The sequence below is a fragment of the Diceros bicornis genome, chromosome 21, assembly GCF_020826845.1.
Source record: "Diceros bicornis minor isolate mBicDic1 chromosome 21, mDicBic1.mat.cur, whole genome shotgun sequence".
NCBI lineage: Eukaryota > Metazoa > Chordata > Mammalia > Perissodactyla > Rhinocerotidae > Diceros > Diceros bicornis.
Window position 1 is genome coordinate 6,496,094 of NC_080760.1, and position 72,089 is coordinate 6,568,182.

Consider the following 72,089-nt stretch of genomic DNA (forward strand, 5'->3'; position numbering starts at 1 on the left):
CTTTAGGCAGTTAGTGGGGGAGGTCAAATGTCCCTACAGAAAACAACCAAGGTAAAGAGATAGATTTCAGGGTGGCCAAATCTTGATCTCCCACAGTCCCGACTTTGAAACTAAAAGTTTCACAGTCTTTTTGAAACTTAAAGAAGTTTCATAGTCCAGAAGCTGAGTTGGTATATTGTTTCATCTCACTGAACACATTTCTTAGTCCTGATAATAGATCAGTTCAATTAAGTTCATTTTGGAAGGTGGTGTTGCAGGTGGGCTCTCAAGGTTACGCCTATATTATGGAAGCAAGCAATCAAGTATTTAATAGAAGCATTTCTATGTAAACAAAAGAAAAACAAGGTTAATGGTTGGAGCAAGTTGTAAAGCAGTTTTTGAGTTCAGAGGACAGCCAGTGAAGAAGAATTTTAGATGTCAGCGTCAAAGCATCTTTTGCAGTTTAAAATGTCTCTGATGATGTCATCAAGTAATCTCTTAAGTTTGTATCAAGTCCATCAGCTTCAGTTTGTAAGGCTTCAGGAAAAAGGGCAGGTTCAGTTTTTAGTGATTTCAAATGAAAATGATGGAAAAAATCAAATACCTTAGTTTGGACATCTGTAGCCAGATATTTCAGGAGACTAGAAGAAATCAGGATCCAGTCCAGTCAACAGATATAAAACAAAAAGCTCAAAAGACAATTAACAAAACTAGGATCTAACATCCGCAAATGTATACTATAGTTTTTATTGAAACATAATTTTTTTCTCTAAAATCACCCTCATTTTTATCAAAGATAGCCAAATTAAAACTAACTAGCTTGCAAAATAAGTCTAGTTTCAATAGAGTTGGCCCAATTATTTACATAAGTACAGCAAGAATAGCAATTGATCACATAGGCTCTTTTAGATCTGCTTTGCTGGAACTTTTTGTAAGGAATCTCACATTGAACTTCAAAAGCCTCTCGAGGCCAGGAAAGCCAAGCCAAGGATTTTGTCATCAGACTTTGCCTGCAATACCTACAGATTTGGGTGAATTCCTCTCTTCCAAGGTTCCCCCCAAATATTTCAAGGTTCCTTGTACCTGCCAGACAAGTGACATTCTTTACTTATCCTGGTAAGTGCTGCTTGGAACATAAGGTACCAGGCCAATATTTCCACGTGGCTTTATTCCATAAAGTCCAATCTTCATTCCTCAAAAGCTATATGGTTATATCGCAAATATGATGTTCCAGTCACAACCTTGGTAATATAACAAGTGTTTCCAATTGTGTCCTGTTATAAGGAGAACAGATTCTTATTGAACTTATGCAAATAACCATATTGCCATGAAAACAACAATACTCACTTACTAAGAGTTTCCAAATCCTGGAGGGATCAGGTAGAGAGAAAAAGATAAATATTTCCATTTTACTTACAAAAATATCATTTACCAAATTGTTATAAGTCATAGCTAGCTCAGGAGAAACAAGAAAAAGTTTTCCTTAAATCTGAAAAAACAAAACATTAAAAATTCAGCAATACTTCAAATGAAAAATCCTAAAAATTATAAGCATCCTTATCAGTTTATTCAGTCCTGTGTAATCCATTCTTGATCTCAATCTTTTTGTTAGCAGCTTCATGAAGTTATCAGTCTCTCCATCAGATTTCTGTAATTTCTTACCAAGTTTACTTTTATGATCAGAAAGTTTATCAGAAGCCTGTACTTCAGTGTAAATGTCAGAGTCCTTTTCATGAATTTTTCTGAAGTTGAAACATATTTTGCAAAAACATTAGAGCAAAGAAATGAGTCTGTAAACAACAAGACCTCAAAATGGCAACTGACAAAGAAATTTGGTTAATTTTGTGACATACAACACTTTAAAATAATAATAACCAGAATTATGACTGATAATCGGGACAGATCAGAATTTCAGTAATGTTATACAATTTTCAAACACCTATACCAATAAGATTTACCCACATAATACCACCTAAGAAGGTTTTACTTCACTTGTCTGACAATGTTTTCTATGTAATTTAACATACTGAATAAGCCTAATAAGTTTAGTATCTTCCTCCTTATAGGAAGAGAGCAAATTTCATTGAGAAGTTTCAGGGCCCTTTGAAAATTCTCAAAGAAAAAAAGACTTATTTTAAGATATGAATTTTGGTGGAGCTTGTCAAAAATATAAACAATCAAAGCAAACAGAGCATTAACAGTCCAAAAAGCCTTAATAGCGAGACCTCAGTCTTTTGAACGTAGGAAATTATTTTAACAGGTTTTTTTTTTTTTTTTTTTTTAGGTAGACTTACTCAAAGGTAAAGAAAAATCTTTTATAACCTCTTTATCAAGTTTAAGGAAATTATCTTTTTACGAGAAATTTCAATTTTTCACCAGCTTACTTCTGCTATTAAAACTCATTTACTTAATTAAATTCATTTCAATCTTAGCCAATTTGACCATACAAAAACTCCTTTTCCAGAATTCCTCTTCCACAAACCTTCTATAACTTTCTTTTTACATCTAGAATTTGTCCCACGTCTTTCTTTTCCCTTCTAGTACTTGAGGACAAATTTATCTTTCTTAACCAAACAAAATATTTCCATTCTTTGCACCTTCTTTATACATCTTACTTTCCTTGTACACAGACATATTTTTCTTAATATTTAGTAGCTTCAATCACATATATTAATTAGAAATTTTAACCTTTAGAAACCTTAATTTGTAAGTAAAAACTAAACAATTATAAACTTTTTTTTACATTAGTATCTTGCGGCTTGGAAAATTTATAAACACTTCATAACTTCTAGAAACATGTTACTTTATAGTACAATCTTTTTATAAAACACATGTTTACCAATAGACCCAAAACACCTTTTAGTTTTCCTGTAATGAAAAGCCAAAAGTAGACAAAAGTACATTTAGCAATCAATGTCTAATATCTTATCTTATTTGGAAATGATGATACTCAGAGAATTTTTTATCATAAATTTTAGCAAAACTCTAAAAGTCACCACAAAGAGTTTGGAAGCTGTAACCACCATAACACATAATTATTGTTTAAAGTTCATCCAACATTTATCTTTTTCACAACTATTTACTTGTTCCCAATAATTATTTAGATTGCCTATAAGACTTCATAAGACTTCAGATAAAATTAGCCATCATTTAAATTACTATTTTTGTTAACCAGTTCCGTAATAGAAATAACATCAGTTTTTTCCTACAAAATTTCATGTAAATTTTATCAACTCTTATACCTTTAAACATAGTTATCATTAAGATTTTTATCAATAGGTCTTGGTCTTCTAATTTTGGACAAGGGAAGCATTCCCAGTCAGACATTTTAAAACATACTCAGGCAAAGTGGATGTAACCTCTATATAAAATTAGCTCAAACATTCCAACCTTTATAATCTTATCAACACTTACACTTTTACATGTTCTCAATTCAATTGTAACCTGAGTCAAGGTCTTAAGGCTAGTCAAATTTTTCCCTTCCTTTTTTTCTGGCCTTTTCTTAGGTACCAAATAACTAATTATGTGAGAGCTCTCAAAACATTTTTTCCCCCCAATTTAGAAGTTTTTCCAATTCAAAGGATCCGTCGTCTGGCCATTGACGAGTAGGATCTTCATTTGTATATTTATTCCAATAGTGACTTGAACCAATAAGCCTTTTTAAGGAAAGACCCGGAGGTAACTTTCCACGCTTAGAATAAATCTACCATGGACGCAAAGAGGCGTCCCTTGTGAGGGCGCAGATGATGTAGCCCCCGTGATCCACAGAATTCACTCCCAAAGATATTCAGAGAAAGTAAAGACCTTCGTTGCACAGGCGGTAAGGATGATGTCTCCGGTCTCCCACAATAGTGTGGGACGCCTCCAGTCACAGACCCGCTAATCTGTGACAGCGGGCAGGCGATACTGGAATGGGATTTTTCCAGCACTAACAAGCAACGAAGGTAAAGACGACAAAAGCCCTTATGGACTGGGCCCTTTATGACAAACTCCCCTGAGAGCTTGGCACAGCCGGACAAAGAAACAGTTCGGAACCCCAGTCTACTCGACTGGCCACCAAGGTGCACCCCGGTAAATGCACCTTCCGTATGGTGGAGACCAAGGAGAATATTCTCACTTGTCACAAAGCCAAGTTTTCTCAGGACACAGAACAAGACAGAGATTACTCTGGGAGGAAAAGGGATCAAGATCAAAACCAAGAGTACTCTACCAAATTTAAACCAAGAGTCACTAAAAGCCCAAGAAACTAGTTTCCCAAATATTTTCTCCTGCCAATCTAAATTTAGAAAGAGAAAAAATTCTCACCATTTCCTTCCGCCAGACTCCGCAGATAGAGATTCCGGGAGGCTGACGTGGTAAGAAGTCTTACCTTTTGCTGGCTTTCGTCAGGCGTTCCCGTATCTCATCATCTGCAGTAGTCCAGGGAGAAGGCAGGTCTTCCAGCCAGAGAAGGCAACTTGCCAGCCAGTGTGGTTCCTGGCGACTACGCCAAAACTGTCGGGGGGAAGAGGGAGAATCTCCCTCTGCCCTTTCCCTTAAGGTTCTTCTGGCTGACCAAATAATCAACAAGACAGGTTAGCAGGAGAAAATAATACCAAGTTTAATAACATGTATACATGGGAGAAAGCAGGGACACTGCGTTTCTCAACACAATAGCAGAAATTCTCATCTTAAATACCATTTTCAGCCAATGACAAAGGAGGATTTTGGGGGTGGGGGGAGTTAGTTACAGGAGATTACCACTAAAGCACAGTAAACAAGAGTAAGGTTTATTATGTAGCTCAAGGCCTCACCTTCCACATTGATAAGTCACTAGAAATGAGCTCATCCCCCTCTCTTCCCAATACAGAGAGGGAGATACCTTTACAAATGGAGACTTCCCTTGTAAATGATTGTCTGGCAACTCCTCGCAGCGCCATCCAAAGAATGTGGCCAGAGAGACAGAACTCCCGATAAGATGGGCTTGTTGGTGCCTTTTCTATTGTAACCTCTATCCTACATTATCTTTATAGCAGTCATGACAGATCTGTTCTAGGAAGGAACCACTATGTCAAATTCTTTAGGCAGTTAGTGGGGGAGGTCAAATATCCCTAGAGAAAACAACCAAGGTAAAGAGATAGATTTCAGGGTGGCCAAATCTTGATCTCCCACAGAGATTAAATCTGGGTTTTTGTCTATGGGTGGACCCTGAAAGGAGGATTTTGCTTAAATGACCAGAGAATAGACAACCATTTTTCTTGATAATAAGTAATACTTACCATGTAAATTTCTTCATAAATCTCTGAATAAAATAAAAATATATAACCCATATAGATATAAACTCTTACTGACAAACCCCACAGCCTTCTCTAGAGAGCCCAACAGAAAATGTCTCAGCTGACTGTGAATTGGTCTCTCTAAAAGCCAGCCAGCCCTTCACTGATAGCCCTGGATAAGGAAGGGCAGATAAAATTCTTTGAAGATGTTTAGCTGAATTCAGAAGCAAAAATCCTACCTCCAGTTGGCTCCTCTGTGAGAGTGGACGGCCAGCCTTATTTCACAGGCTGGGCAGCTGAGGTTTCAGATGAGCTTATTTGCCCTGTTCCCCGGGGATGCAAAAGGAGGAATGTGACATTCATTCAGGGCTGAGATTTTGCACGTAAAGACAGGGTAGTCGGGATAGAGGGAAAATCTCCCTCTGCCCTTTTCCTTAAGGTTCTTATGGCTGGCCAAATAATTAACAAGACAGGTTAGAAGGAGAAAATAATACCAAGTTTAATAACATGTATGCATGGGAGAAAGCAAGGACACTGCGTTTCTCAACACAATAGCAGAATTCTCATCTTAAATATCATGTTCAGCCAATGACAAAGGAAGATGTTGGGGGTGGGGGGAGTCAGTTACAGGAGATTACCACTAAAGCACAGTAAACAAGAGTGAGGTTATTATGCAGATTTAAGGCCTCAGCTTTTACATTGATAAGTTTCTAGAAATGAGGTCATTCCCCCTCTTCCCAATTCAGAGAGGCAGATACCTTTACAAATGGAGATTTCCCTTATAAATGTAAATGTCTGTCTGGCAACTCCTTGCAGGGCCATCCAAAGAATATGGTCAGAGACAGAACTTCTGATAAGATGGGCTTGTTGGTGCCTTTTCTATTGTAACATCTATTGTACATTATATTTACAGCCATCATGATAATAACTCCTTCCTGAAACAGATATTTTGTTTTAAATTCTTTAGGCAGTTAGTGGGGGAGGTCAAATGTCCTCAGAGAAAACAACCAAGCTAAAGAGATAGATTTCAGGGTGGCCAAATCTTGATCTTCCACAGGGTCATAGAAGGGAATAAAGATTTCAGCAAATTGGTTTTTTGTTCTCTACAGTGGAGGTAGTTTAAGAAGCAGATAGTCTCTCACTCCAACTTCTCTTCCCTGTTCTCTATCTGTAATATCGCTGTAAAAATTGTCTACAAAAATTTCTGTCTTTTTTCTTTGCAGTCTATTATCATCTTTACGAATTCTTTGACTTCACCACCTTCTTGGCACCACAGCGCTAGCCATTGAGATATTATTATAGATTCAGTTTTGCAATTTCATCCTCTTATCTCTATTTCCTCTGCCATTTCTTAGTTTTAGTTCTTATTGTATCTTATGCTTGAAAACATTTCAAGCTTACAGAATATATCAGTTCCTTATCTTCTCAAATTTTTATTATCTAAGTGCCCGCAAATATCACTTTTTTTAAAAAAGAAGTGAAATAGATAATAGAACAATATTCTGTAATAAATTGACCACTTATAAAATTAAGTTCAACCTGCAATCCCTCCCCACTTAACAGCGACCATCTTTTATAACTCACCATGCTTTAGTTTGGGCAGGGTCAGTTTATCAATGATTTCTGGATGTTTTAAACCACATGAGATAAATACAGTGTAAGGTAAAATTCTTATTCTTGCAGAAGTTGTAGAATATCCTGATGGTTATGGAAGTTGGTGGCGGAGAACCTGAATCATATGAAATGTAGTTGATTAATTAGCACCTGACAGAGTTTGTTAATTTGGTAAGGACAATAATAAGATATAAATGTTGAAAAGATAACTTAGCATATCAAAGTATTGTCAAAGGCCACTAGGGAAATTCATAATATTCTCAAATACTACAAAAAATGACCATTTTTTCATAAAAAAATATCATACATGATGGCACCATATACTTCTGTCAGAAAATTTACAATGAAGAAAATTAAGACTTGAGTCATTTTAATTTTCATGATTTGTTTCTGCTTACTATTAGGTTAAAAAACCCTTTTAGAAATAAAGTGATAAGGGATGTACTTGCTTAATTTTTAATTTTTTTAAAGAAAAAGTCTTTTTCACATTTAAAAAAAAATATTTATTTGTATTTATTTTATGCTGAATTTATTTGTGGGCCCAAAGTCTATTTTTAATTAACTACCACCAATTCTTTTCAAACTCTTTCAAAAAGTTGAACAGGAGAGAATACTTCTAAAGTCATCCTGTGGGGTTAGCACTACCCTGATATGAAAGCCAAAGACACTAAGAGAAAAGAAAACTACAAGTCAGTATCTTTGATGAATATTGATACAAAAATCCTCAATAAAATAATAACTAACCATATTCAGCAGCATATTAAAAGGATTATACATCATTTTTAAGTGGGATTTATTTCTGGAATACAAGGATGTTTCAATATATGAAAATGAATCAATATAATAAACCACATTAACAGAATGAAGAAAAAAAACACATGATCATCTCAATGGATGCAGAAAAAGACTTGACAAAACTAAACATGTTTTCATGTTAAAAACACTAGAGAACTCTCAGAGTAAAAGGAAGCTACTTCAACATAATAAAAGCCAGATATAGAAATACACAGAGAACATCGTATTCAAGGGTGAAAGACTGAAAGCTTTTCCTCTAAGACCAGGAAAAAGGCAAGAATGTCCACTGTCACCACTTCTATTCAACATGGTATTAGATGTTCTAACCAAAGCAATTAGGCAAGAAAAAGAAAGCAATAGCATCCAAATTGGAAAGGAAGAAGTAATATTACATTTGTTTACAAATAATATCTTCTATGTTGAAACCCCTAAAAATTCCACAAAAAAATTGTTAGAACTGATAAATTCTGCAGAGTAGTGGAACACAAAATCAACATGCAAAAATTAGTTGTTCTTCTATACATTAATAATAAGTAATCTGAAAAAGAAGTTTACAAACTTTACATTTTTATTTACAATATCATCAAAAAGAGTAAAATACTTAAGAATCAACTTACTCAAGGAGGTAAAAATTCCAATGATGTTTTTTGCAAAAATAGAAAAATCTATCCTAAAATTCATATGGACTCTCAAGGGACCCTAAATAGCCAAAACAATGTAGAAAAAGAAGAACAAAGTTAGAGAAGTCACACTTCCTGATTTCAAAACTTACTACAAAGTAATCAAAACAGTGTGGTACTGGCATAAATACACACAATATACTAATGAAATAGTATAGAGAGCCCAGAAATAAACCTTTGCATATATGGTCAAATGATTTTTGACAAAGGTGCAGAGACCGTTCATTGGAGAAAGGATAAGTTTTTCAACAAATAGTGTTGGGAAAACTAGATGACCACATACAAAAGAATGAGATTGGATCCTTACCTTACACCATATACAAAAATTAACTCAAAATGGATCAAAGATCTAATATTAGAGTTGAAGCTATAAAATCCTTAGAAGAAAACACAGGGTAAACGCTGCATGTCATTGGGTCCAAATGCCATTGCCAACAATGATTTCTTTAATATGACACCAAAGACATAAGCAACAACAAAAAACAACAAAGTGGACTTCATCAAAATGCAAAAATTTTCTGTATCACAAGATACTATTAACAGAGTAAAAATGCAACCCACAGAATGGTTGAAAATATTTGCAAATCACATATCTGATAAGGGATTAATATCTAGAATATATAAAGAACTCCCACAACTCAACAATAAAAAAACAACCCAATTTAAAAATGCACAAAGGACTTGAATAGACATTTCTCAAAGATATAAAATGGCCAGTAAACACGTGAAAAGATGATCAACATCACTAAGTGTCAGGAAAATGCAAAATAAAACCACATTGAGATACCTCTTCACACACATTAGAATAGTTTTACTATCACAAAATCAGAAAATAACAAGTGTTGACAAAGATGTTGAAAAATTGGAACCCTTGTGCTTGGATGGTGAGAATATAAAACTGTGGAAAACAGTATGACAGTTCCTTCAAAAATTAAAAGTAGAATTACCATATGATCTAGAAATTCTACCTATGGGTTCTGAAATAACAGAAAATATATTTATGGATCTCTGTCTCCAGTTCCTGGCACAGAGCTCCTAAAATCCTTGTAATAAACTAAATGATAAGAACACAAGGAGCATCTCTTGTTCTAATATTTGTCTTTGACCCCATCCCTGACACAGAGCTCCTAAAACCCTTGTAATTTTCTAAGTGATAAGAACACTAGGAGAATCAATTGTTCTATTGAGGCAACTCTGGGTGGGCTCCTGGATGGCTCCTGGATGGGGGCTGGTCACCAGAAAGACCAAGCCCTGATTAGAAGCTTGGAATTTTTAGTCCCACCCCTTATCCTCCAGAGAGGGGAGAGGGGCTAGAAACTGAGTTAATAATTGATCATGCCTACATGAGGGAGCCTCCCTAAAAATCCCAATAGAATGAGCTTCAGAGAGCTTCCAGGTTGGCAATGACAAGGAGTGTCTGGAGAGTGGTGCACCTGGAGATGGCATGAAAGCTCTGTGCCCCTTCTCACACACCTTTCCCTCTGAACCACTTCCATCAGGCTGTTCTTGAGTTATATCTTTTTATAATAAACTGGTGATCTAGTAAATGTTTCTCTGAGTTTTGTGAGCCACTCTAGCAAATTAATCAAACCCAAGGAGGAGGTTGTGGGAACCTCTGGTTTACAGTCACTCAGTCAGAAGTACAGGTAACAGCCTGGGCTTGTAACTGGCATCTGAAGTAGAGGTGAGGTTGGGTGGGTGTGCAGTCTTATAGGACTGAGCCCTTAAACTGTGGAATCTGATGTATCTCTGGGTTGACAGCATCAAATTGAGTTGAATTATCTTACAACCAGCTGGCATTCCCAGAATTGCTTGTTGGAGGTGTGGGGAACCCTCCCACATGTGAAAAAATGAATCTCAGAACACCATATATGGGTATAAACCCAAAAGAACTGAACGCATATATAAAGACATATACGTACACCCGTGTTCTTAACAGCGTTATTCAAAATAAGCAGAAGCTGGAAGCAGGCCAGGTGTCCATAAATGGATGAGTTAACAAAAATTGTTGTGTAAAACACAGTGGAATACCATTCACCCTTAAAAAGGATGGAATTCTGACACATGTTATGACATGGATGAACCTTGAGGACTTTATGCTAAATGAAGTAAAGCCAGACACAAAAGGAAAAATACTGCATGATTCCACTCATATAAGGTACTTAGAGTAGTCAAATTCATAGGAATAGAAAGGAGAATGGTGGTTCCTAGGGTCAAGAGGGAGGGACAACAGGGAGTTGTTGCTTAATGAGCACAGAGTTTCAGTGCAAGGTGGAAATAGATCTGTGGATGGTTAGAGGTTATGACTACACAGTTGTGTGAATGTACTGAATGTCACTGAACTGTACACTTAAAAATGGATAAAGTGGTCAATTTCATGTTATGCATATTTTATGACCATCTAACAACATTAATTATTTTCAACAAATGAACTAACACTAGCTACATGCAATAGCATGGATGAATATCACAACCATAATGCTGCATAAAAGAAATTATATTCAAAAGGCTATATATTTTATAATTCCATTTATATAAAATGCAAAAAAGAAACAAAACCGAGGTCTAGCTTCCAGTAATAGTGGAGTAGCTTGTTGAACTAACACTCTCACAGACAACAATGATAAAATCTGCATGAAATATTATATATATTTATATAGAATCATGTATCTATATGTAATACACATATAATAATTGTGTATATGTATGTATGCATAAATCTCTTCCAAAGGCAAGCAGAACTGAAGGGGAGTCTTCCCTTGAATCATGGGAATTTTACCAGGAGATATTTGCAAGCTTGAGTCTTTTGCCTCAAAGCATTCCAAAATCTGTACATGGCCCAGACGGGAAAAACTATAGTATTACTTGTAATGTTAGAGGATGTATTTTGGGGCTGGTAGAGTAGCCGGAAAGTTAGGGGAGAAATTCTGGAAGGGAGGGAACCACAAAGAGGAAAATCTTAAAATATGTATGAAAGTCTGACCCCCCCACACACAGCAAATTGGCAGATCTTTGAATAACACACCGGTAGGGTAGGCCCCAGAGGGCGTAGTGTAAAAACAGCAGTTGGAAGATGAAAGAACTGAATGAGGATTTCAGCTATGCCCATTGTAAAGGAGATAGGATTGGAGTTTCAGTCCAGCCAAGTTAACTCTCTGCTAGAAAAATAACAACACTCTTCAAAGGGATACAATAGAATCCAAAGTCTCTATAACTATCATCCATGGTTTCCAGTACATAATTTAAAAAATCATGAGATTTGAAGAAATAGGAAAATATAATCCATATACGACCAAAAGTGGGCAGTAGAAACTATTCCCAAGGTGTTGCAATTAGCAGACAAGGATGAGAAAGCAGCTTTTATAAAGATGATCATGGTGGTAAAGAAAAATATTCTCATAATGAATGAACAGATGTAGAAACTCAGCAGAGAAATGGAAATTACAAAAAAGAACCAAATAGGAAGATGAAATACAGAAAATATTTTTGAGTTTACTGGTAGATTAGAAACAGTAGAAGAAACATGAATATAGAGCAATAGAAATTTTCCAGTCTGAAGAAAAGAACATAAAAGTTTTGAGAAAAATGAAGACAGCCTTAAGACCTGTGAGATGAGTGAGTCCCCATCAGAGAGGGGCGAGACAAAAAATTAAATGAAGCAGAAAGGCAAATCAATGAGTAATAGCATAAAACTTCCAAAATTTGGTGAAAAATCTAAAATTTTAGATCCAAGAAAGTCAGGAAACACAAAAAATAAAATACAAAATAAAACCATACCTAGGCACGTGATAGTCAAGCTGCTAAAATCCAAAGATAAAAAGAAAATCTTGAATGCAGTCAGGGAAATACATATGTACAGGGGAAGACATTACATACAGGGAGAAATAATGTGAATGATGGATGATATATTATCAAAAACAAAAGAGACAAATCAACAACAAAATGCCATCTCTCAAGTGCAGAAAGAAAACCCAAAAGTCAACACAGGATTTTATATTTAGTAGAACTCACTTTCAAAAAGGAAGCAGAAGCCACAATAAGATACCACACACCTATTAGGTGGCTAAAATAAAAAATAAATTTGCAACTACAGAGTGCTGGTGAGGACTAGGAGCAACTAGAACTGGGAATGCTACATGATAGTTGCATTCGGAAAACAGTTAACAGGTTCTTATAAAGTTAAACATACACTTATTATATGACTCAGATATCCCACTCCTAGAGATTTACTGAAGCAAATTGAAAACTAATGTTTAAACAAAACCTTTTGCATGAATCTTCATAGCCATTTTATTCATAATTATGAAAAGCCGGCAACAAACTAAATGTCCTTCATCAGGTGAATGGGGAAAGAAACTGTGGTGCATCAGTACATTAGAATACTACTTGGCAATAAAAAGGATAAATTCTTGATTCACACAACAACAAGGATTAATCTTGGATGCATATCTCTAAGTGAAGTAAGCCAGATTCAAAAGGCTATATAGTATATGATTCCATTTATATGACTTTCTAGAAAAGACAGCATTACAGGGATGGAAAATGATCAGTGGTTGCCGAGGAATGGAGTGGGGGAAGGGGTTGACTACAAAGAGACAGTATGAGAGAATTTTGGGAGTGAAAGAAACAGCTCTGTGTGGTACCGTGGACGTGGATACATGACCGTAAAGTTGTCAAAACCCATACAACTGTACACCGCATAGAGTGAATTTTACTCTGCAAATTTTAAAAATCAATCAGGATGCTGGGGAACTCAGATGGAATGCAGTGACAAATGAACCTCACTGTATTACAAGCATGTGACATAACTACACAGAAGGGGTGGGGATGAAAGGTCCTGACCTAAGTAACTTTAGAAGACAATGTTTTGATGGGATACTGTAAAACTAAAGTACTGTACAAAAACACTGTACTCTAGGTGGTAAATTTGTTTTTCATAAGGGTATAGCTTAGCGATTCTGAAACTAGTTGACACATTAGTAAATATATTGTAGATAACTGGAGTTAAGTTTCTCACTGTTGGTGAAAGAAGTTACAAATAAACAAAAGGAGAATGCTAGAATAAACTCTGTGGTGCTGGATTGGAGTTGGAAGTATCAGTATGAATCCATGTCTCTTTTAATATATCTATCCAGATAGATAGATAGATTGATAGATTGATATATCGATAGGTAGATGTGTACACCTGAGTTTATATTCATACATACATTTCCAAGCTCTGCTGAGAGGGTCTAGAAGCAGTGACACCCTCGTATCAATGGTCACACCTAGCTCCCAGATTTTGGTTTCTAAATATCATTCTTCAATAAAAAGAACCAGGTTTTCTTGGAGAAATGGCTAATTCAAATCTGGGGATGGGAAATACAATATGAGCCTGGAGCTTCTTATAGTGCCAGAAAGTAGGAAAGTGCTTTCAAAAAAAAAAACACAGAAAATGATGAGATGTGTCAAAAGGAATCAATCTGGGCCGGCCCTGTGGCTTAGTGGTTAAGTGAGCGCGCTCCGCTGCTGGCGGCACGGGTTTGGTCCCGGGCGCGCACCACTTCTCTGGCCATGCTGAGGCCGCATCCCACATACAGCAACTAGAAAGATGTGCAGCTATGACATACAACTATCTACTGGGGCTTTGTGGGGAAAAAATAAATAAATAAAATCTTTAAAAAAAAACCAAAAGGAATCAATCTTAAAGACTTCCCAATGGCTCAAACTGGAAAACTGGGAGCAACAAAATAAATAATGGTAGCATTGGATTATTACCCAGAGAATAAAATAAATATCCATGAGTCTATACTGATATAAAGAAGATTAAATAAGAAAGGAAGAAAGAAAAAAAGGGGGGGGAAGAAAGAGAGAAAGAGAAAAAGAGGAAGAAGGCAGGGAGAGGGAGGGGGGCAATATTCCTCACATAATTCCAAATAATAAACGCGGCTGGATAGCATGAAATAGAAAATCGCCACTAGACCACCACAGTAATAATTACTGTGGGCAAGACTGACTGATGAATGCAAAAACTGTGAGTGAAACTTAGAGAAGAAAGAGTACATTTGCAGATCCTCGAAGTTTTTCCCTCCCAATACTTAACATTTTTCTCTTAATTTCTTTAAAATACCTATGACTATTTAAAGAAAAATCATAACACTGTATTGTGGGATTTATAACATGGGTAGATGTAAAATTTATGACAACATAGCACAAAGGACAGACAGAGGTAAATGGAACTGTTCTGTAGCAAGGCTTCCATATTTTACATTGATTAAACTGGTGCACTATTAAGTCTAGGTAGGCTGTGATATGTTAAAGATGCATATTGTAATCTGGATCAACCACTAAAAACTGCAAAGGTGTGTCACTTAAATGCTAATAAAGGAATTAAACAGCATACAAAAAGGGTTTGTACAAGAATGTTCACAGGAGATGACCTGCACATCCCCAGGAGGAAGACGAGCCCACTTCGGGGCATCCACAGAGCAGAACGCCCTCAGCCATGCTGAGGAGTAAACGCTGACACACACGTGCTGGGTGAGTCTCATCTACCTCGTGCTGAGGGATGCAAGCTAGACAGAAAACAATACACGTGGGCTGATTTCTGCCAAGATGAACCTATGGTGAAAAAAACAGATCAGTGTTTGCCTCGGGGGAAGGAAAAAATTGCCTGGGAAGGAACAGGAAGGAGTTTTCTGGGGGTGAAGGAAATACATTATTCTTAAAGGGGTGAAGGTTATATGGGCATGTTTATTTGCTAAAACTGTACGATTGAGATTTGTGCCTTTCAGTGTGTGTACATCTTACCTCCCCACACACACAAAAAGGACTAAAAGAATAATAAAGTGAGGTGAGAATGGGATGGAGTCTGGATAAAACAAAAATGGCAGATGATTAGTAGTTGTCGAAGTTGGGTGACGGGCCTACTATGCTATTTTGTTTATTTTGTATATTGTTTAAATTGTCCTGTAATAAAACACTTGTATAAGAAGACAAACTCGATATACAGTGTTTGCTGGTAAGATATTGGTTACCTTTGGTGAGGAAGGAGGGAGAAAGGGATTGTCGGGGCCTGAATGAAGCTGGTGCTAGTTCTTGGTCACACAAGTCTGTTCACTTTGTAATAATTCTTTGAGGTTTATATAGATGACCTCTGCATATATTTCTGTATGCATGTTATACATCAATAAACACTTTAAATCCTGCATATTTGCACAAAGATAAACTCAATATCTGAGAACAACAGCTGTGTTTTGTTTTAAAGTGGAACACATTCACTCATGACACCATTAGATGGATTTTAATACTCCCAAGTATCGATTAATGCCCTCACCCTTCCTTGGTGCCCTAGGTCTTTCCATTTTTGCCTCAATTTGGCAAGTGGCATGGCTTTGAGTTTTTATGATGCAATCTTTTTCCATCAACGTCCACCCCCATAATGATGCTCACCAAGGCCTTGACACCTAGCACAGTGCAGTGTTCACAGCAATCACTCAAGACCTGTGGGACTGGGTTGAATGAGAAAGAAAACGAGGAGCAATGATGTTCATAACTTATGTCTAGGTGCCATATCGTGACTTAGGAAATTGGTAGGATTTTTCGATAGATTTGTTATGCCTTCTAATTTTTCCTATTTAAAACAATGGGAAATAGGGTCTCAGAGTTCTTTCTCAGAGAAAGTCTGACATTTCAGGCACAGATTACTGACAAATATTAATGGTATATGACTTTCCCACCTCATCTTAACTTTAAGTTTTTAATTCCTTACTTGGAAATGACCTAACTTTGCTTCTTCCAAATCTTTTAGTAATACTGATGCTCCAGAAAGTCGGGCCACGAATATCCTGCTGTTGTGCATCCTCTCTGCAAAGAAGTGGAGCTGTGCATCCACCAGTCTGAGAAGCATGTGGTGCTGTAGTATTTGGAGTCAGAGTAGCTAAATGGAAAAATGACTTCAGAGAGTTATCACCATAACCCTCAACAGCAACAAATTATTTTGCTTAATTATTTTGTGATTCTGAGGGTATATTTAAAAAGGGATATTAAAACTGGTTGCCAAGGAGCCAGCCCTATAGTAGAGCAGAAATTGAATATTACCTTCCTACAAAAACTTCCCTGATATTGTGGGAAGGACCAACGGGAAGTTTCAGTGCTGTTGCCTGTGTTAATGAGGCCAAGAGGTCCACATTGGGATAAGGAAGTCCAGTGAACAAGCCTGTGTGCAGCGTTGGAGAAGGGGCGTGCGTGTGGTCCCCTGAAGTGGCTTAGGAGTCACTTACCAGTGCACCTAAGTTTCCCGTCTGTATATGCAGGAATTGGGGCTGTCCACTGTGATGTTTTCTCCTTTTTATGACATGGCTCACGGCAGTCCTTCTAAAATGCCTGACCAAGGTATGGGCTCTTCAGGCAGGCGGGGTCCAAAGGGAGGATCTCTGCAGCGACCTTGACCACAGGGTCCAGAGGGAGGATCATGGCAGCCTGGAGGGATGGAGGGGATAGTAGGACAAGTGGCCTTGAAAAGGCAAATTCCAGGATCCCAGTCACCCGATATTTCCATTTTATATATTGAATTTACATTTCAAATACTGGCCAGGGAGCTTCAAGGAGGGCTGCAAGCATCCTCAGCAATAGCCAGGCTGCTGAGCCCCACCCCTACCTGAGTACCGGCCTCAAGGGATGAAGCCCAACCACGCTGCACATACTACAGGCGGTGGGCAGGGCATGGAGGGTGGGCGTGGTAGAGAGAAGAGGCAGGATAGAGGGTGGGGTGGGCAAGGAGAGGAGTGGGGCCCAGGGGTGGAGGGACAAGGAGGGAGTTGGGGTCCCTAGCTGTGCATGCTGGGAGCTTTTGTTTCTCAACCGCTCCTGGCTGGGAGCTTGCAGGACTACAGGACTACAACTCCCCGGATGCTCTGGGCACGGGGCGGTGCCTAGCCCTGAGGGGAGGAGCAAGGAGGTGTGCTCTGCACTGTGGTCCTGCACCTGCTCCACGTGGACTGAGTCTCAGAGGGATGTGACAGGACGAGAGGGACCAAGGAGTTAGGAGGGTGTGGCGGCTGCATGGGCAGCCGCGGGCCTGCATCGTGCAACTGCTTTTGTCCAAAATTGAAGCCGGACTCACGTGTATTCCACACGGCCTCCCTCCGTTGCTTGATTCCTCCTCCCACCTGCATGTCTGTGGGTCTTTCCACAGCCTCCTACCTAGTCCAGGGCCAGGTGTTTCTCTGAAGTGCTTATGGGAACTGGTTTGACATCCCAGAAACTTTCCTCTGCCTGCTGCCCTCTGCCTTCTCCAGCCAAAGTGCCATCATTTCATCAGCTTTTGGGAGAAATTCGCCCTTGTGGCCCCTCTTGCAAGCACAACTTAAGAGCTTTGCAGGGTGGTAACAGTGGCTGTTGCTTGCCTTTATCGCAGAAGTGGAAGTTGAGGCATCCGTGAGGTTAATCATTGGTTTCCCCAGGATCCGCCAAGAGCAGAGGAGAACAACCCAATTCCCAGGCAAGTATCTAGTAGGCCGTTTTCACCAACGCATTCCAGTGCAGTGGCCTCCAAAACAGCAACCTTAAGATGAAAATAGCTTAAGCATTTTGCCATTTAGATTGATAGCCTAATCTCAGCTCAGGGCTGAGTGGCCAGTCTCTCAGGGACATGGGTGATGACTCTGATCCCTCAGGAAGAGACTGGTGGTCCAGCTTTGGGAGAGGGATGTTCAAGGTAGACAGCACTTGGGCAGCATTTGAAACCCATCAGCTTTAACATCTTTGCTTTGGATTCTGGCAAGGTTCCAGGATAAACACGCCTAGGGATAGTCAGTTGTACCATATTCTTTAAAAATTGTTTAGAGTAGTGAAAGGAACAGAGCATAAAATATCCTGCTTATTTCCAAAAGATGAAATGCAACCAAGACCTTGTTTTTTTCTTTTGTTTTGTGAGGAAGATCAGCCCTGAGTTAACATCCATGCTAATCTTCCTCTTTTTGCTGAGGAAGACCGACTCTGAGCTAACATCTATTGCCAATCCTCCTCCTTTTTTTTCCCCAAAGCCCCAGTAGATAGTTGTATGTCATAGTTGCACATCCTTCTAGTTGCTGTATGTGGGACGTGGCCTCAGCATGGCCGGACAAGCGGTGCATCGGTGTGTGCCCGGATCCGAACCCGGGCCACCAATAGCAGAGCGTGCATACTTAACCGCTAAGCCACCGGGCAGGCACAAGACCTTCTTGTTAATTTTTTTCTGCTCATTCTCTTGCCTGTACTGTACGCTTGAATGCAGAAACAAAACCTTGAATTGCCAATTCTTTTTTCCTGAGATTGGTAAATTAACTTAAAAGTCTTATTGAAACCTGTGGAGGAATGGTTAGCAGCTTTCATGATTTATGTCATCTCTAAAAATATGGGCATTGATCTATATCAAAAAAAGTCCTTGTTTATATTACACATCCCAATAGGTTACATTTCTGATTCCTGAATGTGGGATATTATCAAAACAACTGAAAAACCTGGTCATGGAATCTGGACTCTGTCACTTTGTCAAGAATTTGCCTCTTTATGAATTAATGACGCATGAATTCTTTGACATTTTTGTAAAGAACAGAAGAGAATCTCTGTAGTGTCTCTGAATGTGGCAAGACGGGGAATTCTCATTAGACCACATCCTTGGGTTCTTCTCTCGTGTTCAATAGGCCTGGGTGATAGTCTGTGTGCTCAGGTGCAGCGCCACTCCCCCAGCCCCCAGTGTTCCATCCTATTCTGGCCTGTGCCTTCTTCAGGGGGTTCTGATTACACTCGTCCACAAGGGTTGGAAAGAGACATTGTAACATGAGTCTATTCATCATCTTATTTTATTTTTTTAGATTTTATTTATTTTTTTTCCCCCAAAGCCCCAGTAGATAGTTGTACGTCATAGCTGCACATCCTTCTAGCTGCTATATGTGGGGACGTGGCCTCAGCATGGCTGGAGAAGCGGTGCGTGCCCGGGATCCGAACCTGGGCTGCCAGCAGCAGAGTGTGCACATCCAACTGCTAAGCCACGGGGCTGGCCCTTTTTTTTTAAAAGATTTTATTTATTTATTTATTTTCCCCCCAAAGCCCCAGTGGATAGTTGTATGTCAAAGCTGCACATCCTTCTAGTTGCTGTATGTGGGAAGCGGCCTCAGCATGGCCGGAGAAGCAGTGTGTTGGTGCGCGCCCAGGATCCGAACCCGGACCACCAGCAGCGGAGCGCGAGCACTTAACCGCTAAGCCACGGGGCTGGCCCTCATCATCTTAAAACAAGGATTAATGGAGAGGAAAGTCTCAGGGTGTGTGTGCTCCGATGCACTGCTGTTGGGGTGTGGCTGCAGTGACCACTGTGCTCCCAGCAGTCCCCACGATGGCTGTCTCAGACGTTTGATCTCCTGGCGCAACCACAGCAGCTGTTGACAGAGTTGGGCTCTTGTCGTGGTTCAGTGTCTTCCTTCAGATTTTGTGGCTCTGACCCTCCTCTGCTCGCCCCCTTCCTATTCCTATCTGCTGCGTTGATTTCTTTTAGTTGTTTCCTAGGAGCCACTGTGTGTAACTGTATTTCACAGTGTCTTTAGGGACCCACCCTCACTACACGAGTCACTGTACAACAGCCGCTTATCCTGGTGTAGCCCATGTTCATCCTCTCCAGTGGAGCTGTGAAGAACCCTGCTTACTCGGAGCTCCTCTCATTCTCATGCTGCTGGGGCTGTTATGAAGCTGGGCATCTCGTCTTTGGTCTCATCAACATTACTCTTTTCATCGATTATTCTGAAGTTGGAGACGACTTTGTTAATAATGTGGACACTGACTGTCACAGGCACTTTTATGTATCTTCCCCAACAGCTCTGTGAAGTAGGCCTGTGATTCCCATTTTACAGGGGGGGGACACTGAGGCTCAGAGAGGTCGAGTAGCTTCCTTCATGCAGTGTCTTGGTACATTTTGAGTCTCCACCTGGAACTCCACCTCTCAGGTGTGTGCCCTTAGCTGGTGTTTGACTTTGTGCCTCTCTACCAGCCTCCCCAAAGGCACAGGCCCCATACTGAGTCCATTGTCTGCTTGATGGCAGTCACCCTGCACAAACAGGCCCTGGGAGGGGAGTGGACTAGTGGGCCGTGGTCCTCCAGCTTACCCTGGGAAGGTACTAGGTTTCTTGCCAGAGCTGGAGCAGTGGAAGATACTGACCGTCACTCACCTGGAAGGTTTGTTGTGTAGAAATACTCCACTGACTTTTTGCAGGTGTCGTGTCTTCTTTGTCTTCATTGCTCCCCTGGGCTTTCTCCTACAGTCCGTGCTGTGCAGTAACATACAGTACAGAGACTGGTGAACATAATGCTGTTGTCCTGGACCAAATGGTCACATCATTCATTTTTCTAATTATGAAAGAAATACATATTGTAAAAAAAGTCAAAGTACACAGATCTATATAAAGTGAAACCCACCCCTTTCATCCCCTTCCCTGAAAATTCACTCCCCTACTCAGAAGCCACTACTGTTAACAGGGTGGGGTTTATTCTTCTGGAAATTTCCTATGAATTTATAAATATACATAAAGATTTTTTAACATAAATTACATAACTACATCGTTTTGCAATTTGCTGTTTCCCAAATCATATATCAAAGACGTCTCCCCTTATCAGTGCACATCATTCTAACTTACCATTTTAGATGTTTTAGAGGTATTCCAAAGAACAGGAATACCATAATCTGTTTACTTCTTCTTTGATAGAAATGGGATTACATCCAGTTTCACTATTATACATAATGCTGCCGTAAGATCCTTGTATGGAATTAATTAAACTGCTATTCAACTGCTCAATTTGCTTTGTTTCCTTTTAGTCAGAGACTATGACATAAGATTTTCATGGTAATTATAGGGAAACTAATTTTATCATTGAATAAATACATTTATGGGGAAACTGGACTTCAAGGACATCCATCTCAATATTGTGGAGAAAAATCATGAAACTTAGAAGGTGTGCTCCATCACATTCTAACAAGTCATGTTAACAATTTAAAGTTGAATGTTTGAATAGCCTCTACTGTCTCTCTTCCAAAGACGGATGACTTTTTCTTGTCTTGAAAACTTCTGACTCCAGGGGCTCTCAGTTTGGCTAGAGAGGATAAGATATTGGTGTTGTATCTGTTTCTCTTCAGCTGTAGGCTGCATCTTCTAAAGATCATAGAATTGAACATGGTCCAATCGATATATATGATTTGAGTCAAAAATTGAAAGTAATGAACCTAAGAGTGGAATCTATAACTTGGGTTCTTAATAAAAAATTTCCTTTGATATCCTTAAGTTTCTGTGATTACTAGTAAAAACTCACCTATGGGTGAAGAGATGTAGTTCTTCTGGCAATGTCTGGCTTGAACATCCATAGTTAAGCCTGCCACACCTGTAGGTAGATTAGACTTGATCTCTTGAAGACCTCTACCCTTGGTGTTTGACCTGGGAAAAATAAGAATTAAAAAAAGCTGCTGTTATTAGCACTCAATGCTAGATGCCCATTAAAGAGTGAGTTTGATTTGGTAAACCAAAGGGAGTATAAGCAGAACAAAGTCTTTAAAATCTATAAAATTTCAAAAAATTCTAATTTTTTAAAATATAACTCTATTTTTGCCACAGTGCAAACTGTGTATATATGAATGAAATATCCCTCTGTCCATGTCTTAACTTGTTTCCATTGATTTGATGGATTTATCCTCTAATCCGGATTCCAAGTGTGAAAGAACATCTTGGTCCTTCAAAGAAAAGTAGCCATTGAAATTTGATTTTCTTTTAGCTCGACCTCCTACAGGTTTGAGGAATAAATTATCATGTAATGATACAATGATTCTGAAATCTAATTGTTAATTAGAGGGGTGTAAAGGATGATTGAATGGTGTTTCATCCCCATGGTCAGGGGTATTGTACACATGGATGTGTAAACACGATTCAGGAAGCTGCTTCAGCCCCGTGACATCCCTGAGAACCACAGTGCAGGAGGATCTAGGCACACAGCCATCTGCCTCAATCTCCTGGGTTACATGTAGATCCAGGGGTCTTGAGAGTGTTTTCAGAGCAACTAACTTTTATCTATTTCCCCCCTTCCTTCTCTCCAGCTTATCTCAAACAGTCTTGACTATCATATTTTAAAGTAAGACCAATTATAGTTATTTACATGAGTTTCTTGTTCATTATTGCAGAGTAATATTCAGGCATACCATTAAATATCATTTAATTGACCTAATTAAATTTGTCTTACCTTATAATTGATTACAGCACTAAGTTTAGTTCGGAGTTTGATATTCACCAAATGTGTTAATCTGCTTACAACTGCCATGTGTCTCACTCCTCTTAGATATGCATCTTTGGCCCATCACAAGATTTTAATGAATGAAATCATCATAAATTAAGATAATGTACTGTCTTTGGATGATAAGGAGGCATATGGGTCCATTTTGGAAATATGCCCATCTGTCTTTGCTCCCCATGGGAAGTTTCTGGTCACTAGGTCTCCAGGAGGCTTGCACAAGCCCTAGGTCTGTAATAGTTTGGTGCCTCTCCTTCTACTTGGGGTAGAAATAAAAGAGATCAGAGAGACTTATTAATGTTTTGGTTGCATGAAGTCTTCGATGAAGAATATCCATACATATTGTTCTGGATAGCTCTCTGTTCCTAAGAGTACTAGTTACATTAAGGGCTTGTCAGGAACCGTGAAAGGTATGATATTTTACCTTACCTGCAAGCTAATAACTCAGCCTACCATGGTCTTATAGATTCTGGCAAAAGAAAGTAGACCCATGGGTCAGAGACAAAGGACTTAACGACACAGCAATAGCAGTGGCCCGAGTATCAACATTTGCACCGGTTCACTAAATCCCACTTCCTACAGGGTGATACACAGTGGGCCAGGTGACATGCAGAGTGATGCAAGATCTCGGAGCCTAAGAAACTCAAATCTTTGATAATGGACAGGATGTCTGCTGACCTTTGCCCGAGGGAGGGGTGTTATTTCTATTATATTGGGCAGTAAGCAAGCCTGCCCTTTGCTCCAGAGGAGGTCACTATTTCTATCTTCCAAGGCTGACAGCTCTGTACACATCCTTGAAAAGATATGCTGGTTTCACTGGCTTTCAAAGATAAGCTTGAATGAGAATCGATCATCATTCAGTTCTTCTGTTTCCTTTATTGTGATTGTGCAAATATGCTCTTTTCTCTGTAAAGTTCACTAACTTTATCAATACATAAGGGGTGCTTTTGGTTTTATTTATTAAGTTGAGATTTTCGTATTAGAGCAAATGATGAACTATCATGGGTTGGGTCTGAAAGTATACTTTTCCAAGATAAATGTGAAAGAAGATCAGTGCTCACAGAACTCTGCCACAAGGAGCTGATAGCAACTCAAATCATTTTAATTTGACTACTGTTTTGTACAACTTTCTTCCATCTTACTTCATCCTCTCTGCTTCCTGTAACTCCCATATGGGAATGGGGCAGTCTCAGGGATTCACTGAACTCATTTACAATATTTAAAATCATTTTGTCTGTTGTGTTTTTTTAATTCAGGTAAAGTTGACATACAACATTATATTAGTTTCAGAGGTACAACTAAATGATTCAATGTTTGTATATATCTTGAAATGATCAGCACAATAAGTCCAGTTAACATCTGTCCCCATATATAGTTACAAAATTTTCTCATGTGATGAGAACATGGCGTATTTCAAGATGCAGAAGAATCAACGATGATGTCATACTTTTCCATATACAGCTTGATGAATTTGGAGATAAGTATACACCCTTGAGACTGTCACCACCATCAAGGCCACAAACATATCCATGAATTCCCAAAGTTTTCTCTCACCTCCTTTATTAATATTATTCTGTGGTAAGAACACTTAATATCTACTCTATTAGCAAATGTGATGTATGCAAGACAGTCTTGTTACCTGTAGGCACTATGCCGTAGCCTACATCTCCAGAACTTATTTTTCTTGATAACTGAAACTTTGTATCCTTTGACCCTCAGATCCCAAATTCTCCATCCTCCCAGCCACTGGCAACTACCATTCTAACCTCTGCTTGCATGAGTTTAACTATTTTAGATTCCACATATAAGTGAGTATTTGCCTTTCTCTGTCTGCCTTATTTCACTTAGCATAATGTCTACCAGGTCCATCCATGTTGTCAAAAATGGCAGGAATTGCTTCTTTTTTCAAGGTTGACTAATATTCCATTTCTTTATCCTTTCATCCGTCAGTGACATTTAGGTTACTTCAGTGTCTTGGCTATTGTAAATTAGCTGCAATGTACATTAGAGAGCAGGTATCTCGTTGAGACCCTGATTTCAATTCCTGTGGGTATATACTAGAAGTGGGATTGCTGGATCATATGTTAGTTTTCATTTTTGGAGGAAGCTCCATACTGTTTTCCATAACGGCTGTACTAGTTTACATTCCCACAAGGGTTTCTTTTCTCCACATCCTCACCAACATTTGCCACCTTTAGTTTTTTTGATAATCGCCATCTTAACAAGTGTGAAGTGATAGCTCATTGTGGTTTTGATTTGCATTCCCTGATTAGTGATGCCAAACACCTTTTCATACACCTATTGGCCACTTGTATGTCTTCTTTGGAAAAAGTCTATTCTGGTCCCTTGTCCATTTTCTAATTGAATTTTCTTTTTGTTATTGACCCAACACAAAAAAAGAGAACAAAATTTTCAGGCATTATGAGTGCTTCCCAGTTGATGCAGATGGTTTTGTAATAACAGTGGTACCAAAAGATCATGTTTCGTGCTTTTTCTTCAGCTTGTTATAAGACCAGCAGTAGCTGCGGCATGGCAGATAATCGGGATCATCTGGGTTTGGAGGTTTACAACATAACTAAGTGGTAAGGAATTTTTTATTATTCCAAGGAAATTATTGAGATCATAGTCCACGGAATCCAGGATTGATAGGGGTAGGAGGAAATTAAGGTGAGGATCAGTGATCTGGCATTACTTCTTATCTTGAGGGACAGGTATCCACTGTATGAGTGTTTGAATAAAAGTATTAGATATCAGGAATTTGTGGTGAGTGAATATGTTTTCTGAATTATTTACTTTGAACATCACCATTTGGATTATGTGAACATCTGGGATGTGGGAGTAAGTCGCTAACAAGGGCTGGTTGACAATGTCACTATTGATTTCACTTCTATGAACACGGAGTGGTCAATGGATTAAGCAAATGAGTAGTCAGAAAACACAGAAATGGTGGGATTTGGGATTTAGTAAAAGATTGGGGACCGACTGTCCTGAGAGGGAGTGCCAGGACTTGTACAGTTGAGAGTGACAAGGACAAGAAAGGAATAGAAACACACTCAAACAAGGAGGGGGTGTTAACAGGATGGAGGGAGAGAAATGATCTGGAGTAGCCTTGAGTTTTGACCTGGAGCTTTCTGTTCTTGATGCAAATCTGCCTGATGACATCCCAGGACACAGGTCAGATCCCCAGAGGATAGAGGGAGGGTGGAAGTACAAAACAGCCATGATAATTGTCCTAAAAAGGCAGGCTTCCTTTATCATTTGACCCAATTTCATGATTTATTTTTGTAGGGTAAGAGGAAAAGAAGGATGATAGTCATGTCTTCACAGAGGAAGCAGCGTGACTGTGGGAACCAGTCCAAACCAAAGCCTGGTTTAAGCACCTCCATCCCTTTTAGGATGTCCAGTGACATAGTCAAGGGGCCGGTTACTAGAGTCCCATCCCATCCTAGCAGTGACGGGTCTCTGGGAGGACACCTTGAACCAGCCTCCCCAGGTCTGCTGGCCCGAGAGACCGCAAGGACTCCAGGCCTGCAGCAGGGAAGGACTACTGGTAAGTCCTTTCAATCTTGCCAAGCGTTGCAAAAACTTGCACCTAGTCACACAGGTGAATCCCTGCCAGGTGTGCTCGCAGGTGGTCTGCACTCCAGGTCCCATGCCCACTCCTGCCCGTCTTCAGATTTGACAGAGATGATTCCAGGAGCTGATCTGGGCATTCCACAGCTTCACTGCCAACAATTTCTGGTGACTGTGGAAGGTATCAGGAAGGAGGAAAGGGCAGTGAGGAGCACAGGAGAGAGACTGGAGGTAGCACTGATGGCGGACAGACTTGCTAGCGAGGCAGAGAAAGTGAGGGGCCAAGAAGGACGTCCTGACAGCAGATGAAATGGAGCAGGCACCTCAGTGAGGTCTCATGGCTGCTTCCCTAATGTTTCCTTGCTTTGAGCTCTTGAAACTTTAAAGCATACCAATACGTTTCTTTTATTAAACTATGCTGTGTGACATAGAAAATATAGACAGCGGTTTCTTTCTGAGGTGAGAGGTTGACTTTCAGGCGAGGAGAGAAAGATCTTCTTTTTTCATGCTGTTCTCTCATTTTCTATTACTATGTACATCATTTATTTTTACTTTCAAGTCAGCAGCAGCAGTGACCAACGTCATGGGATGATTCAGTTTTTCCCCTCACAGTCACAGTAAAACGTACTAAAAGTGGATTATTCTTTTTGTGTAATATTCCAATAGATTCCAAAATATTGTTTCAAAAGCACTTTGATGTCTATGTACTCAAATTAGGTATTTACTTCTAGGTCTCCATTTTTATGTTCTTTGTTGCATGCTAATTCAGTGTTGCATCTAAGGAAATACCAGATTTCCCTCAGTTTTTTAGATCCATATGTGTTGGAAATTTGATTCATGAAGATGGACATGGCAGCTGGGGGATCGTGCTATTATCAAAAGAGGCCTTTTCAGCATCAGTAATCTGACAAGAACCCACTGCTTGTTGGGATTTAATTGTCTATTTGAGGGATCAAGCTTTCACTGTTGGCACTTCTCTTTCTCTTTGGAGGGAAAGTACGGCCTTCCCAGTCTTTCCATTACCAAATCACTTTCCTGGGTGGCTGTGCCGTGTCAGGAAGGGCCTGGGATGCCGGGAACCAGAATTCATCCTCAGCTTCTGGCTGTCTTGAGAAGGCTTCCCTGGCAGAGTCCAGCCTGTGTGTCTGGGTGACACTTGCAGCCATCAGAAAGGAGGCGATAACACACAAGTGCCAAGCGATTCATCTGGCCCTTGTCTTACAGGGTGTTCCCAAGGGAAGAGGTTCAAAATGCCACTTGGTAACCCTTTGAAAGCTGCTAGTCATGGGTCGGGTTCTTGGTGTGAGATCAGAGCAGTGTCTATTCACCACCAGATGGGGAACATTTCAGTATTTTCATTGGTAAGGCTGTGTTCATGCACGACCATGGATCATCAGTTCCGTGGCATTCCCTGCTGGACCTCCCAACACCCCTGTCATGCCTCATCTTTCAAAGCTCCAAACAGGGTTCACACCCCAGCAGCTGGTTGTAATGTAACCACAGCACAAGACTGGGGAAAAAAACACAGCCACCCAGGGGTGACACACTTTAATGACTTGGGCCCAATTACCCCATTTGGACGAGTTCGGAACACCAACACTGAGTGTGTAAACTGGAGGATTGCCCAAGACCTTGGACCTCAGAAGGACACGGGCTCAGAATTCACCTTGGACAACAAGGGACAATGTGGGGTCACTGACTGGCCAGGATTATGGTCCCTTATCCTGGCAAAGTAGAGCTCACCCGGGATCCATCAGGCCAAGCCAGGGAGGAGGCTGGGGGCCTTCTAGGGGATTTCTGCCCTAAAGGGAATTGCATAAGGAAGGCAGGGGTGCTGAGAATCCTAGTTCACAGGGAGCAGTCATGTTTATGGAACGAGGCCCAGCGGTAGCCTTAAAAGCTGCATCAGAAATCGTTCCTCCTGGATACAAATCAAGCAGGAAAAGGAATTCAGAGTCCTGTACAAGGATCCCAGCAGGATTCAAATCTAGGTCAGGGGTGAACACGGAGCCCCTAGAGGGGTCTCAGGAGGGAAAGTCCTGCCTGCCTTTAGTCCATTTTCAAATGATCTTCCTCGGGCCTTGTCCTCTCCACGTGCACGTTTTGATCTTTTTACATTGGTTTCCCCACTTAGAGCTGATGCAATTCCAGAGATTCAACTAGAAAACTAAAAGTTCCTGAAATTTGGTCAAAAGAAACCTCAGCAGCTGGGGTCTGGGTGTCCCAGAGGTCGCCATGCCATAAGGCCTGGGGTTGACCAGGGGCCACGGAGACAGGCTCTCTGAACTGGCCAACAGGGAGAATCCACCCCTGCCCTCACCCAACTCCTGCCCCGCCTCACTCATTCTCGTTGAGCAGCTCCATGTCCTGGAACCAGGCCCAAAATCACTCCTTGGGGTCTTGTAATAATTCTTTGCAGCGACCTGGAGCAGCAGGATCTCCCTCATGACTCGGTATTCCTGGGACCAGAGGGAAGGAGAGGATGCACACAGGGCCTGGGTGGGGGATGCTGCAGGGGCCTTGTGGGGGGTGAGGACTGGGGCAGAGGACCAGTCCTGGGAACGCTCCTTCCCTCCAGTTCCATCCAGGGTCTACCTGTTCTCAGAATGGGAATAATCAGCCCCTCCTCCAGGAAGTTTTCCTTGATGCCATCCTCCCCTCAACACACGCGCCAACTGGATGGGTCTCGACTTCTACCAAAATCTTCCACTCAATGTAAGATACAAGGGGTGGAGCCAGAAACTGTTCTCCCCAGAGGGTCTCTGATTTCCACCTCCTTCCCCTCCCCTGCAAGGAGTGCCACAGTTGCTCCTCAGTCCTCTTCTCAAGGTTGATCTCATTCCCCTGGAAGGCAGACAGCCAGAGTCCATCAGACAGAGCCCCCTAGCCTGACTAGCCCCCTATGCCCACCACTTCTCATGTGGCACTACTGCCAGGTCCCCAGAGGGGGCGGGGCATGCAGAGAAAACAGGACTTGGAACTAGGATGGGTCCTGGGCTCCAGAGTAGTAGGACATGGGGTTGAGGCTGAGGGACCTGGCAGCACAACCCTCTCTGATGACCGACTTGGAGGCTGAGGCCTCAGGCAGAGGGGACTGCTCAGCCACTTATGTGCTGCCTGACTTGGGGGTCCCAACTTCTCTCTCCCTCCACGGGCAGCATGGGACGGAGAGGCTGAGTCCAACTCAGATAAAACCTCACGCAGCTGTGCCATCAGGCAGCTCTGAGCTTCCCCAGCGTGGGGAACGAGAACAGATGTCTCAGGCGGAGCCTCTGTTCACTCATCCCTAAGATGGGCCTGATGCCCCAGCTCCCAGGGGCGGCTGTGAGGCTCTCATGAGAGGAGATGTGCCAAGTGCTGAGAGCTCAGAGCTCAGTTCGGGGGCTCATGCATCCCCAGGCTCAGGATCCTGGTCCTTCCTGCCTGGTCCTCAGATTCATCCACTTCGAGATAATCACCCATCGCCAGGTGCAGCATCAGCAGGTCACCGAGGAAAGTGCCAAGATAAGGGACAACAGCCTGTGACAGCGGGGTGCGGGTGGGATGAGCCCTTGCTCTCAAGTCGGCCCCCTGCAGACCCTCCTCTGAAAAGTCCTCACCCTCAGCCTCCTGGCCCACCCCAGGGTTCCCACGGGGAGCAGCCTAGGACCCTTAGAAGCCTCCCCTCAATTCTTCCTCCCTTCACACCCCAAGAACACCACACTCCTCCTCCTCACCACCCAGGGCCGGCTTCTGGCAAATCACAGGGTATGTGGTCCCTGGCCCTCCCCACAACCACCCATCCTGCACCAGTTCTTCCAGGCCCTCCTCCTGGTCACTTCTACTGGGGGATTCAGACACTGTGGCACCAGGAGGAAGGAACCTCCTCTCTTGATTTGAGGCCTCCAGTTGGGAGGGCAGAGGCCCTCCCCCACAGGCACACTCACCTGCTGCTGCTGCTGCTGCTTCTCCTGCACTCTCTGGGGGTTGCTCTCCGGGGGGCAAATGTGGAGGGCCCCTCCTGCCAGAGTCGAGGACAGTGTCAGCGAGACCATACTCCCCTCACCCCATTTCTCTCGAGCACCACTGGCCTCTGACCCTGAACATCTGACTCGAGTGAACTGGCACCAATGCCACTCCACCCTGCAAGGTCTTGTGATTCCAGAACAAGCCCAGCTCCAACTCTCACTCTGGGTGTGAGCTCGGGCTTTCGGCCTGGCCTCCCCGAGCCTGTTTCCTCATCTGGAAAGTGTGAGAACTCCTGCTACCTCACAGGTTCTCCTGAGGACTCACTGTCGCATGACTGTCATCATTGTTCTGGCCCTCACCCCTCCAGGGGGAGCAGGCAGAAAGCTCCCACATTCCTTTCCTCCCTCTTACCTCATTACCACCCTGTGAGGCCTGCACCACACAATCACCACACAATCACCATACCTCCATTTCCCTGATGGGGAGACAGAGGCCCAAACAGGGGCAGTGAGTTGCTGAGGGGCCAACAGAGGAGAGGCCGCTTGCCCCTCTCAGCCAGAGGCCCTGTTCCAACATCCTTGCCTAACCCCCAGCCCCACCACTGACAACAGTCCTGTCCCCTGAGCTCTCAAAGCTTGGCCGTGGGCTGAGCCGTGGATGGAGAGGACGGGGTGTCTTGGGAGTCTGGTTGTTGAGTGGCTCCTGCGTGCCCCAGTCCCCTGGAGTGTCTCTCCCCCATGCCGGACAGAGGCAATGCCAAACCCTTCTCCTCCCCAAAGAACCACTCAGGATATTCGCCTGCACTGAACTCTTTCTTTATCCACTCAGGAACTGGACCCACAAAGTGCCACCTCTGATCAACAGAGAAGGGGGTGACAAGATGCTTTGCTTCCCCATTTACATGAAGCTCCTAACGTCCTTTCAACAGGATCCACTAAGAATCCATCAGTTGCCTAGATGCTACTCATAAGCCACCTGGGGCCTATGTCATTGCCAACCAGGCACTCAGGTGAGACTCCTGTGGTTGACTCGAGTGACTGCTCTAGGGGTCCAGTGGGGAGTCCCACAATGCACACAAATCTGTCTCTGGTCAGTTGTTCAGATCCAAGGATGAGCATCTCGTTTGTCCACCTGGGCCAGGGGAATCCCTTGCTGTGCCCGTCCCTGGGGTAGGCAGTGTGCCCTCCCCTTGGAGACATGGTGAAGATAGAAGGAGCAGCAGGGGCCTGGCTTCCTGAGGACAGGTTTAGGCTGAGGGATAAACCCACCCAACCACCCAACAGCCTGGAAGAAGCTACATCCAGCAGGATGGACGTGCTTGAAAGCCAGGGACCTGCTGATGGCGCCAGCTCGGCAACTCGTCCTGGAACAGCCCAGCCAACACCACTGTGTCCCATGACCAAAGCCTCCTGCCCAACAATGGCACCCCACCTGCCCATGGGCAGAACAGTTCCCTCTGCTTGTTAACCTGGACAAGATAGACGGGAATGTTTCAGAGAAAGTTCAAGTGAGAAATTATCAAAACCACAGCTTGCTCAGTCCCCCTCACCCCCGGCCCCTCCTCTCTTTCCAGACACCCAGCCTCCACTCTACCTTGGTCATCCATTCTCTGCTCAAGGACTCGTCTTGGCTATAGCTCTCCTTAAATTTTTCAGAGCTCTCCCTGAGGGGAAGGGAAAGAGGGAAGGATAAATTTAGGGATAATGTGAGGGGTCTAAGTGCATATCCTTTTCTTTGACAACCTGAGAGATTCAAACTGCCTGGAGGAGTGCTCTCACTGGGCTCCTCTGAGGGCTAAGGTCTCGTGGGACTGGGCGGGGGCTCTCCTGTTGGTCACTGGGGTCTCCATTCCCCAGCTATACAGAGCAGCTCTCTTTTGACCACTTTCAGTTTCAACTGGGCATAGAGTTCTGTTGCTATAAACACTTGAATATCTCCAATGTGGCTCACTCCAGTACCTGGCATTTAGGGAAACCGAGTCCTGAAGCAGAATTGGTGCACTAAGGACACCGGGAGACTTAGAGACCCGCCGCTGAGGCCCAGGCCCTGTCCCCATCATTTGCTGCCTCCCAGGAGTTCCCACCTGACTGAGGGGCCAATGGCAGACATTCAGGAGATCCCCCATCCACACTGGTCCTCCTATGGAGAGGGGCACTACCCACCAGGAAACTTCCCCCATGTGTTCTTCAGGTGGCATATGGATGTTTTCTGCAGAGCAGAGATGACAGTGCGGGGCGAGGAGAAGTTCTTCAGGATCTCGCACTCCTGAGGAAGGGAAGAGAATGAGCTGTGAGGTGGGGCACTGGAGCCCTGCTTGCTCTAGCTTCAGTCCCCTTCTATTTAAATCTTCCCTCCTGGATTAGACAGATGTTCCGGGAGCCCCAGAAGGGCACATTTAGGACCCAAAGTGTAACACTCACAAGGAGGAGGATTTTAGCTCAACCCAAGGAGGGAGCCAGGTAGGAAGTGAGCATCCCCGCACTGGGACCTGGAGTCAAGGTCAGCGTGCTCCTGGCAGGAAGGACCTAGGGACTTGCAGGGGCTTAGACCACACACTGCAATCCTGGGAGCTGATAAAGGTGGAGGCAGTTCCTGAGGCTCCAGAGAGGGGCTCCACTGGGCCTCCCACAGCACACCTGGGCCACCTGGATCCAGCGCTCCACCAGCCTCACCCTGTCCTGGGCCATCATGCTCGGGACCCCGAGGCAGGTGGTGATGGCGAGGTTGGCCACCCTTCTGAAGTGGTCGATATTGGCCCGGACGGTGTGTGCCAGGTGCTCATTGCCGGACTTGTTCCTCTTGCCCCAAGTGGAGCCCAGACACTGAGAGGGCACCACCTTCTGGAAGGGCTCCTGGGGAACAGGGGGAGTGTCACCCAGCATTGCCACACCCTAGCTCTGTGTCCACAGCCCACAAAGTCCCACACAAGGGTCATAATTTAGAGCTGGAGCTCAGGAAGCTCATGATGTGGCCTGAGCCTTGTTAGAGTCCCTGACTTTTATTCTCTGTCACTGCAGGTACCCAGCAGAGGATGACCCAGGACCCAATACTGGCAGGGAAGGGAGAGGGGCATTTGCATCCAGCCAATCCTGGCTAACTCCAAGCTCCAGATGGTGGCTCAGCTCCGCTCATCCCAAGGGGGCATCTTCCAACAACCTGATCCCCCCTCTGTCCCCCTCCCCATTCTGATGCACATTCCCCTGTGGCAGCTACAACCTCGGGCCTTGTCTGTCTCCCTCATAGTGAAGTACACATCAGGTGTCTAATAAGTCCTGAGGCTGTTGAGCCTCCTGAGCAGAAGGTTGGGCCACCAGGGACCTGACTGCACACAGTGAGTTCCCCTCCCCCACTGATGTGCCAGGCCCTGCTCACCCTTCCATCTCTTCTACCTCATGGATCTGGCACAGCCACTCTGTGCAGCAGGTCCTGTTAGTGTCCACCTCTACGGTCTGCAGGTGGACAGCAAATGTTGGGGGTTCAGAAAGTTGCCCAGGTCATATGGTTGGTAAGGGGTGGAGCCAGGATTCGGGCCCAGATCATAGAAGACTGGATGAGGCCTGGGGCAATGATGGCAGAGTGAAGGCCTACCCCACCCGCCCTGAGAGCCCAGCTGCTCACCGCATCCATCATGGTCAACTGCTCCACCACCAGCTTAGGAGGGAAGGCCATAGGTTGGGCTTATTCTCATGCTTCTTAGCCACAGGTGGAGATGGACTTCCCACTAGAAATGATGGTCCAAGTGACTCCAGCTCAGCAGCTCCCACTCCTGCTGCAGCCGATGTCGGTCCTTGCTCTAGCTCCAACACTGCTGATGGAGGGGACACTGTCTCCAGTGCTAGAGAGGGTGGTGTCAACGGAGCTGGAGCCAGCTCTACCTCCACCACTGCCCACAGCTCTGTTTCTGCTGCTGGCTGAAACTCTGGAGCTGACTCTGGAGCGGGATAAAGAGAAAAGTTCACTCACATAGCTGACTTTCCATGTGTCCTTCTAAATACAGGAAAGATCCCACTTCTCTTCCAGGAATAGCCAGCCTGCAGTCCCCTTTAGCCTCTGGCTCTGCCTCAGTGGCCTCCTAAACTCACAACAGACAAGGGAAATAGGGTCAAGGGAGCACAGCTCTGAACCAGACAAGGTTACCTGCATGTACGTCCCCTTTAGCTTGAAAAAGAGACAGCCCCTGACTGGTCCCACCCTAGTTCTGGTCCAACCCCATCATCTCAAAGTCCTGAATGTGGAGGCCCTCTGCTCCTGTTCTCATCTTAGAGCAGCACTGGATGGTGTGGGTGGCCTCATGCACCTGCCCCTTGTCTAATGAGTTGGTGGAGTTGAAACCATTGGGCAGCTACTCGATGACCTCTTGAGTGGAGTTCTGCAAAGACTGCCTGGGAGCTGGGCCAGAGGGAATCAGGGGCTGCCTGCACACTGCCACTGGGGCCGACCCCCAAGAGAAAGTCTGCTCCTCAGTTCAGGCACAGAATGCATCCTGGCAAAGAACTCTGGTCAGGAAGGGAAGGAGATGAAACCTTTAGGGCTCAATAACATACGAGTTGAGCAGCTCACCTTCTCATGCTGCCAGCCATGACCTGGGTATGAACATGACAGACCCACCAGACTTCCAACAACGAACAACCAGCTCCTGCCCAGGAATGGCCTGCCCCACATACCCTGCCTTCCCCACACCACACAGACACACAAACACACACAAACACATGATGAGGGGCCTGGATTTTGGGGTTTATCAGGTGGGATCACCGTTGTGTCCTGGTCTGCACTAACCTTTCCTGGGCTCCCCCATGTTACCCTTCACTGCTTCCTCTCAGACACCCAGAGGTGTCAGGGATGAGGGCTGAGCCAATGTAGGCAACAATCAAAAAGATTCTCTTTCTGGGCTTTTTTGAGCCCAGATCCTGCAAAAGTTGGGATACAACAACAAAACATTTTTGCCTCTTGACTGTCTCCCGTCAAGTGAGCTGGATGGGGCACTGTGTGTGCCTGGTTACCAGAGTTCAAAGATCTGTTGAGGCCTAGGACCAAGGAGATGGGATCATTTTTCAAGATTCCTATACCTGGACCCCTTACCTCAATCAGATTTCTCCAGAGCTGCCCCCTGAGCCCGGGCTGCTCACCCTCCTCTCTCATGTCACTTCCTGAACTGTACACAAGGAGCCTACACAGCCCTAGCCCCAGCTCCCTAGAAACCTAACTCAGGTCCTTGCTTTGAGGAGACAGAGATGAATGCAGACTTCCTTTAACTTACCAGTTCTTCATCCTGGGATAGTCCCTGTGCCTCTCAGGTCCTCCCCAGTCTCCAAATCTACACCAGGGGGATCAGGCTAGAATCTACTTCCTAGGGACCTCACCTGGTGTATATGAGATAATATCTATTACCCCTGTGGGCTGGTGTCACATGTACCTAAGGCACAAAATTAGAGATGGAAGAATAACAAGAAGGGGTGACAGGTAGCACAGAACACCACTCAAAACAGGCCTGGGTTCTAGCAATGTGATATTGGAACAGTCACTTCCAACTTGGCCTCATTTTCAGGTCAGCATCATGAGGGGGTTGAAACTAATGGAAATTTAGATACTGCCATCCTGCGGCATAAAACCATTCAATTGTTTACTGTTTTATGGACAATGAGACCCAAGGGCCTCATCTTGGTCTATGAGGTGGGCAGCCTCCACAGTGGTACCCAGTAAGCCCCACCCATGGTATAGCCATCCCCGTGGAACCACTAAGTAGTTAGTAACTGGCTTCTGAACATAATAACAGCCAAAGTGATGGGATGTCTTGTCTAAATTTTAACTACACAAGTCTTGCACTTCCTCTTACTCCGTCTTTCATGTTCCATCTCTCTCTCTTTCTCTGTCGAATCCCTGTAACTGAGGAATCAAATACCAGTGTTTTGGGACTGCCCAATGTGGAGGCCTATAGAGGAGAGAAACACGGGAGTGCCCAGGCCAACAGACAGAAAGAAACTCAGGCTCTCAGTCCAAACTGAACCCTGAAGGCTGAGAGTGACCTTTGGGGCTAGTCCTCCGCCAGTTGAACCTCAGTTGAGGCCACAGCACCAACCTGTTCAACTCACTGAGGCAGAGGCACCAAGCTGAAACGTGCCTGATTGCTAATCCACACAAATTGTGAGATAGTCAACATTTGTAGTTTTGAAATGCAAGGTTAGGGGCAATGAAGTCAGAGAGGGAAAGGTAACTGACACAGCCTACCAGGCCCTGGCCCTACCTTCCACCCCAGCTCCTGTTCTCTCCTCCCAGGCTCCCTCCAGCTGCACTGGCCACATTTCTAACCTCCTCTGGCCAAACTCACTTCTGCCTGTGAGACTCAGGACCAGTGGTGCCATCCCCCTGACACACTGCTCCCAGACCCCTGAAGAGCTGGCTCCATCTTGTCACTCTGGTCCCAGAAAACGTCACCCCAGTGAGGCCTTTCAGACCTTCCTGCCCAGTGATGCCCAGCCCTCCCTAACAGCCCCCTGCTGTGTTTCTCTACACCACTTGCTCTTTTCTTGCTCTTGTTTTGCTTTTGTTCATTTCCCCTCTAGGCTGTGAGCTCCTGGCAGGCAGGGACCACTTGGTCATTTTCATCCTGCACTTTGGCCCACCAGGGCACCTGGCACAGGGTGAGTGCTCAGTGCACAGCTGCTGAATGAGTACATGGGAAGATCTTGCACCCCACCCCCTACTTCTTACCAACTGTGATTGTGGAGATGAACACTAGAAATAGGAGGTACAAGTTGTTTCTGAGGCAGAGGGACAGCCAGAAAGACCTCTGCTTGACTCTTCTCTGCTCCAGGAGGTCAAGAAAAGTTCAGTGGACACCGTGTAAATTCCAGGTTTACAGGAGAAGGAAAGGACTTGATGTATATGTATATTATGTAATGGTTACCAAAATAAGTTTAGTTAACATCAATCACCAAGCAAACATAAAAGATTTTTTCCTGGTGATGAGAAGTTTTAGGATCTACTTTCTTAGCAACTTTCAAATGTACCACACAGCAATGTTAACTTGCATAGTGCTGTATATCAAGTATATCTCAATACAACTGAAAAAAATAAAAACAAAATCTAACTTGCCACCACTGACACAAGAGGCTGCCCGCCCCCTGGTGGCCAGCACTAGCACTGCAGCCCTCACCAAAACTCCACCAAACAGAAAGGAACCATTCTTCAGATGTCCTCAAGGCAGAGGCTCTCCAGGGTCCCAGAGGTAAAGGAGCAGGACCTGTCGGCTTCGAGAGAGTGGAGTGAATCTTGGGAGCCTACCTTTCCCCCCATCTTGCTGTCCCCTACCAGGTGTCTTCTTCATTCCTGAGGCATCCAACCTCAACCAGGACAACGACTCCCCCCTGTCTCCAGATGAGGACCCCGAGGATCCAACAAGAACTGGTCTTCTCCCTCATCTCTAGACTTGGTGTCCAGTGCTCTGGCATCTTGTTCCTTATCCCCAGTTCTCATCCACCTATGCCCCCATGTCTCCTCAGTTCTAAATGATCTCAAGTGAGTGGAAAGCATCTTCTCAACATTTCAGAGCACAGTAGGTCATCAACAGAGAACCTAGTCCAACAGACACATTGCGAGTGCATGGAACACTTGGAGTCACCTGCTGGATGCACTCCATTTTATACAGAAGGACCCTCACTGAGGTATTCTCTCCTGTTCCCAATGCCTACACAAGGGGAGGATGGACTCATCACAGTTCTGGGTGCCCACAGAGGTGGACTGCAGGATCCCAGTCCTGTGCTCCCCAGGCTGGGCCAAGGATGGGTCTGGAACAGACAGATAGGCAGAAACCTAGGAACCTTAGGGATTCCTCTGCCCATCTCTGGGTCCCTGGGCATGTATCTAGGAGAACGAATGCCATGGTCCCCTGGGAGAGCTGCCTCCCATCTCTCTCCCTCCTGCATCTTGTCACTTCCTCCGGGTCAGCTCTTTCTTGACTGCACCTCCATGGTCCCCACATGAGAATTCAGTGTGAGTGGGGGTGCCTATGCACATGCTATGATGAGGAGAGGAAAATGACCTCATATGGAGAAGGGTGGGCAGCAATCCTCTAAGATCTTAATGCCTCTCATTGCCAAAGGAGACTTGAGAGAAGGGGCGGAGCCTTGGCCAAGGAAGCTGGAGCTCTGTCTAGTCTTTGGGACCCGGACTCCCTCCTGTGGTCTGGGCCAGTACTTGCCTCTTTCTGGGCCAGTTTCCCAACTGTACAGTGAGGGGTAAGATGTGCAACAGCACAAGCGTGTGCTCAGCCAGGACAAGTCATCAGGCCCCATAGGTACATTAAGTATGTTTTAAGTGTATTGAAGACATTAATATTGCTGTGCAATCATCACCACGATCCATCTTTAGAAGTCTTTTCATCCTACAAAACTGAAACTCTATACCCATTCATGAATAACCCCCCATTCCTCCTCCTCCCAGCCCCTGGCAAACACCATTCTACTTTCTGTCTCTCTGAATCTAGCGATTTCAGCAACCTCATAGAAGGGAAATCACACAAGGTTGTAGTTTTATGACTGGCTTGTTTCATTTAAAGTAATATCCTGAAGGTTCATCCATGGTGTGCCATATCTTAGACTTTCCTTCCTTTGTTAAGGATGAATAATATGCCATTTTATGTATATATCACATTTTGCATATCCATACATCCCTGGACAGATAGCCTAGCCGGGCCCAAAACCAAGCCCAAAATAAAATGGGGCCCCAACCAGACTTTTATCAACGGTCCCCTGGAGACTACTTTCTTAAGCCACGTTCCATATATTTAATAAGGATCTAGTCTTGGGCCATGAGTTGTTTTTCAGAAACTACGTTTTTCCTCCTTGAGCAAGTTTCAACTGGTTTGAACCAGTGAGACCACAAGACGGCTGGCAAGACTCAAACCGTCAGTGCTGTTTGAGTCAAGTGACTGGCGGATGACGTAGGGGACCAAGAACTCAGCTGCCAATCATGTTAAGGACACTGTCTTTTGAACGTGGGATGTATGACAGAACATGAAAATCTACTTGCACAAAATGCGTAGGACTGCCTCCAACCTCCCACACCCACTCTTTTGCCCTTAAAAAGCCCTTTCAACTGCCCATTGGGGAGAAGGATTTAACCTTTGGCTCTGTCTCCCTGCTGGCCAACCTCGTAATAAAGCTTTTTCCCTTCTACAAGAGCGGTATCTCATGGTTGGCTTAAGGGGTGCATTGGGCAGCGAGCCCTTCCTCGGTTATGATGCTTGGGTGGCTTCTATGTTTTACCTATTATGAATACTGATGCTATGAATATGGGTGTTGAAATATGTTTTGAAGAATATGCTTTCAACTCTTTGGGGGCGTATATACCCAGAATTGAAATTGCTGGGTCCTATAAAATTATATTTTTAATTTTTTTTAGGAATTGCTATACTGATTTCTACAGCAACTATATATTTTATCTTCCCAAGACAGTGCACAAGGGTTCCAACTTCTCCACATCTTGACCAACACTGGTTCTATTCCTTTTCTTCTTCTTCTTCTTTTTTTTTTTTTTGGATGCCATCTTTTTTTTTTTGGTGGATGAATGTGAGGTGGTCTCTCACTGTATTTCTGATTTGCATTTCCCTAATGATTACTGATGATGAGCGTCTTTTCATATGCTTATTGGTTATTTGCAGATCTTCTTTGAGGAAACGTCTACTCATGTACTTTGTTCAAATTTGATTTGGGTTGTTTGATTTTTGTTGTTGAGTTTAGGAGTTCTCTATCTATTCTGGATATTAAGCCCTTGTCAGGCACATGGTTTGCAAATATGGTCGCCCATCCTGTGAGTTGTGCTTTTACTGTTGATAATGTCTTTTGAGATACAAAACTTTTTAATATCCATGAAGTCCAGCATGTGTACTTTCTTATTTTATTGGCTGCTCCTTGGGGGTCATATCCTTGAAATCATTACCAAATCCTATCTTGTAAAGTTTTGTCTTATGTTTTCTTCTAAGAGTATTATAGTTTTAGCTCTTACATTTAGGTCTTTGATCTATTGGGAATTAAGCTTTGTATATGGTGTTAGGTAAGGGTCCAAGTTGATTCTTTTGCATGTAGATATCCACATTTTCCAGCACAACTTGTTGAAAGGGCTTTTCCCCTTTGAATAATCTTGGCACCCTTGTCAAACATCATTTGATCACATGGGTGAGGGTTAATTTCTGGGCTCTCAATTCTGTTTCCATTGGTCAATATGTCTGTCTTTATGCTATGACAATGCAGTTTTGATACTGCAGATTTGTAGTAAGTTTTCAATCAGGAAGAATCAGTCCTCCAACTTAGTACCTTCTTTCAAGATTATTTTTGGTATCTGGGCTTACTTGAGATTCCATAAGAATTTTAGGATGGGTTTTTTTCTATTTCAGCACAAAACGTCCTTGGGATTTTGGTAAGGACTGCACTGGATTTGTTGATCTCTTTGGACAATGTTGACATCGTCACAATAAGGAGTCTTCCAATCCATGGTGATGGGATGTCTTTCATTTCTAGTAGTGCCGGGTGGTTGTTCAGGTTGAGGGGGCGGCACTCCTAGAGGTAGTCGTGCAGAAACCCACAATTCCTCCTCACTGTGCCTTCACCATTTCCTTAGAACTCATCGACCATCAACAGAAGAGAAAATGCATGTAAAATGCATGTGGGAAATTTGCAAGGACTGGGTGTGCCAGTCGGTGCGCACCCAGGATCCGAACCCGGGCCCCCAGTAGCGGAGCATGCGCACTTAACCGCTAAGCCACTGGGCAGGCCCTGGTGTCTTGTTTTAAACACATGACTTCTGTTGGTCCTTGATTTCCCCAGTTACACCTCAGCTGTCCTTTCACTGACCATTGTTGGTCACACACCCACTGCACCTGCCTCCAATCCTTCCCCTTCAACACCATAATCTCACACACAGCTCCTCCCGACACTATCATGGCATCTCCCACCACACGTCCCCTATACCTTCCATACAGCCATCAAAAAGCTTCACAAACACCATCACCATTTATGTCCAGTGGGCTGAGAGGGCTGCCCGTGCACTGGGAATCAGGAGTCACAGGGTCTGTCACTTGGCCTCCAATCACCTACTGTACCCCAGATGAAGGGCTTACCCTGAGGAGACATTCACTAGTAGCCAACTCCATCGAACAACAACATTTTTGCCCCAGGCTTCCTTCAAAATTATCCCCCCACTTTCTGCCCCAACTGATCCTTGAGGGGTCATTTTGGGGCAGCCTTTGAGGCCACCTTGGTGATTTTGTGCCCAGGCCCAGACAGCTCTTGGCCCACAAACACTTTAACCATAACCTCTGAAATCATATAGCACAGGTAACCAGTGAATGGGTGCAAATTACTGGTTTTACTTCAAGACACTTAAGGAATATTTCACACCAGGAGCATCCACTTTTGGGTTTTACTGTGGGCTGATATCACAAGGCTCTCGTTCAGTGAGCTTCTCTCTTCCCCAACCCCGTGAACAGCTTTCTCCAGGGTATACTGTGCAATGCATTATTGTCTCCTCTCAGCCTGCTTCTCTCAGGTCACAGGTCCCTTGAGTTTCCTGCCCTGACTAGCTACCACCAACCCATAGAAACAATGTCAGTCCTATAGCACTGGGTGTTCAGTTCTACTAGGATTGACTGACTGGACTGGGCACAGGTGTGGTGGCCCTACCCACACAAAATCAGGAAACTGAGGCAACTAAGAGGTATCAACAACCTTAACACAACATGGACAACAACTCCATAAGAACATATCCTAGCCCTTGAACAACAGTCTCATGAGTCTCTCGCCTAAATGGTTTTAGAAAATGGCCTGGCCCTAGACTGTCTATACCGGCCAAGGAAGGAGGGGTTGGTGCCTTTCCTAGAACCACACTTGCTGAGTGTACATCAACAGAGAAGTTCAAGCCTACCTCCACCAAATGGCCCAAGAGGTTAAAATATTGCATAATATTACCCAAATCTTTGAATAGATACCAAAGGCCCCCGAGATCACGGACCTATTTTCATGGCTGGTCTCTCCAAGTTGGGGACAATGGAAATGGACTGGATTTTAGATTGTTGCTTGTATAATCATAGGATTTGTTACTATAGCCCTCGTCGGATGTTTACTCTCTTGGCTACAACCTGCCATACTCCTAATAACTCCATTAATTACACTTATTAAATATACTAACCAACTTAAAATTAACCAATACCCTGATTAACTTAAAAATTCAAAATTTTTATGTGGAAAATCTGCTTAACATAGAATACACCGTTTTAAGCATTTCAAAGTATACATTTGTGTGGCTTTTAGCACAATGATTATGTCGTGTGGCTATCACCACTATCTAATTCCAGAACATTTTCAACACCCCCAAACAAACACATACTCATTCACAATCTATTTTCTGCTAACCCAAGCCCATGGAAACAACTCATCTGTTTTCTCCGCCTATGGATTTTCCTATTCTGGACTTTTCATTCAAACGGCATCATGTTATCTATTGTCTTTGTGGATGGCTTCAGTGAGCACACATGTTTCAAGGTTCACCTATGGCCTAGTATGTAGCAGTACTTAATTCCTTTTTATGGCTTATAATATCCTATATTATGAATAGGCCACATTTGGTTTATGCAGTCATAACTGGATAGAAATTTGGGTTTGTTCCACTTTTGGACCATTGTGAACACTGTTGCTTTGAATGTCTATGGGCAAGTTTGCTCTTTTGGACATATCTACCATGGGCCTCTCCAGGTCAATGGTAATTCTAGGTTTAAGATTTTAGAAAATGCCAAGCTGTTTTCTGCAGTGGCTGCATCATTTTACTTTCCCACCAGTAATGTATGTGGGTTTCCCTTTCTCCACATCTTTACCAACACTTGTTATTTTCCATTATGTTGAATATAGCCTTCATTTTGAGCATGAAATATTATCACATTGTGCTTTGAATTTGCATTTTCCTAATAATTAATGATACTGAGCAACTATCTTGTGCTTATTGGCCATCTATGTATTTCCTAGAGACATGTCTATTCCAGTTGGTTACCCCGTTTCATTGACTTGTCTTTTATAATTGAGTTCTAAGAGATCTTTATATATTCTCAAAATAAGAGCCTTCTCACTTATATAAGTTGCAAATAGTAGGAGACATCAAAGACCCACTTTTAATAATGGATAAAATATCCAGACAGAAAACAGGAAATAGCAGACACGAAAACATTAAATACTAAATGGAGCTATCAGACACACACAGAACATTTTACTGGACAGCAACAAAATGCACACTCTTCTCATGGGCACACAGACTATTTTCCAGAACAGATCATGTGTTAGGTCACAAAACAAGTCTTAACAAGATTAAGAAGACTGAAATAATGCCAGGTAACTTTTCTAAACACAGTGGCATGAAACCAGAAGTCAATAACAGAAGGAAAACTGGAACATTCATAATACGTGGAAGTTCAACAAAAACTCTTAAACTTAAAAGTAGATCAGGGGGCTGACAGGTGCTGTAGCGGTTAAGTGCGTGTGCTTCGCTGCTGGTGGCCCGAGTTTGGATCCTGGGCACGCATCGATGCATGCTTGTCAGGCCATGTTGTAGTGGCATCTCGCATAAAGTGGAGGAAAATGGGCAAGGATGATAGCTCTGGGCCGGTCTTCCTGAGCAAAAAGAGGAGGATTGCCATGGATGTTAGCTGAGGGTTGATCTTCCTCACACAAAAAAAAAGGTAGATCAAAGAAGAAATCAAAAGGGAAATTAGAAAATAGCTCAAAACATACAAAAAGAAACAATAGGGGCCGGTCCGGTGGTGCAAGTGGTTAAGTGTGTGTGCTCCACTGTGGCGGCCCGTGGTTCGCCGGCTCAGATCCCGGGTGTGCACCGACGCACCGCTTGGCAAGCTATGCTGTGGTGGCGTCCCATATAAAGTGGAGGAAGATGGGCACGGATGTTAGCCCAGGGCCAGTCTTCCTCAACAAAATAAAATAAAATAAAATAAAAGAGGATTGGCAGATGTGAGCACAGGGCCAATCTTCCTCAGCAAAAAAAAAAAAAGAAAGAAAGAAAGAAAGAAACAATAAACACACCAAAACTTCTAGGATGCAGAAAAAGTAGTAGTAAGAGGACAGTTTATCGTGATAAACTTGTACATTATAAGAGAAGAAAGATGTCAAAGAAACAACCTGACTTACAACACACAGCATTAAAAAAAGAAAAAATGAAACCCAAAGTTAGCAGAAGGACGGAAGTCACCAAGAAGAGAGTGGAAAAAAATTGAAAGACAGTATGGAAGATCAATAAAAGTAAAAGTAGAGTTTTGGAAAAAATAAAATTGAAAAACCCTTAGATAAAATATCTAGGAAAACAAAGATAGATGACTCAAACTAAATCAGAAATGAAAAAGGAGGCATTACAACTGATGCTTCAGAAAGAAAAAGATCAGAAGAGACTATTCTGAACTAGTGTACACTCATAAATTGGGTAACCTAGACAAAATAGATAAATTCCTAGAAACAACCTATGAAAGCTGAATCATGAAGAAATAGAAATCTTGAACAGATCAGTAACAAATAAGCAGACTGAATCAGTAATCAAATACAGCCCAACGAGAAGGGCCTACTCCACTCTACCTGACCTTAGCCAGCCTGCCCCAATGCCAGGCTGACTCCTGTGGACCTAGCTGGCTCCCTGTAAGTTTCTGCAAATCCAGAAACCAGGCCCCTGGCTCACCCTGGAGCATGCCAGCTCTGGTGGCCTCAAGCAGCATCCTTGACACCAGGCTCCCACCAGGCTCCTGGGAACCCAGGGCCCCATCTCAGCCTAGGGGCTGCCATCTTAAACAGCCCAAGGTGGCTCTTGTGACCACAAGTGATGTCCTTGGCACCAGGCTCCTGGTGGGCTCTGGTGAATCCAGACACTGGCTCACCCAAGTTCCTGCGTACTCCAGGCAGCCACAGGCAACACTCAGCCACAGGCAGCTTTTGTACCAGGGCACTCAGTGGGCTCCCACATCCCCAAGACCCCAAGTCACTCCAGCACTTGCTGGCTCCAGCAACCCCAGGAAGATTCCATGGCACCAGGCTCCCCAAGAGCTGCTAGGGAACTCAGGCCCATGGCTCACCACACCACTTGCCAGTTCCAGGAGCCATAGACAGCTCTCATGGAACCAGGCCCCTGGCAGGCTCCCACAAATCCAGGCCCCCAGTTTACCCAGGTGCTTGCTGACTCAGGCGGCCCCAGGCAGCTCCCATGGCACCAGGCACCGGCAGGTTCCCATGAACCCAGGCTTCCATCTTGACCCATTGCCTGCTGGCTTCTGCAGCCTCAGGCAGCTCCTGTGGCCCCAGGCTCCCAGCAGGCTCCCAGGAATCCAGACTTCTAGCCTACCACAGCACAAGCTGTCTCTCGTGGTGCCAGGCTCCTGGCAGTCTCCCGTGAACCAAGGCTCTCAACTCATCCTAGCACTGGTGAACTCTCATGGCCCTGGATGACTCCTGTGGCTGCAGGCTCTCAATGAGGACCTGCCAAACCAGGCTCCAGTGGGGCTACTCATGAACTCAGGGTCCCTGCTGTGCCCAGGGCCAGACACAATACCATAGACCCAAGCTTTTCACTCACCCCAGTACCAGGCTGCCCAAGGACTCCAGCAGCAAGCCTGCCCCTGGACATTACCAGATGGCCTACAAGGATCCCTAGATGGGATGACTGTGAAGGCTTTGGTTTGCTAAAGAAAGTCTGTAAAGAGTGGAAGAGGTGCCTACTTCCTCAAATTTGCAGACACCAATGGAGGCCACAAGGATCATGAATAATCAAAAACCCATCACACCCCCAAAGAAAAAGAATAAAACTCCAATGACTGACCAAGCAATGGAGATATAGGAACTATGTGACAAGGACTTCAGAACAACCCTCTTCGAGAAATTCATAAAACTCTAAGGAAACATAGATAGACTACTAAATGAAATAAGGAAACAGTGCATGAACAAGTGAGAAGTTCACTGTAGAAACAGAAATCATTAAGGAAAAACAAACAGAAATCCTAGAGTTGAAGAACACAATGTCTGAACTGAAGAATTCAATAGAGAGCTTCTAAATCAGATTCAACTATAACAAGAAATAATTAGTGAACTAGGAGATGTGTCATTTGTAATCATCCAGTCAAAGAAGCAAAAAGAAAAATGGGAATGGATAGGAATGGCGAAAGGCAGTGTGAATTGTGGGATACCATGAAAAGAAATAGATAAGCATTATTAAAGTACCAGAGGAGAAGACAGGGATAAAGGAAAAGAGTGTTTACTTAAAAAAAATAGCAGCTGACACCTTCCCAAATCTGGAGAGAGATTTACACATCCAAGGTCCTGAAGCCAATCTGTCAACCTAAAATTTCAAACTAGAACTTTCTTCTCAAAGACACATTATAACAAAACTATCTGAACTCAAAAAAAGGATCAAACAACATGATCAAGTTCAACATGATGCAAATCAATGAATGTGATACACCACATTAATAGAATGAAAGATAAAAATCACAAAATAATCTCAATCGATGCAGAAAAAGCAGTTTGACAAAATTCAACAGCCATTCATGATAAAAATTCTAAATAAAGGGTTACAGAAAGAACATACCTGAACATAATAAAAGATTTACATGACAAACCCATAGCTAACATCATATTGAACAGTGAAAGGTTGAAAGCTTTCTTGCTAAGACAAAGAACAAGACAAGGGTGCCCAGTCTCAACACCACTCTTCAACATACTGCTGCAAGTCTCACCCAGAGACATTTGGCAACGAAAAGAAATAAAATACATCTAAATTGGAAATGAAGAATCAAAGTGGTCTCTGTTTGCAGATGATATGATTTTATATAGAGAAATACGTAAGGACTCCCCCCCAAACTGTTAGGACTAATAAACGAATTCACTCAAGCTGCAGGAGACAAAATCAACATGTAGAAATCTGTTGCCTTTCTGTACACTCACAATGAACTATCTAAAAAAGATATAAAGAAAAAAATCCTACTTACAATAGCATCAAAAACAGTAAAATACTCATAAATAAATTTAACCAAGAAGGTGAAAGATCTAGACACTGACAACTATAAGACATTGATGAAAGAAATCAAAGACACAGAGAAATGAAAAGATATCTTATGTTCATGAATCAGAAGAATTAATATTGTTAAAATGTCCATGCTACCCAATGCCATCTCAAGATTCAATGCAATTCCTATTAAAATTCCCATGACATTTTTCACAGAAATAGGACAAACAATCCTAATATTCATATGGATCCACAAAAGACCTCCAATAACCAAAACAACCCTAAGAAAGAAAAAGCTGAAGGCATCACATTCCTGATTTCAAATTTTATTACAAATCTATAGTAATAAAAATGGTAATGATACAGGTGTAAAAAGAGACACATAGACCAAGAGAACAGAATCAAAGGCCCAGAAATAAAACCACACACATACACTTTGCTAAAAGTTGATGAGTCAGCTAAGAAGACTCCATGGGGAACAGATAGTTTCTACAATAAATGGTGTTGGGAAAACTGGATAACCACATGCAGAAAACTGAAATTGGACCCCTATTTTACAACACTCTAAAAGTAATCCCAAATTGAATTAAAGACTTAAATGCAAGACACCAAATATAAAACAACTAGAAGAAAATATAGAGAAAGCAGCCCCAAGAAACTCATCTTGACAATGATTTTTTTGGATATAACATCAAAAGTGCAAACAACAAATGTAAAACTTAACAAGTGGGATGACATCAATCTAAAAATCTTCTGCACAGCCAATAAAATAATTGGCAAATTAAGGGGTTAATATCCACGGTATATAAGAAACTCTTACAACTCAACAGCAAAGAAATCAACAAAACAATATGAAAATGGTCAAAGGACCTGAATAGATACTTTTCCAAAGAAGACATAAAAATGGTTAACAGGTACATGAGAAGATGCTCGTAATCACTCATCATCAGGGAAATAAAATCAAAACTACAATGAGATATCACCTCACATCTGCTAGAATGGTTATTTTCAAAGAGACAACAGACAACAAGTGTTGACGAGGCTGTGTAGAAAAGAGAACACTGTGCACTGTTGGTATGAATGTAAATTCCTACAGTCACTATGGAAAAAATTTGGAATTTTCTCAAAAAAATAAAAATAGTAATACTATATAAATGAGCAATTCCCCTTCTGGTTGTATATGCAAAGGAAATGAGGTCACTATTCTGAAGAGATATCTGCACCCCTATGTTCATTTCAGTATTAATCACAAACTGAGGACGTGGACACAATCCATGTGTCCATCAATGGATAAATAGATAAAGAAAATGTCAGACATATGTATATATACATGAAATATATAGCGGAATATTATTTAGCCATGCAAGAGAATGAAATCTTGCATTTTGTAACAACACAGATGGAACTTGAGGCATTACGCTAAGTGATATAAGTCAGACAGACAAAGACAAATACTATATATTCTCACCCATATGTGAAATCTAAAAAAGCCCAACTCAAAGGAATAGAGGCTAGAATGGTGTTTGCCAGGACCTTGGGCATGGGGGAAAAAGGGAGAGGTAAGTCAAAGTGCACAAATTTCTAGCTGTAAAATGAATAAGTTTTGGGGATCTAATGTACAACATGGTGACCATAATTAACAATAATATATTATAGACTTGAAAGTTGTTAAGAGAGTAGATCTTAAAATTGATCGCTAGAAAAAACAAGTTAATTATGTGAGGGAATGGAGGTGCTAACTCACTGTATTGTGGTAATTCTTTCACAAATCATCATCTTGAACACCTAAAACTTACATGTGTTATATGTCACTAATATTTCAAGAAATATAAAAAAAAAATCTCTCAACAAATTAAAACCCAGGACCATATGACTGCAGTGGTGAATTCTACCATACATATAAAGAAGTTTTAAAAACAAGCCTTCTTACACTCTGTCAAATATTGAAAAAGAGAGAATACTTCCAAACTCATTTTACAATGCCAGAATTACCCTGATACCAACACTAGACAAGGACACTAAAAGAAAATAAAATTACAGACCATTACCCCTGATGAACATAGACACAAAAATCCTCAACAAAATACTAACAAATTGAATTCAACAGCGTATTAAAAGAATTATACACTACCACCAAGTGAAATTTATTCCTGATATATAAGGGTAGATTAACACACAAAAATCGATCAATGTAATATGCAACATCAAGAAAATGAAGGGGAAAAAACATGACCACGATTGATGGACAAAAACCAGTTGACAAAATTCAACACCCTTTCATGATAAAACACTCGAGAAACAAGGAATAGGAGGAAAAACACACAGCAAACACAAAACTCAGTGATGGAAGACTGAAAGCTTTTCCTGAAAGCTCTAAGATCATGAACAAGGCAAGGATGCCCACTTTCACCACTTCTATTCAACACAGTACTGAAGTTCAAGCCAGAACCATGAGGCAATAAAAATAAATAAATAAAAGTCACCCAAATTGGAAAGAAAGAAGTAAAACGATCTCTGTTTGACGATGATATCATCTCATATGTAGAAAATCGGAAAGACTCCACAAAAAGCAGTTTGATCTAACAGAGAATTCAGGAAAGTAGCAGGATACAAAGTCAATACACAAAAATCAGTTGCATTTCTATACATGAACCGGGAGCTCTCTGAAAAGGAAATTACAAAAACAATTCATTTATATCAGAAAGAATAACATGCTTAGGAATTAACTTAACCAAGGAGGTGAAAGGCTTGCACCATAAAAACTACGAAACATTTCAGAAAGAAATTAAAGAAGACATACATAAATGGACAGATATCCCATATTCATGGATTGGAAGGTTTAGTATTGTTAAAGTGTCAATATTACCCAAAGCAGTCTACAGATTCAATGTAATCCCTATCTAAATCCTAATGATGTTTTTTGCAGAAATAGAAAAACCCGTCCTAAAATTCACATGGAATCTCAAGGGACTCAGAATAACCTAAACAATCTTGAAAAAGAAGAACAAAACTGGAGGACTCACACTTCCTGATTTCAAAACTTACTACAAAGCCACAGTAATCAACAGTATGGTATTGGCATAAAGGCAGACATAGAGACCAATGGCATAGAATAGCTAGCCCAGAAACAAACCCTCACATATATGGTCAAGTGATTTTTGACAAGGGTGCCAAGATAGTGCAATGGAGAAAGGTTTCTTGTCAACAAATAGTACTGGGAAAACTGGATATCTGCATACAAAAGAATGAACTTGGACCCTCATCCAACACCATATACAAAAATTAACTCAAGGATATAAATGTAAGACCTAAAATAAGAAAACTCTTAGAAGAAAACAGGACAAAATCTTTATGACACCGGACTTGCAAATGATTTCTTGGATATGACACCAAAGGCACAGGTAACGAAAGAAAAACAACGGACAAATTGGACTCCACGAAAATTTTATAAGTTGGTACATCAAGAGGCACTGTGCATAGAGTAAAAAGGCAACACACAGAGTGCGAGAAAATATTTGCAAATCATATTTCTGACAAGAGACTGGTATCCGGAATATACAGAGATGTCTTAAAACTGAACAACTAAAAAACAAGCCAATTCAAATATGGGCAAAGGACTTGAAGAGATAGTTCTCCAAAGACTTATGAATGGCATATAAGCACATGAAAAGATGCTCAACACCACTAATCATTAGGGAAATGCAAATCAAAACCACAATGAGACACCACCTCACACCCACTAAGATGAGTGCTACAGGAAAGACAGAAAACAACATGTGTTGGACAGGATGCGGTGAAATGGGAATCCGTGTACACTGTTGATAGGAATGTAAAATGGTGCAGCCGCTATGGAAAACAGTATGAATGTTCCTCAAAAAATTGAACATAGAATTATCACATGATCCAACAATTCCACTTCTGGATATACACCCAAAAGATCTGAAAGCAGAGCCTTGAAGAGATATTTGTACACCCATGTTTAAAGCAGTATTATTCACAATAGCTAAAACGTGGAAACAACCCCAGTGTCCACTGACACATGAATGGATACACAAAATGTAGTATATCCATACAACAGAATATTATTCAGCATTACAAAGGAAGCAAATTCTGCAATATGCTACATGTGTATTAACCTTGGGGACATTATGCTAACAGAAATAAGCCAGTCACAAAAAGAAAAATACTGTATGATTCCACTAACATGAGGAACTGAGATTAGTCAAAATCACAGAGATGGAAAGTGGAATGGTGGCTGCCAAGGGCTGGGGGGAGGGGAGAAGGGAGACTTACTCTTTAATAGGTATAGAGTTTCAGATTTATAAGAGTTATGGGGATGAATGGTGGCGATGACTGTGCAACAGCGTAAATGTATTTAACGCCACTGACGTATACACTTAAAAATGGTTAAGATGTCACGCTTTTTGTTATGTATATTTTAACTCAATATACAAAAAGAAAAAAAAAAGAAATTAGCTATCAAGGCACAAAAAGACGTAGTGGACTTTTAAATACATATTGCTAAGTGAAAGAACCCAACTGGAGAAGGTTATATACTCTGTTCCATAGTTTTCATATATTCCAATCACACGACATTCTAGACAAGGCAAAACCATAGAAACAGTATAAAGATCAGTGTTGCCAGGAGTTGGAAGGCAAGGGATGAAGAGGCAGAGCACAGGGAATTTAGGGCAATCCAATTCTTCTGTAGGCTCTGTCATGGTGGATACATGAGATCATGCATTTGTCAAAATCCAAGTACGTGACAGTGAGACAGTGAACCCTAATGTAAACCACTGACTTGGTTACGAACACTGTAGCAGCATCAGCTCCTCACTTGTAAGGAATGAACCACACTAACACAGGTGGTCATGCAAGAAGTTAACAGTAGGGGAAACTGTGGGAGAGGAGGGAGAAACGCTCTGCACTGTCTGCTGAATTTCTCTGTCCATCTAAACTTTCCTAAAAACAATCTATTAATTAAAAATTAATCAATGGAAGGTAGGGAGTGGGTAGAAATATGGAGGAAACAAGAATATCAGAATATTAATAAGTGTTGAAGCTGGGTAATAGGGACATGGGGGGCTATCACACTTTTCTGTTTAATTTGTGTATGTTAAAGGTTTTCCACAATAAAACATTTTTAAAGCTCCAGGTTAAATCTAGATTATATGTACAAAGAATCAAAGAATGTGAAGAAAACATATTTTTGAAGCAAGTACTCAAGGGGTACACTGAGGGAACGTGCAATCACACTGGATAGAGAGTGAACGTCCTGGTTCCACCAGGAAGGTTCAGAGCTCAGTGAGCAAGGCAGGAGACAGCACAGTCAGGAAAGTGACAGATAATGAACACGGAAAAATGTTCGCCCTCACTGGTCACAGAAATGCCAACGATGGGCCCTGACAGAACTGCCAGAGGATTTACAACGTTGTGACACTCACAGTTAGAGCGGGCTCAGGGACAGTGTACCACGTCCTGTGAGAAGGCCAATCATCACCGGCTTTCTGGAGGGCAAACCTCTCAAACCCTGGAACTTGCAGGCCACTTGCCCGGCTGTTCTGTTGTACAAAATCTGTCTAAAAACAAAGGTATTGGGTAAAGATGATAGACTGAATAAATACATGTAGAGCCCCCTTGACATAAAATCCCTAAAAAATGACCCAAAGATTCTTTGATTGTTGAACAAATTCATAATAGCCCTGAGAACCATGAAGAGAGCCGACATTTTGAGGAAGACCTCAAAGAGACACAGCAGCTGGTGACCGGGGACCCCAGTGGGGAGCTCCTGGTGGGCCATGGAAACCAAGCCAGAGTGCCCTCTCCCTCTCCCCCTCCTCCCCCTGCCGCTCACCTAACACCTCTTGCATCGCCCCTCCACTCCCAGCCACTGCCCACATCACACTCCAGGAACACAGGAACAGAGGCACAGGGTGCCCTTTCCACCAGCACATCTGTCCTCTTGTTTTCTGCACCTCCCCAGGCGGTGAAGCCCAGCCCTGCACCTCCTCAGGGCCCAGCACGCTCCTCCCTGACCCTCAGGCTCCTCCTCTCCATCCGATCCTACCTGCAGCAACTGTTAGCTCATCTCCACCTTACAAACAAAACTCTCCCTTGGACGCATGCTCCTTTTTGGCTATTGTCCACTTTCCTGACTCCCCTTCATGGCTAAACCTCTTAAGTAAAGTGTCTCATCCCTACTGCCCTCCCATGGCCCCCCTTCACCCACTCTAGACCCAGCTTCATTCCCACCCTTTCAAGGAGTCTGAGGTCACCAGTGATCCCATGTGGCCAAGTCCAGCCATCTTTTCTCCATTCTGATCAGAGCTGTATCCCACCCAGCTGAGCACCCCTCCTTTCTGCAATACCCTTTTCCCCTTGTGTCTCCTGCAACTCCATGCTCCACCGTTTCAGTCTCCTTTCCTGGACCCTCTTCAGCTGCACCTCTCTAAACACGGCCTGCTCCTAGGCTGGGCCCTCATCCCTTCTACAGCTGCAGTGTCTCCAGGAGACCTCATTCACTTCCATGGTTTTAAACATTTCTGACCTCATCCTGACTCTGCAGACACACTGATGCAACTTTAAGAGGATAAGTGCTGGCTCCCCAGTGTCAGCACCTAAGAAGTATTTCAGACTCGATTCCTTTCAAAATTTTACTGTCATGAGTTCCAAAATAGCATCAAATATTTCCAAAAAGGAGGAAAAATTTGGTAACAATAAATAGTAGTTAATAAAGTAACCAATAAAACGTCTACTTGCATATAACCATCATTGCTTGATGGGGAAAATAAGAACATAGAACTAAGTCAGATCAGACAGTCTCGAGCTGGGGAGTGGAAGGTGATGAGTTGGGAGTGTAGAACACAGGAACTGATCAATTCTAAGCATTTACAGAAAGAGAGGCAGAAATCGTTGTTCCTAAAAGCTGAAAGACACCCACTAGAAGAATAGAAAAATCATGAGAAAGCCTAACAAATTAAAAATTAAATTAAATGGTAGACTCAAATTCCAATTTATCGATAATCACAATTGTAAATGGATCAAATTGCTCTATAAAAAGATGAAGGCTCTCAAGTTGAGTTAAAATATAGTTATAAAATAAAAGTATATAATATGGTTGAAAATAAGGAGATAAAGAAATAAGACTTTAAATGGGACAAAAAGGGATTCTCTGTGTTGATATGTCAGGAACACTTACACACCTAACAATATGGTCTTGAAACATAAAGCAAAACTGGACAAACAAGAAGACACAGGCACCTCAAGAATCACAGGGAAACCTACCTTACCTCTCTTAGAAATCCACATGTCAAGTGATACAGTAAGTTAGGAAACAGATCTGATGATGAACACAAAAAAGCTAGATCTAGACTCAGCCCAAGGGACAACAACATAAGCAACTAGTGGAGAGGAAATATTCTTCTCAAACCACAATGAAGCAGTCACCACAATGGACTGTGTGCTAAGCCACAGTGAAATCTCTAAAGAGTCCAAAAAGCAGAAATCTATGTGACCATATTACCGGACCTTAAAACAATAAAAGTAAAAAATAATCACAAAATATTGGCTCCCCTCCCCTAACCTATCCACTTGAAAATCTATCCAAACCCTTCTAAATCTCTCAGGTTAAAGAGGGAATCCAGACAGACAGGACAACCTCTTTAGAAATGAATAGCAATGAGAGGAGCATGAGACAAATCTATGGCGTGGGGACAAAGGAACAGAAGAAGGGACACAGCCTCCACTGCAGGTATCAGGGAATATCAACTGTACACGAAGAAGCTGAGCACTTCCCTCCAGGAGCCAGAACAACATCACAATAAAACCAACATCAGCAGAATGAAGTGAGGATTCACAAGACAGGAACAACAATGTAGACCTGAGCAATGGAGTCAAGGGCTGACTGTCTGGAAAGACCTGTACCAGTGAGAAACCTTGCGCAATCTGACCAAGAGGAACAGACAAAGGCACCAAACTGTACCATCAGGTACGACAAACTATGGAAAGAGCTTTAACGTGATAGGAGAACATAGTGGATATCTCTGACCAAGACATCAATAGTCCTCAGCTGGAGCTGTCCTTCCCCCAGGATGCATCTGGAAACACGCAGGATAGGTTTTGTTTCTTGTTTTGTGTTGTCCTAATGGTTGTTGCCCTAGGGGTCCGGCAGGTCCTGAACAGCCTGTCCCACCTGAAGTGTTACTGACATCTGGGAAGGCAAGCACTGATCCAGATTAAATGAACAATGTGGTAGGGAAATGTTCTCCATGGGTGTATAACAGGCAAAAGATGGTACCCTCAACACACAAGGAATATCGAGAAACCAACGTTTACAAGGACTAAACTGTAAAAGAGCAGGAAAATCAGAAATGTAGCCAATAAACACACCAACAATATTCCAACCTATTTGTACAGGTAGAGAAATATGTATGTAAAGCACAGGAAATAGTCTAGGAGATTACACACCAAATTTTACTACCAACAAGGAATAAAAGTTGGGAGGTATGTGAGAAATAGGAGTTTTTACCACTTGTTAGCTTGTATATTTCTGGAGTGTTTTAATTTTTACAAAAGAGAATGTATTCTACTCAAAAAGATGTTTCCAATTTTAAAGAAATTATTAAAATGTTCAAAATGACTTCAGTTCAAGGATATTCATTAAAACATGAAGGGAAAGAACCCCCCCATGACTTTAAGAGTCTCCTGTAACTATTCTATTACTATGTCGATTTTATTTCACATTTAGATACTAACTCATTGGAATTTACATTTGTTTGAGGGATGCAACAGAAGCTGATTTTCTCCTGTTCAAGTGGAAAACCAACCGTCCAGGAACCATTCATTGCGTAGGTCTGGCTTTCCCAGCAGACCTGCAATGCCTCCTTTCCCACTTGCTAAACCCTGACAACTACCGCAGCCTCTCGAGCGCCCTAGAGCGAGCGGGGTGAGCTCTGCAACCTGGGCTCCCTGTCTGCGAGGGGCGGCTACCAGCAGAGCCTTCTCCCAAGACAGCAGCAGGCATGCTGCACACAGAAGTGCTCAGGGGCCATCTGCTGCGGAGCAGGAAACCCCTCATGATGAGCAGGCAGTGGCGGAGCCCCGAGCCCCGGGACTGACCTCGGCTGGGGGCAGCAGGCTTCTAAGGCAGGGAGCCCCCTCCCTTCAGCTCGTCCAGCTCCTCCTGCAGCGTGTGCACCTGGCTGTCGGCAGCTGCCCCTCTTCAGCTCGCCGTTCTTCTCCACCTGCTCCCGCAGGCCGCACCCGTGCTCCTGTTCCCCCAGGAGCAGAAGCAGTAGGAGTGCAGCAGTCGAGGAGATCTTGGGCCCCCAGTGCTGACAGGATGACTCAGCTGAGGGACGGAGGGCTGGTGTCGCTGTGCTCGCCCCGCGCAGCTTCTTCGGCTGGCTTCAGAGTGACTTCCGTCGGAGGGTGGAGGGGCTCTGGGAGGGTTTCTGAGGCATCATTGTGAATGATGAACTTGGGGGTTCTGGGCCAAGCTCTCATCAGGCCCCAGACTGGTCCTGCTGCAGCTGGGCTCCACATCTCTCTTCAGCCATTTCAGAGCTGCTTGTGATTTTGGCCCTGCTCTCCTCAGAGACGTCTATTATGTGAGTCATAAGACTTTTGCTAACTTCTGTGTGTGTGTGGAGGGGGACACACACCAGCATCAGTCTCTCCATGGCAACCATAGCTCTTACCAGTGAGCAGTCATATTTTGAAAGGAATCTCTTTATCTGGGCGGTACGTCTCAACAGTGAGTTCAAAATATTCAGTGAACGATGTACTAAACAGATGTGCTGTCATCCAGGCTTCGTTGTTCCATTTGGGCATTGACTCTAAGTTAAAGTCACCGGATGCATTACCCCTAACAAGAGAGTGAGCCTGTACAAAGGCCCGGGGGGGGAGTGGATTGGAGGGGGAGGGGAGAGAACAGGATCAGTTAGAGGAACCAGAGGTCAGAGTGTGAAACAGCAGATGGAGAAGGGGCCAGAGCAGTCGGTAACAGCACTGCAGCCAGGTCAAGGCCCTGTGCACCATGTCTGGGAGTCAGGATCTTCTAATTGCAGTCAGTGGGGGAGCCCCACTTCTGCTTGGATCTCTGGGGGACAAGAAGGCAGTGTCTTACCACGTCTGTCTGTCCACAGCTCCCAGACCCTGGCCAGGGAGCACGAAGCACTGATGCAAAAGTACCTGCACCTGCGGCAGATCGTGGAGACGAGAAGACAGTGGCCAAGCAGTTACGGCAGCAGATCGAGAATGGGGAGATCAGTATCGAGTGGCTGAAGGCAGAGATGACTGCTGATGAGGGGTGCAGAGGAGGGTGGCCGGGGTGCCCAGGGCACAGGCCCAAAACCTCACACTCCAGGCTTCAGCAGGATCGGGGGGGCACATGACCGGCAGCGGGGACCAGCTTCCAGCCACAGCTAAGCCAGTCTCCAAAAGTAAATTTGGTGATGCTGGCAAGAGTGGGAAGGGCCTTAGTCAGATCTGAGTTCAGATCTGCCACTTGACAGTTGCAACTTGACAGTTGCAACTTGGAGTGCGCCGCCCCCACCCTCTATGCGTCCATTCCTTCATCTATAAAACAGCCGTTTTATACTTGCCTGACAAGGGTGTGAGGATTGAGTGAGGTTATTTGTGGGCGAGTTTTTATTTACTCTGCTGATGACCACATTGAGTAAGCATCCCCACATTATCAGCTGAAGAGTCCGGGGACACAGAGTCCCTGGTATGTCATCATAGTGTGGGCTCCTGGCTCAGTTCCAAGCAGTCGTTCTCTCTGCCTGTCATAAGAGCTCCTACAGGCGCTCACCAGCTCCAGGCTCATCGGTCTGGAGGCCATGCTGTTGCTAAGTTAAGCCTTCTAGAACTTCACTACTCAAAATGTGGTCCATGAAGCAAGAGCATGTTAGAAATGCAGAATCTCAGGCCCTGCCCAGACCTCTGGAATCAGAATCTGCACTTTCACAACATCCCAGTCGATTGCCATTTACATTAAAGCTTGGAAGACATTGGCTCTCAGCCCCTTAGATGCCCCTCACCAGCTGTCTACCCCAGCACTGAATGATCTGATTGCCTCTCCTCCCTCATCTCACCATGTTCACCAGATGCTCAGAGCCATTTGGCCATGTCAGACGAGGACCGTGGACTCTGAGCTGAGGACGGGAAAATGGAAACATAGATTCTAACGAGGGTCAGCTGCATGATTTGTAGGGCCTGAGGCAAGAGAAAAATGCAGTGCCTTGGGTGGAGTCGGGGAAGTCGACCTCCCCTTCTCACAGCCCACCAACCCACCCATGGCAGACAGACACCCCCCCCAATTTCAACCTCCAACCTCCTCTAACCTCTGTGCCATGATACACTTGGTACCTAGATGAGGGGTGGGCAAGATGTCCCTGCTGAGTCACCCACCTAGTGCCCAGGCATTGTCCCTCACCCTGCCCTGAGACACCATCGGGATTGCACTGCACCCACTCTTACTGCACCTACACCGAGGCTCCTGAAGAAGGTTGAGGGTAACTCACGGAGGGATGTGAGTTTTCCTTGCTGACTAGAACCATTTGTTCCCAGAGAGAGGGTAGAAGAGGTCATGGGTTCTGGGATGCCAACATGTGTGGAGCAAGCAGCTGAGAGACCATCCCAGTGAGGCAGCAGGAGGCAGGAACACATGGGGGCTGAGGCTCCAAGCCCCTGGAGTGTGCTCCATTGTTCCATCAGATGTTACTCATGAAAACAAATTAAAAGAGAAATAAGTGGTTAAGAACTACAAGGTTACAACTGCGGAACTTGAAGCCCCAAGCATGGGGCCTTCTGAGCATAGGACCCCATCACATGACTTTGAAGCCAGCTCTGCCTGGAATGTTCAAAGATCTGAAGTTGCCAATTCCACCTTATGGTGCCGCTGCCAAGCTCTGAACTGATGGTCACGTCAGCTAGGAGCTTGAGATTGAACAAAAGTTTCAGATTCCACACACCTCCTCTACCCTGCACCAGGCACTGTCAGACATGCTTCCTTAGTCAGTCCCCATAGCTATAATCTTAGGATTGAACGAGGAAGGGGGCTAAGAGAACTCAAGTCACCTGCCCAAGCTCACACAGCTGGGAGGTGGCAGAGCCAGGACTAGAACCCACGTCTCCTTGTCTACTTGCTAGTCTTGCCACTCTACTCATAGCCTCTTCCCATGTCGCTCCTGGGATGGGGGCTTGTCCCGAGTCTAAACCATCTGGTTCATTCTGAGATCTATCCTAGCCCTACACATATCCCTGAAACCAAGCTGAGTCCTTGTTAGGGACCAGGGAATAGGTCTAGGGACCAGCACCAGGTTAGTGGCTTCATGATCAAGGGTGTCGGGTGTCATTCATTCACTCACTCACTCATTCACTAACTGCCTAAGATCAGCTGACCACTGCCTCATCCTCTTCCCCAGGCTCCTCTTCCCCCATCACTTGCGGATCCAGCCAGTGCTCCCTGGTCATGAGCTGTGCACATCTTGGCCTTTGCACATGCTGGGGCTTCTGTTTGGAGTGCCCCTGCCACCCCCATGCTTCCCTGCCTGGTGGGATCCTACGAAGCTCGAATGCCTCCTCCTGGGGACTCTCATCCCAGAATGTTCTCCTTGCCCCCTGCTCCCACGGCTTTCCCACCCTCAGCATGCCATGTCAGAGCCAGGTCCTTGGGTGTCTGTCCCCAACCCGGCCTGGTGAGACCTCCTTGAAAGCAGGGGTGTCCTTTATCACTCTGTCCCTTCTGCCTCACACATAGTAGGTACTCTGTAAGGGCTTGATGAATGAATGGGCATCAGGCTCTGTGGCAGGCAGTAAAGAGATGGAAGATTCTACCCTTAAGGTCTGATTGGGGTAGAGTGTGATTGGTGCCATAATAGAGTTTGCGGTGTGAACCCAGCTAGAAAATGAGTCATTTTATGGCCAAAGAAGGTGTGGGTTCATGTCGCATATGGCCTTGAAAGGTTTCAGGGGTTGGTAGGCCAGAGAAGGGGTGGGTGCGAAAGGCAGGGTTCTCTCTGGTGCTGGGAGCACAAAACTGGTCAGTTTTGAGTGAAAGTGTGTGTGTGTGTGTGTGTGTGTCAGTGTGGCAGCAGAGGCCTGTTTGGTGCGAATTTGGAGCAACGTTTTCAACTGAGTGTATTACTCTCCAGGGCAAAGGATTTCTTTAAGAAGACTGAAAGATAAGCTTGGTAAAGCCTTCTGGCTGTAGTCTCTCTCTCTCACTGTCCCTCACTGTCTCTCACTCTCACTCACTCACACGCACACATCCACATCCTGCAGGGCAGAGGGCACCTGTGTGCTCTGGAGGGGCTTTAGGAGGGTGAAACAGAGCCCATTTCCCAGGAAGTAGGCCATCAAGTAGGCAGGAGGCACTGAGAAGCCAAGTAAGTGATGAGTGACGCCCGTGACAAAGATAGAGTGTCTTAGAAAGTCAGAGCTGGGAGGGATCTGAGAACTCAGCAGTCCACAGAAGAGGGAGGACTTATCCAAGGTCACTCCAAGGTCACTTCCAGTGCTAGAATCCAGGCTTAACCTTGGGTCTCCTGGCTGCAGATCCTTGGCCTGTGCCTGCCCCACAACTGATTCCTTCCTTGCTGGGGAGACGGGCCAGATAAAAGGTGCATGTTCGGGAACCACTGTGTCACCTGGATGGTCTCAAGCTTTCATGGTCCACCTGATGGCCAGAAAAATTCCTCAAGCCCCATCCCACTTATTCCTGAGGATTTTCAGGGTCTTCCATTTTCATGGCCACGTCTGGCTTCCAATTCTGCTCCCCTGGCTTCTTGTATCACTTCTCACAGTGGCTGTCTTCACTCAGTCTTGACTGCTCCTTACCCCCGTATGGGCACTCCTTGTGTCCATCAGGTGGAGCTAGATTCTGCTGTAATTACAAACAGCCCCCAAGTCTCAGTGGCTTAAAACAACAAAGATTGCTTTTTCTCTCTCACTGTGTGTCCATTGTGGGTTCCGCTCCACAACATTCTCACTCAGAGTCAGGGTCACAGGCTGATGGGTCTCCCACAATCAGGAAATTCACCAGTCCCATGGCAGGGGAAGCAACGTGGCAAATGGTGCCTGACAGCACTGCTCACATTTCATTGGACAAAGTGAGTCACTTGAACACACTCAACTTCAGGGGCTTGGGAAGTACAGTCCTGCCCTGTCCCAGGAGGACAACCAGAGCATCCAGGAAAGACCTAATGACACCCAACTGGCTCCTCTTTCAGTCCCCAAGCCCCTGACACCAGCCAAGTATAGACCAGACTTTCTGAAAGGCTTAGATACAGTAGAAGGGGTTTGCAGTACTGAAACAGAAAATGGCTTAAAGGTGAATAGAAGACATCCTTGCCCTTCTGTCACTCAGCCTTTCCTGCTACACGGATTTCTTGCTGACCTCCTCTCCTCACACTGGCCTCTCTCCACATGCTTCCAACGCCATTTTGTTGGTGGTGGGGGTGTTCATAATCCCTTTATCTGCCAAGACCCTCGCCCCCGTCCAGTGATGTGTTGGAGCTGGCTTATACCAATTTGCAAGTTTGTTGTGAAATTTTCAAGACTCTTTCAAGCTTGTTATTCGCCCTTTGGTAGCTTAAAATGGGCCAAGGTTGGAATGTTTACACCATGGAAATCAGCCAGTGCTACCAGTCAGAGTTTTTTTTTCAGAGAGCTGGTCATTAATCCTTTACCAATATACCCTTGTACACACTTTCTTCAGGACCAGCTAAATACTTTGCTGGGTCCAGTGCAAAATGAAAATGCAAGGCTCTTAAGAATTTCAAGGCAACAACAACAGAGCCTGAAACCAGGCATTAGGCCCTTCTAAGCGGGCTGTGGACAGGTCACACATCAAGGACATTGGCCTGTCTCTACTCCATGTATTCTCTCCATTCCTGGAGCCCCCACCCACAGCCATGTCTCCCTAGAGGTAACGGGAGAGCATACCAAAGTCTGCACAAAATTTATTAAGCAAAACTATCCAGCTCTGCTTAGTCTCTTCTTTTCCATCTAAACAGCCCTCTTGGGCCTTATCTTTTGTAACCAAAAAGCTCCAAGGACCATCTAAAACAAAGGGAGCATCATCCTCTGAGAAGAATCCTCCCCTCCTCTAGAATCTTCAGTTTGGCACCATTTCATTGTTTTAATAGCTATTTTTCTCCCATTTATGATTGGAAGTAAGTTGGGATGGCTCAGGCAGCTCTAAAGGGCAGGGTAGGAGTTTAGAGATGGTGGTGATATTTTCCTGACTTGGTAGCACTCAGAATCCTGCAAGCCTGACTCTGCAAGAAACTACAGAGATCTTTAGTTCAGGGTTTAAGGTAAAACTGTAGTCATGGAATCAGGTTTGCAAACCAACTTTGACATGGAGAGGGCCGCCTTGACCCCTCCCCAGTCAGCCCCTCTGCAGGGCCCACTCTGTGCCTTGAGTCCTGTTTCCCATGTTCCTCCTGCCATCCCCAACCCTGCTGTCCTGCACTCAACACCCTGTCGTACTCTGCATCTTTGTTCACACCATCCCCTCTGCTCCAATTCCTTCCATTCTATAACACACCTGCTGGGCTCCTTTTTTTCTTTGTGAGGAAGATAAGCCCTGAGCTAAAATCCATGCCAATCCTCCTCTTTTTGCTGAGGAAGACTGGCCCTGGGTTAACATCTGTGCCCATGTTCCTCCACTTTTATATGGGATGACACCACAACATGGCCTGACATGAGATGCATCGGTGCAGGCCCGGGATCCGAACCCTGGCCACCAGCAGCAGAGCTCGTGCACTTAACTGCTACACCACGGGGCCAGCGCAGTTGGGCTCCTGTTTTGTCCTGCAAAACCTCTGGGTAGCGCTTGTGGCTTCCATGGTGAGACCCTCCCACTGCAGTATGTGTGCACCTTGTTGGAGTATAAGTTACCTCTGTGGGTTTCTGACCCTTTTCTTAGGCTGGAAGCTCCTCCAGGGAAGGGATCTGACTTATCCACCTCTGGCTGTGTCTCACCCGTGCCTAGCATGGTGCCCACCACAGAGGCTCCATTAGGACATGTTGACAGGATTGGCACAAAGGGAGACAGAGATGGGCATCTCTTAGGCTTGGAAGAGGCCAGAGGGAATGGAGGAAGGAGAGAGAACTGAGTTGTGTGGCAGCTGTTTGAAAAGCACGAAGTACAGAGATCTTTAGCAAAACTTTGCTAACAAAAGAGAGAAAACCCAGGACTAATTCCTCCACCAATGACTGCACTGACCAAATGCATTCTGGATTAAAGACACTGTCTCCAGAGAGGGGACTGGGGTGTGGCAGGAGCCGATGAGCAGTGCTGCTAAGTAGTGTGACAAATGAGGGTTTGCCTCTGATGGGCCAAGAAGATCAGACTGTGGGGTGGAAAGTGGGCAGGGCTCAGCTGAGACACCAGGCATTGACCCAGTTGGGCAGACAAAGCTGGACTCTAGCTGGCGAGTTGGAGTGTAAGCCAAATTCCAAACTCTCCATGGACATCGTTGACAAGGGTCAGCTGAGCAGGCCCTGATGTCAGCCAAGCAAACCCAGATCCAAAGCAAATGCATCCCCAGAAGGGACCTGCAGGATAAGGGAAAGGAGGCCTCTGCGATCTCAGTGGGGCTGGGGCTCCTGCCACCATCCTGACACTGGTTTGTAGCAGGGTTGGGCCATGGTCCAAGGCTTCTGCAGGGTCCCCAGGCTCACAGCTTTCCAGAGCTTTGCCAACCTGGCCCGATCCTTAAATCAGAGTCCCAGACTGCCAGTGTTGCCTATGCAGGGAGCAGAGTGCCTGACCTGATGGCATCTGGTTTTTGCTCTTGTCCCTGGAGAGTAGATGTCTTGTAGACGTATCTGAGAAGAGCGCCATCAGTTTTACCTACAGACTAGTCTTACACACACACACACACACACACACACACACACACACACACATCCTTCCAGCCTAAAGAGAAAAGGATACCACGTGCAGATACCAGAACTGGCAAAGACAGCAGACTGGCATGAGGGTGATGACATCAGGACAGTAAGGGTGCTGACTGGGCATTCACGTGTATCTGAGCTCTCCACGAGCCTGTGTGTGAGTCCCTTAGCTCTTTAGAGTTCAGATCCAAGAACAGCTATTTTTTCATGTGCCAAGGGTCTCAGAGAATCGAAAAAATAGAAAAGCCTGCATCAGCAATGCATATTTCTCCATTAGATATTTTCAGCCGCTCTTCAAGCACAAGCCGGGGCAGTTTTAGCAACCCAGAAGTGGAGAGCGGGTAACTGTCCCATTTTGCTTTCAAAGTGCTCCATTCGCTCAATTGTCAGAGCCCATTCATCCTGCGGTTCAGCAAGTGGCCTTGAGGGGACAAAGCCACGTGCCCTGAAAAGGGAGCAGAGCTGGCTCTGTGGCGTGTTTGTGATTTCCTAAGCTACTATCTTTGGACGTCTGCCACACAGCTCAGGGATGTCTCTGCACCCATTCAGCACCTTCCACTCCTGCTCTTGTTGTACTGAGGGAGTGAGACCTCAGGGTGGGGGTTTGCCCTCAGGCAACACACTGTTGGGAGAGGGGACAGCCCCCTGTGACACATCCCCGAGGAGGACAACATCAGGGGCCTCCAACAGCCAAAGTGCTGGGTCATCACAGAGGAGGGAGCAGAGAGCACACGTGGACAATGGGACCAGGGAGGGGCATCTGATGTGGCAGAGAAAGACAGAGACCACGGCAGGGAGATGAGGACAGGCTCCTAGGCTGGGGCTGCCCTGACTCCCGGGGTGGTTCACACTTTCTCTCTGGGCCTGTTTTCCTGTCCACAAATGGGGTGTACGACAGAGTCCCTATGGCATCCCCTATGTCGTTCAGCTCAAACCCCAGACACACTGGGGAAGTTCTCAGTTCTCCAGGGTGGTAGGAGATGGGGGTTATGAGCAGGGGCAGAGGAGGAACAGTTGGGAGGGGAGGGGACTGCAGGAAGTAGCAGAAGTCTCTCTGGCATCCTTACAGCTCACCCTGGAGAGGAGACTCAGGCTGTGTTCTGGAGTTGGCTGGCTGGGGAGCATGGGTGGGGAGGAGGATGCTGGGAGGGGAGCCACAGCAAATGTGGCTGCCAGGGGTGCTCAGAGGGCCATTACTCAACGTGGTGCTAAGCTGCTAGTGAGAAGGCCTGTTCCCCAGGGCTCTTTAGGTGGTGACAGGGCACTTGCATGGGAGAATCTGGGTGTTTTTGCTTTTCTGTTTTCCCTCAAAATGGGGTTGTGGAGAGTTAGCATTTACTGAGCACCTTCTCTGCATCAGGCCCTCAAATTGTCCCATTACTTGCAAGGGTGACCTCATTTCACCTTCAGATTCTCCAGGAAAGACCTGAGGTTAAGAGATGTTAGGCATTTTGCTGGAGGTCACACAGCTGAGAAGCAGCATAAGGCGGATTTGAGCCTGCTGTGAGTGGGTCTCAAGCCTTAGCTCTTTTCACATCATCAGTGGCATTTCCTCTGAATTCTCTAGAGCCCTGAGTTCCTCTAAGATCCTTTAGGGTCACCCCAGCAGGTGGGCACTGAGGGTGCCAGGAAGGCTGGCAGCGAGAGCAGCTCCCATCCTCTGCCGGATTCTGGGGAGTGTGACCCATGTTTAGAAAAACCTGTGTTTGGTGTAGAGCTCTGCTGTCACCATCTTGAAATTTTGTCATTTTTTAAAGAAGGGATGCTGCATATTTGCTCTGCACTGGGCCCCACAAGTTACATAGTCTATCCCGTTGATGAGGTTTTCACATAAGGTGTCACTTGAGAAAGGTGTTTGCTGCTAGAGTCCCACGGACGGTGGCAGCCCCTGCCCTCTCCCTGGTCCCCTCAGCTCTGCTGGGACTTGGGGGCAGAGGCCCTTTGAGGGGCAGGAACTCCATGGCCGGAGCTTACACTGTGCTTGCTCTGTCAGTGAGGCCATCGTGTGTTTGCACCACATCTTTACCAAGGCCCGAAGACCTGCATCTCCAGCTGGCCCACTGGGGCCTGGGTGAGCAGCCAGCCCTGGCAGATGTCCCCAGCCACCACCTGAGAAGTCCCTCTCCAAGGCCCACTCCTCCAGGCTGGCGGCACTTCCATCCTCCCCGAGTGTAACAGTAGCCCCTTAAAAACTCACATAATCCCTCAGAGGGAGCAGAAGAGGAAAGACAAGTTGGCAAAAGCTGTTTTTCTAGGAAGAAGAGATATTTTTAGTTTCTTATCTATTTTCCCCTTTAAAAATAATATATATGAACACATTTCAGAAAATTTGACTATCTAGAAAAGCAGAAAATGTTAAAAGCTATATCAACCATAGTTCTCCTTCCCAAAGATAACCACTGTAAACACATTGATGTGTTTTCCTCAAACTTTATTCTATACACAGATCTTGGGATTCCCCCCCATTTGATTTACATAATGTCACACATATGAATATTGAATTTGAATATTGATGTGTTTTTTTTTTTACTTAAGATTAGCACATGCTTTTTGATGGCTGTATGATGCTCCAGTACCTGTGAGCATGCCCTCATCCATGCAGCCAGCTCCCATCATTGGCTCTTACAGTTGTTGCAACTACTAGAAACACTCATCTCTGCATCTGAAATGTTCATATGAGAGAGCGTCTCCTTGGGAAAGGTTTCCAAAAGTAGAATGACAAAGAAAAGGTAGAAGCACGGTCAAGGCTCCCACTCCGTCGACCCTGCGTCACTGCTCTCCGAGCTGGCTGCACGGTCCTGATGGCCCCGAGGGCTGCACAGCAGGACCCCTGCATTGCGCCTCTTCCACACTGAGTGTGACCCTTTTATTGTTCACTTTCCTAAGTCAGAGAGCCCCGCTTTTCCCCAAGGTCACAATGAGAAGACTCCCTAGAAGGAAAAGGTCTGCACTTCCTGTAGTTGCGTCACTGAAGGTGCTGTCCCTTGGGTAGTGTAAGAGCTCCCACATAAGAGTTTATCGCAAAGGAAGCACGTTTTTCTTTTTTAATGGAGTTTATAAGCAGAGGTTTCAGTGGGTTCATCCCCGCCAATCAAGTATTGAAGGGCAGGTTTGGGGAGATTGGCTGGGCTTTCAGGGGCTGGAAGGCAGCGTATTGTGTATCCAGGAGGTTGAGACAGAGCGGGCCAGCAGCAGACCCACCTTGCTGAACCTGGGCAGGCATGGAAGGACAAGGACACACAGATAAAGGGACAGAGAGCTGAGGGGACATGACCCGGGAGGGCATGTCATGTGGGGAGAAGCCCTGGAATGGGGGACTCAAGAGAGCTGGTTCCAGGCCAGCTACTGATTCACCTTATGACCACGGATGGGTCACTTCTGTCACTGGTGGGGCACTCTGGGAGGCCTCTTGGGGGAGCCAGGGCTGAGGGGGATGTGGAGCTGCAATTCAGTTACCACAGAGGCCTCAGCTGAACCCCCAAAACTCCAGAGCTGGGTGGCCCTTCAGACCCTTCAGGCAGTGGGGCACACCGCAGCACCCACAACAGCCCTCTCCGGCCTTCCAATACACAGGTGTCAGAGTAGACGGAGCACCATCTCTATAAAGATCTGTGACTCTGATGTGGTCCCAATGCCTGGGGCCACCTATCTGGCCCTGGATAGGGCAGTGGTGCCAGAGTCATCCCTAAAGGCAAGGGTGTCTCTGGGTGGGAGGTCTGAGCCTGGCCTTGACCTCCGTGGGTGGGGCTGGGTGACCGAGGGTTTGTGGGGCATCTCACCGAGCAGACCTGTTGGCCATCCTGCTGCCTGTGTTCAATTTCTATCAGGAGCTAGTATCCAGCCAGCAGTACAGCCTGCAGACCCTGGTCAACTGCAAGCAGAACAGTGACTGACAAGCTGCTGAAGCACTATGAGGCCAAACTGACTGCAAGGAGAGAGTTTTGGAGACCTTCCTCACTGACCCCATGTTCCAGCTGGCATTTAGCCCTGTCCTTGAGGCCAAATGCATGGGGAGCCCATTGGGGGCCATGACAGTGAGGGCCACATCTGGGAGGAAGCCACACCTGGGGGCACCAGGGGGCTATGGCCGGGAGAGCCCAAGCCCTAACAGGCCCCGGCTCTGGACTGCCTGGAGAATGCGGTTAGAGCCAGCCCCTGACCTAGCGGACCGCAGACCTGTCCAGCTCCACAGAGCAGGCAGTGTGGGAAGGCGAGGGGGAGCTCCTGGTCCTGAGCCCACCTCCAGGCCCTTCCTCTTGCTGGCTTAGAGCCTCAAGCTCTGGGCTCTTGCCCTAGACAAGACCCTGGAAAAGTCTCCACATTAGAGCCTGAGATCAGAAGTGCTGTGGGTGTCCGTCCTCAGCCCTGCTCATGGGAGTGCTGGGAGTTCAGAGAACCATCCTCCATCTGCTTTCTCTCTCCCTCTCTACATTGCTACTTTCTCTGACTTGCTTCATCACAGTCTCTCTCTTTCCTCATCCTTGCCTCTGTCCCTCTCCCCCTGCCTCTCCCTCCTGCAGATTCCCAGGCACATTCTGACACTGCACGAGCTCCTGGCCCACTTTTCACAAGCACATCCAGCCAACAGCCTGGACGACGCCAGGGCTAAACTGGGGGTGTTGTCTGGGTGAGCTCGCCTCCCGGGTGCCCCCACCAGTGGACAGGCCAGGGCTGAGGATGTTCCCCAGCGGGAGTTTGCTGAGCCCCAGATGGTAAATCTCATGTTCAGGTTAGGATTCCAGGAGGTGGTGTTCGGGGGACCCCCAGCCTGCCCCACCTGGAAGCAGGGTCCCCGGAGCAATCTGAGTTCACAGCTGAAGCCCAGGGGGCAGTTGGTGGGATGGTGTGGGTGGTGTGCTGTCCCTGGCACAGTTGTGGTTCGAGGAAGGGCCCTGGGCACTCACGTGGGCCCATCTGCCAGGATGGGGATCGGCCCAGGGACTCACATGCACTCTGCCAACTTCCTCTGTTCTCCAGTGTCAGTGTCTCACAACCTGTGGTATAGGAGTCCCAGAGGGGAGCCTGGGTGATGGGCCTTCATGAGCCCAAGACTGCAGTCAACAGCAGGCAGTGTCATGAGTGGACAAGCCCATGACTTGTCCAGTGTCAGAGGCCCCAGCCCTCTGGTCAAGGCACCTCCGCTGCCCCTCTTTCAGTCTCCAAAGCCCAGGGGGAACCTTCCTCTGCCGGGGCAGAAGCAGGGGGACCAGGGAGGAGGCACCTACAACAGCCCAGGCTGGAGCTGACGGGGGCCTGCACCAGGTGGTGGCAGTGGAGGTGAGGAGGAGGTTCAGATTCGGGATGTGTTTTGAAGATGGAACCAACAGGAGTTTTTGATGCATTAGATGTGGGGAGAGAGAAGATGGGAGTCAAGGGCGATTCCAGAGTTTTTGGCTGAGCAAGCAGATGGTTAGAGTTGCTGCTAACCAAGATGGAGAAAGGTGCAGGAGGGGCAGGTGTGGAGGGGGAATATTTCTTGTTTCATTGGAGCTTAACTGGGGGCATGTTGAACTTGAGATGGACAACAGTGGTGGAGGGGACAAGAAGGGAGCAGGGCATTTGAGTCTGGAGTGTAAGGGAGCGAGCCATTCGGGACCCATCAGCTCGGAGATGGGATTATAGTCACAAGACTGGTGAGATCACCAGGGGAGTGAGTTTAGGCAGGAATGAGATGCGCACCAGGAGCTAGGCCCTGGGCTCTGCACCTTATGGAGGCCAAGAGATGATGAGCAGCCTTGTACTCAGTGATGGGCTGCCAGAAGCTGCAAAGGAGGGTCGGTCTGCAGCGTGTGAGGTGCTGTCCCCAGCTCTGCCAACCACTCAGTGCCCTAAATGGCTTCCCGAGTCCAGCAAGAGGCAGCCAGTAGGGCCACGGATCCCAGCTGGGCAGAGGGAGGACCAGGCTGGACCAGGGCAGGGCACAGGCCCCGGAGTGGAGGTTCATTCAGGGAGCAGATGTAATCAGAGCGTGATTGTAGACTAACAGAAACCACTGTGGGGTGGGGACCCCAGTCCTCTCGTGCCGCAAGTAGCCAAATCCTGCACACTTCCCCAAGGAGAAGACTTGGGACACCAGCGAGGCTCCTCATCCCTGCGGGATGCCCTGTCCTGGTGCGGGCAGGGGTGAGGAAGGCACATGGGTGCCAAGGCATTTATTCTAAGATCCTGATCCCCTTTCCCGCAGCCTACTTGTCCTTTGTCCCACCTGATCACCTGTACCTGGTCTGAACACAGCCCTACTGGCACAGAAGAGGGTTTTCCTATCGTCCTGACAGCAGCCCTTTCATCCTCGTCTCTCCCTCCCGGGACTGAGGCAAGCTCCCAGCCCAGCAGGAAGACATCAGATAACAAACCCTCCCTGGCTGTGCTCAGAAACACTCCTCCCCTGGGGCTGCCTCTCTCCTACTTCTGGCCTTTGTCCTGCTTTTTCTCCTGAACCTCATCTCTTGGGCTCAATGTAACCCAGGTCGTCACTTCCAGTTCCCCCGGGAGCCTGCAGCCCAGGGAACTCCTCCCCAGCTGCGTGGACGGTGTGGCTCTCAGCATAAACCCCAGCCGGGGCTGGCAGGAGTCCTGAGCAGCTGCAGCTGGCACTTGTCTAACAGTGAAACTAGTGTTCTTACTCTGGGATCGCCCCCTTGTTTGTAGCAAATACAGCCCTCCTCAGCAAAATCCCCACCATCTTCAAAAGAAATGGTTCTGCTTACTTTTGCTCACCTCCAAATATGAGTCTATATCCAGGGAACTAGCATATCTTTGAAAGGTGCCTCCCTAGAAGAGGGCTAGGGCCTGGGTTGCTGAGAGCATTGCTGGGAGGGACGGACTGAGGCTCCTAAGGAAGAGACCCCATCTCCATGCCCCAATCTGATAACCAGAAAACAACGGATGATAATAGTTTTATAATAACAACTTTGAAACCAGTGATAATAGCTGCCCTTTATTCAAGCACCTGCCGTGTGGGCTGGGCCTGAGGTCAGCACGTGAAATGCGTTGTCGGGGGAAGAGGGAGAATCTCCCTCTGCCCTTTTCCTTAAGGTTCTTAAGGCTGGCCAAATAATTAACAAGACAGGTTAGCAGGAGAAAATAGTACCAAGTTTAGTAACATGTATACATGGGAGAAAGCAGGGACACTGCGTTTCTCCACAATAGCAGAAATTCTCGTCTTAAATACCATGTTCAACCAAAGACAAGGAGGATGTTGGGGGTGGGGGTGTCAGTTACAGGAGATTATCACTAAAGCATTGTAAACAAGAGTAAGTTTTATTATGCAGTTTTAAGGCCTCACCTTCCACATTGATAAGTTTCTAGAAATGAGGTCATCCCCCCTCTTCCCAATACAGAGAGGGAGATACCTTTACAAATGGAGACTTCCCTTGTAAATGATTGTCTGGCAACTCCTCGCAGGGCCATCCAGAGAATGTGGCCAGAGAGACATAACTTCCGATAAGATGGGCTTGTTGGTGCCTTTTCTATTGTAACCTCTATCCTACATTATCTTTATAGCAGTCATGATAATAACTCCTTCCTGAAACAGATCTTTTGTTTTAAATTCTGTAGGCAGTTTGGGAGGTGAAACTCAAATATTCTTCCTGAATTCCCTGAGTCCTTATTGTCTTCAGCTCGAAATAATCCACATACCAGAGTGGTACTTCCTGGGGTAGCTTGCCCTGAGCACCATCAGCGTTCTCTTCCATCCTCACTCTGACCTTCTACAGGTGAGCAAACTGAGAGTCAGAGGGGCCCAGTAATTGCTCATCACGCTGAGTTCATTAATCACGGATCCAGCTCGACCAGTGTCATCTCTCATTGCTCGGAGGGTTAAATTGGACAGTATCTACTACCACACACATTAACCAGCCCTCTTGGTGATCTGGTCGTTCTTGTAGAATTTGAGGCATCAGCAGACAAATAAGAGGTTTTGTGCTTTTCTTGGAGTAGGCGGGGTACTTTTTCCAGACGCTCCTCCCCACAAAATTACTAACATCCTAAGATTCCTGAAAACCCACCAAGGCTCTTAGCAAAG

The 72,089-nt window shown here is 44.9% G+C and overlaps 1 protein-coding gene across 12 annotated transcripts; it reads right to left on the reverse strand.

The window, feature by feature from the left end:
- Positions 1–4,206: 4,206 nt before the first annotated feature.
- On the reverse strand, positions 4,207–52,724 carry LOC131419435 (ral-GDS-related protein-like). Of its 12 annotated transcripts, none has more exons than XR_009223233.1 (8): positions 52,600–52,724; positions 33,743–33,845; positions 32,287–32,389; positions 21,638–21,759; positions 20,503–20,680; positions 19,893–20,396; positions 5,474–6,963; positions 4,207–4,529 (listed from the first exon to the last, which is right to left on the reverse strand). XR_009223233.1 is itself a non-coding variant. In XM_058564516.1 (3 exons), exons 1-3 carry the CDS (start codon positions 33,004–33,006, stop codon positions 21,692–21,694), a joined length of 381 nt encoding a protein of 126 aa, XP_058420499.1. In that variant the 5' UTR covers positions 33,007–33,069; the 3' UTR covers positions 21,638–21,691. The 12 variants fall into 12 exon arrangements, 2 of the variants coding, with proteins under 2 accessions (XP_058420499.1, XP_058420500.1); XR_009223232.1 differs by lacking the exon at positions 4,207–4,529 and adding an exon at positions 5,029–5,069; XR_009223234.1 differs by lacking the exon at positions 4,207–4,529 and having other exon boundaries at positions 5,709–6,963; positions 19,893–20,077.
- Positions 52,725–72,089: the final 19,365 nt, after the last annotated feature.

Bases quoted from the DNA above. Each gene is read 5' to 3' on its own strand.
- LOC131419435 (XM_058564516.1), bottom strand. From the start codon at position 33,006: ATGCTGGGTGACACTCCCCCTGTTCCCCAGGAGCCCTTCCAGAAGGTG. The intron at 32,390-32,796 runs GTGAGGCTGGTG...TCCCTTCCTCAG, and splicing joins GCATGATGGCCCAGGACAGG to GAGTGCGAGATCCTGAAGAA. The intron at 21,760-32,286 runs GTGGGTAGTGCC...TATTTTTCCCAG, and splicing joins CACATGGGGGAAGTTTCCTG to GTCAAACACCAAGGGTAGAG.